This window comes from Triturus cristatus, chromosome 4_2 (assembly GCF_964204655.1).
Source record: "Triturus cristatus chromosome 4_2, aTriCri1.1, whole genome shotgun sequence".
NCBI classification, from domain to species: domain Eukaryota; kingdom Metazoa; phylum Chordata; class Amphibia; order Caudata; family Salamandridae; genus Triturus; species Triturus cristatus.
Genome location: NC_140586.1, coordinates 187767363 through 187839451, shown reverse-complemented (window position 1 = coordinate 187839451; position 72089 = coordinate 187767363). Strand labels below are relative to the sequence as shown.

Here is a 72089-nt window from a genome sequence, read left to right as displayed (position 1 = left end):
GCCAATCCCATTATGGTAGCTCAGAGGGTTAATGCTCCTTGCTGACAGTTTCTAGGTACACTAAGAGTACAGGGCTTGGTAAAGTACTAATAAAAAGATCTGCTAAAAGGACGGCAATACAGGCAAAGTTGACTCAGCGATCAGTTGGGCAATCATTTCTTCTACTATCAAGAGCGAAAAGAAACCCTACCATTCGCAATTTATGTGATAGGAGGATAGGAGCTCACCTTCAGCGAGGAGGGCCGCTAGGATGCAGGCGATGGGGCAGGTTGTCACAATGCTGACAGAGGGCTGGTGGGTGCTTTAGGTACAAGCAGATGGTGGTATGGATTACCGGGTATTGTGGCATGGATGGTCAAAATGCAATTTGTTCCTGAGAGTGTAGTTTTTTTGAGGAAAGGAGGAACATGGCGGCCGCTAGCTAAACGGTTGCGGCTCCTCTCTCCCTGGACAGCGTAGATTCTATGCTAAAATGAGCAGAATGGCAACAATGGGTACATTGTAATCATTTTTAAGTGTAAAAACTCCCTTTTGATGAGTTAAACCCCCTAACCTTTTAACTGTATCTCTCGACGATATGCCCCCGGAAACCCGCTTGATCAGAGGACGCAAGGCGCTCCGAGCTCATGCCGAATACACGGACAAATTTCCCGCAAGAGCAGGCATGGACGCGGGAGCCGACGTGGTTTGGAGTTCAGCGACGTTGGCGTTGGGAGGAGGCAGCTCGATCGTGTCGGAGAAGGGACCTCGTCAGCTTCCAATTCTGGGTTGCAGGAGGCAGGGACAGAGGAAGCAACAGTCTAAACAGCAGCGTCTCCGTTCTCCGGCAAGTTATCCCTGATTCACGAGTTGGTGGGGGCAATGGACTGAAAATCTCCTCACAGGTAGGTAGTCGGCGTCTTTCTCTCTTTTCTGTACGAGGTAAGGTCTGTGCCAAGCTCGGGGAGTTTTTTGACAAAGTGGACAGAGCGGATATTAGTTCTCTTGACTATATCGCAAGCAAGCCTACTCCTCCTTCAAAAATAAACCGAGACTTTTTTGATGTTTGTGTGGAAGCAGGGCCGGAATCAGAGTCAGGTTTAGGTGAGATTAAGAGGTTGGAGGCGAGAAAAGGCGAGATACCTAAAGTAAACAGGTATACCCTCTGCACGAGAGTGATTTGCGCTTCAAGTATTGACAAGCTTGGATATCCTGCCGCTCCCCTCCGGTAATATCTGAAGTAAAACGGAGGGGCGATACAGAGGGGGGAGCTGAGATTAAAAGTAAAAGGACGGACAATAGTAGGAGAGGCGTGAAGGCAAAAAGAGCTCCCCTTCAAGGGTTAAAATCACTCCCTCCCTTAAAACTTATTATAAAGTTATGTATTCTTCAAGCACAAGCACCTCTGCCTCCGTGCCTTCTGCGCCTGCTACTTCAATTAGTACTCGCCCTAAAGTGATCAAACCTGTCTTCGCGCCGGCTACTCAGCCACCTACAGGGAAGGAGGGGGGCATACCTATCCACGAGACAACCCCAGGGCTAGTTGAGGTGTGCTCCGCTATACATCTCACTAACAGATATTCTCCCCTAGCTCTACATGGAGCTCAGACAGGAGGCGAAGAGGCTTTCCAAAATGGGGATATTAGCATTGCTACCTCTGCTACCTCTGCCTCAGCAGGTATGAAACCTCCACCAGATAACCTAAATAGTTTAGGCATAGCTATGGCCATTGATTCAGCAATAAGTCACCGCCGATTCGGCTCCTTATTCGGCAGCCTCAGGAACGGAACCACACTCCTTGGCTGACATCTTGCTCGGAATTAAAGAGGAATTGTCCAATAGGTTTAAGGTGTCCGAACTGAATCAAGCAGAGCCATCAAAAAGATTTACCATCTCTGAGACTAATCAGGCAGCCATTCAAGCTTCTTGTGAGGTTCTCTCTAACAGGCTGGATGAGGTTTCTCTCAGAACTGACGCAATAGAGGCAGAGATCCCAAAAATTAAGGACTCTATTAACTCAACAGCCGGGGAGCTTGCTAAGCTATCAGCCCAGAATAAGGATCTCAGAGACGATGTAGAATGCTTGGAAAATTATTCCCGCCGGAATAATTTATTACTCCTGAATGTTCCGGAAGCTCTGGAGGGCGCTGATCTAAAGGGATTTATTATCACCCTTTTAAAGGGAACTGTCTTGGTAGGGGCACCAGAGATTGATCTTGTCCATGACATCCAGAGAGTCCATCGAGATCCCTTTAGGAGGAATCCGGTGAAGTCAAAGCCGAGGAAAATATTGGTTAATTTTTTAACCTATTCTGTAAAAGAATTGATTCTTTCCTCCGCCCTTAAAGAGGGCTCCATCAAGTTTAGGGGATCTACCCCTTTTTCCTTCCAAATTAGATCTGACATCTCCCATGTGACAGCTTCAAGGCAATGGGAGTTGGGGAAAAGAATGGAGGAATTAAAAAGTATTGGAGCTAAGGTCCAGCTGAAGTTTCCCGCTCTTCTCCGAGTAATGTGGAACAATCAGATGTACCAAATAAAAACTGGAGAAGAAGCGGACGCCCTAATAGAGACAATTAAAAGTAGCAAAAGGCAATAGGTCAGGTGTTTTATGCAGATTAACCCCAGAAGGAGTTGGGTATGAAAGTCAATAATCTGCTTCAAGGGATCCCAAAACAGTACCATTTAGCTAATATACGCTTTTTGATTTATTGGTCCAGGGGGGATAGGGGTCGAATAGGCCTGCCTACTGGAAGGGTGGGTTCCTCACGGTAGAGGGGGGCACAGGGGGGGCTGTGGAGGGGGGAGAGAGGGTGGGTGGGAGGGCACGGGTGGGGAGCAGTGGGTAAAAAATAAAAAAAATTAACCTCTTCTCACATTAAGTACAAGCTCTGGGAGCCTTCGGTCGGGGGATTGGGTACAATGCAAAGGCCTTAAACCGCAACACGGGGGTAGAAGGATCATCTTCACCTCCTGGAATGTCAATGGATTAAGGTGCCCTCGCAGACAAAGGCTGATTTTAAAGCACCTTGAACTTTCTTCAGCCCAGGTCTGCATCTTACAAGAGACCCACCTGAGGCTTTTCCCTGGATAGACTGCTTTTGTATTTCTCAGCAGTCATCCCACAACAGAGGGGTGGCAATTTTGGTGAAAAAAGGCATACATTGTTCTATAAAAAACTGCTTGACAGATACAACTGGGAGGTGGGTAGCGGCAAACCTGATGGTTGATAATACCAACTTAACCTGTGTATCGTATTATGGCCCAAATACAGATGACCCAACATATATTGGTAAATTCCAGTCAATTTTAACATTGGCAACACCCCCGTTTGTTATCGGAGGTGACTTTAATCTTCTTCTTGACCCGGTTAGGGATAGATCTAACCTGAGCTATTATATTGGCACTCCAAAATCTCTTCGAGCACTTATTAATATGCTACAGGATTTAGACTTGGCAGATGTTTGGAGGGCTAAGAAAGGAGATTTACAGGAATTCACGTTTTATAGCAAAAAGTACGGTCACTCCTCCCGGATTGACTATGTATTGACAGATACACCATCCCTCAATGACATCGAGGATATATTAGTCAAGCCTAGCCATCTTTCAGATCACGCGCCAATTCAGTTTGTCTACAGAGCTAAGGGGTCGGCACCACAGTCAAGGTGGACATTAAATAGAGCTAAGTTGTCTGACCCCGAGATTATTGAGGCCGTTAAGCTTTCCTCCACTGACTTCTTTGAGTTAAACAGGGGATCTACGTCAATGGATTTTATATGGGATGCCTACAAGGCCAACTTGAGAGGCAGTCTGCATAGCCTCATCTGTTTTAAAAATAGATCTGAAGTTAGTGCTCTAAAATCTATTGAGGAGAAAATAAGTCAGTTGGAGAAGGAAAGGAACAGATTACCTCTTGGGGACTTAGAACATCTACCGCAAGTTTTAAAAGATCTAGAAGACGTAAGACGGGAGTACAGAGGTAAGCTAGAAGCAAAGTGCAGAGCACAGTGGCACGTAAGGAACATGCAGAATTTTGAGTACGGGGAGAAAGCAGGGGCTCTTCTTGCTTGGAAATCCAGAATAGATAGAGCGAAAAATAATATCAATAGATTGATAATAAACACCATGGGGGCGATTTCAAGTAAATTTGAAGATCTGCAATCTGGCCTACTTTCCCTTTTTTCAGATCTATACAAAGAAGACCTGGACCCTCCCCCTGCTCAGTTCAAGCCTGGTTAAGTACTAAGTCTCTTCCCTCTATTACAGAGGCATGCAGAAACAGATTAGAGGCCCCGATTACCATGGATTAGATAAGTACGCAAATTAACAAATGTAAGAACAAAAAGGCTGCCGGTTTGGTCTCACTTCCAAATGAAGTATATAAACTTCTGGCGGAAGAACTGACTCCCGCCCTGGCTTCTTTGTTTAACTCTGTGTATAGTCCCGCTGGTAAGGTCCCGGAGTCCTGGAAAGAGGCAACTATAGTCTTGATTCCTAAACCTGGTAAAGACCCTCTAAGAGCTGATTCGTATAGACCAATCTCCCTGCTGAATGCCGACTATAAGATCTTCATGGGCATATTGGCAGGGAGATTGGCGAAGCTGGTCCCCAAGTTGATTCATCCAGACCAAAAGGGTTTTGTGGAAGGCAGGCAGATCCAAGAACAAACTCAGTTAATGATAGGCAATATCGATCTGGCCATCACAAGATCTGATCCTCTGGCTATAATAGCCTTGGATGCGGCCAAAGCTTTCGACAGGGTCTGCTGGGTCTATTTATGGGAGGTACTAGGGTTTGACCCAATATTTATTCAAACCCTGAGAAATTGCTATCAAGGCGCATCTGCACGTATCCTTTTGAATGGGATACTCACCTCAAGTTTCAACATCCAGAGAGGGACCCGGCAGGGATGCCCGATTTCCCCACTCTTGTTCAATATGTATATTTAACCATTAGCTCAAGCCATCAGACTAGATAATGACATCTACCTCTTTAAATCTCAACTTTATATCTGAAAATTAGCTCTATATGCTGATGACTTGACAGTATACACAAGTAATCCAGGAGTGGCTCTTTTACGTCTAGAGTTAATTACGGAGGAATTTGGGGCTCTGTCGGGCTATTTGGTAAACAAATCCAAGACAGAGGTGATGGGCTGGAATGTTGATCAATGGGGAGGAGCCGACTCTTTAGAACTAAGATACTTGGGTATCTATACAGTTAAAGATCTGGCAAGAGTCCCCCTCGTAAATTTATCCAGGGTAACCAAGGAAATTGATCGCCTTTTTTCTAGGTGGAGGAACCTCCCTCTGACCATATACGGGAAAGTTAATCTGGTGAAGATGATCATTCTCCCTAAGCTCTCATATGTCTTTTCTGCAATCCCTCTTTCCTTTCCACAAAATTTAATAAGTTAAATCCAGAGTAGGATTGGGAGTTTCATCTGGGGCGAGAAGGGTACTAGATTATCTTGGAAAAAGTTTAGGCGTAGACTTTCCAAAGGGGGTTTGGCACTTCCGGATATAAGCTGGTATGCAGTGGCTTTCCAGTTTAAAGCTATCCGTATGCTACTGATGAGACCTGAAGAATCGGCGTGGGGGAGACTGCTGGGTGAAATGGCAAGAGCGGAAGGAGGGGGAGGAAGTGAAGAGGCCTTTTTATATAAATTTGGAGCTCCAAAGTACTTTAAAAAAAAGTTTGCCTAAAGGTTCTAAGGGCTGCCCTAGTTATTTGGCATAAAGTTAGAACTACATGGGGGATAGGGTATTATTCACACTATGCGCCTATTTGGGATTCCCCCGGGACACCTCATTGTTTAAAGGACGGACTGGCTTTAGCCATTAGGAGGGCTGGAATTATAATCTGGTCGGAATTGGTAGACTCAGAGGGGATTCTCCCCTGGGAGGTTTTGAGGTCCAGGATTGGCACCGGTTTCTCCAGGTTTAAATTCCTACAGCTGGCTTCATGGTTTGAGGCAGAGAAAGAGCAAGTCAGAGGAAATTGGGAGATAGAAAGGCTATGTCACTCCGCTCTGACTATAAAAAAAAGAGATATCGGTGTGGTACAACCTAGCCCTAGAAGCTGTAGTCCCTAAGACCCCCCTTTCGACTAAAATATGGGAGCAGTCACCCTTTGAGCCGACAATAGAAGCATTGTTTGAGCCATCATTGAAGCTGCTGTATAAATATATTAAATCTGCGGCTTTAAAAAAGAATCACTTCTATTATACCCCAGCAAAAATCACGAAATTCGCCCCAGCGCCAACCCCGAAATGCCAAAGGTGTAAGCTTCCTCTAGCTAATGACTTCCACATATTTTTCGAGTGCCCAGAAATAAAGACCTTCTGGAAGGAAATCGGAGTCATCCTCAAAGATGTGTTTAAATCTAACATCGAGGTTAACATGTCACTGATCTTCTTTGGAGATGATGGCTCATTTTGCGTAAAGGCGTCACAACAGCAAAGAGGCCTATTGTTATACTTGGTTTTGCTTGCACGCAGAGAAATATGTAAGAGATGGAAGGACCCTCAACCACCTAATAGAGAAGAATGGCTTAAGGTCACCTTTGCTATGGCTCATCTGGAATATGGTGGAGTAGAGGAAAAATCTACCAGTCTGTGGCATCCTCTTATGAGTTCGGGACACAACCTACGATTAAATACTCTGGTCCAATGATTACACCAGATACCCATACTAAACAAGGGTCTGGTCGACCAACGGAAACATATGTGGTAAGCTGGGTACCTCCTTCCCCACAGATCGCTTAAGCGGCTTCATAAGATCCACAGGTGTTTACTGGTGAGATGAGGACAGAATTTTCTTTTTTTAAATAAATAAATAAATAAATAAATAAATAAAAAATGCAATTTGTTCCTGATGCAAGACGCAGCGGCGCTAAAGCGCTCCTCCATTATAGAGTCCAGAGGAGTGGTTATAGTCGATCAGGGAGGAAGGTGGAATGACAGAAGAAGGAATGGCTTTTTTTTTTTTTAGAACATGAGAGAAGCTCTAGCTTGAAAATGGAAAAGGATCTGGAAGAAATCCACAATAGTATAAAGGGATTTGTTGGAAAATATTGAGAAATCGCATGTAAAGTCAAAGAATTTCAGTTTTATAAATTGCAACTGGTAAATTTGCAAGACTGCTCTGTGGGCACTGCCTTTGTACTGCACCTGGATGATACACCAACTGGAAACTAAATTGTCTTTTGGTACTTTAACAGCCATTGTTTACCAACATAAGCCCACTCTTGTCACAACCTCAATGAATAAAGCTGAGCGGGTGTAGTATGCTGCTCAGCCAGGATGTGTGTATTTTAGAATGCTGAAGGTTAGAATGTTGGTATGGTCGGTCAGTTGCTGAAAGGGCTGAGCGGCATACAGACTGCTCCTGGTGGGGCTCATCCATTATACAACTTGATACCTAATAAACCTACATGAAAACTACCAAGGCTGGACCATTTATCTTAACATTACATCTGGCGACGATTTGGAAAGGCCCCACGCTTTAACCTTCAAGCAACCTCAAGATAATACAAATCAGCAGAAGCAGCTCAACTCATCTGGCACTACGAGCCCCACCAGTGACCTCCCACCGGTCACCTTCAACTCCAAAGTGCCACTTCCTACCTGCAGATCCTGTTGTCTCCCAGTTTCTGCCTACAGTTCCTGCCTGCATGCCAGTTCCTGAGACACCGTTCGCTCTCAACTCCAGTGTGCCACCCCTGCTTCACGCTCGTGAGTACCTGGCTTTGTTTTTGAGGCACAGAACGGGTCTACACTGCGAGTAACCAGTGCTTCAGCTTCCCGATCGATGCCCGCTTTGATTTGCCTTGCCATTATTTCGCTCTTTGTGTGATCAGGAGCGTCAGACTACAACGTGTGTGAAGAGTCCTCTGTGTCAATGCCTCCAATGATTTTGGCCATGATATTTCTCATCTTCCCCTTGGCCCCCCACCGGCACCCTTTTAAACTAATGTCCGTGTTTGTAATGGGGAGGACATGAGGACGCACGCGTTTTGGGTCATTAACTGTGAGTACACTTTATTTGAATTTCTACAATTGAAGAACCAGGGCCTTATAGGCCTGGCGGCGCAGGGTACGCCTTAATCTCCTGAGTTCACCTGCTTTGTTGAACAGAGACACAGGACACTCGGTTGAGCGTAGAAGATCAGGTTTATTAGCTGCAGCTAAGTACAGTTGTCCCAGAAGTTCATTCAGTATGTTCTTAGGAGACTGCCACTTTACTCCGTGGCGCACAATATTTTATAGCGCGTAGATTCACCAAGAACACTCCCAATGCATACATGATTATCCGATGGGAAGAGTTTGAAAACAAGATATAACCAATGAGAAAAGTTTGAAAACAAGATATCAAGTAGTCCAAATAAATCTCTCTTCCAACTGTTTTTGTCACCCCTCCCCACAAGTTAATCAGTGGTAGTGTCTACAACTCAACTTGCAGGTGGCAGGACATATTTGTATGCTTTGGAGGACAGTTGTGAAATGAGAGAATACAAGTAGAGAATAGCGAAGGCCAGAAGATAAGATAAAGTCAGGAAAGAATGGTGCGAACCAACAGACTGTCGAGACAGGGTTTAGTCAAACCAGACGAGGATTAGTGGACTCAGCCAGTCCCTGACATTAGTTTCGTAAACAGAGGCAGGAGGTTATTTTGACACGTCGCAGTAAGATCAGCAGAAAAAAACTTCGTTCATTGTGCTGCCTGAGTGAGGGCAACACAATGGCGACAGAATACAGAATGGAGTTAAAACTGAATTACCTCAGACCCTCCTTTTGCCATTACTCAGGCAAATCCTAATTCATTGCTAGGTGAGCATTTTCCATTCTACACATTTCATTTAAGCAGGTATATTTAAGCTATCAACAGGGATACAAATAGAGAACAAAGCATCGGGTCATAATTAACATTCAGATAGCAGAAGAAAGTAATGACCATTATTACAAACAGGATTATAATTTTTTCACAACCCTAGGCAAAAGCAAATCCTAAAATTATTTAGGGAACCTTTTCAGGGCTCCTATGCATTTCAGTGACTATTGTATACTCAGGTGAAACAGTGGCGATCCTTATCAATGCTCTCAGGTGAACTGGTGATACTCTTCAACAGAGGATAGACTTCATTCTGCTTTTACTAAACAGAATACTACTCTAAAACAATGCCAGCAAAACAATAAGAATCGGTCTCCTAACACCCATTCTATGCAATTGCACGGGAACCGCTTGTGCAACCATAACTATGTCAAAGTCCGTTCTAAGCCTCTCTGGTAGGCTTCTATCGTCCATCAAATCTGCTTCTGTTGTTTTCTTCCGCATTGGGCATTGGGCCTCTTCATTCAGGCCTTCCATGAAAATAGTGCTTCTCAGTATCCGTTGGAGTGCCCTCCTGGCAAAACTCACAGCTTACTCGAAAGTCTCAATGTCTCAAGGCAGTGCACCAATCCTCTGCGGCAGGCACTACAGATATTGTGCTCGTCGTTGGTCATGGGCACAGATCATCTCGTGCAGACCCAAGTACTATTAATCGGAAAGAGCAACAGACTTTCACGCTCAGCAACACTTTCAGGCTCCAACACTCGCTATTCAGTGTCAGAGGATGTTTGGGCTGCTCTTTCATTTAATTTTCCTTTCATCATGTAGTGCCTTAGATCCTCCGGTGCACTGCCCTTCCGTTGGAGCAAAGAAAAGAGAGGGGGGGGGGTGGCCAAAACTCAGGCCAAGGGGCTCAAGGGATTGCACACTGTCGGAGGTTACCAGCACATGACAGGTAGAAAACTGAAGCCTCAAACCAGCCCTGCCATCAACAACAGGGATCCTTCTCTTTCGCTCTTTTACACTGAAACTCTGGTTTTGTGATGTCCAACGCCTTCTGATGGAGCAAGTACGATGTTTTGGAGATACCATTGATGGCGCGCTGGAGATCGCTGTCCAGCCTTGCTACTTTCTGGGTGCTGGGACTGTAGGGCCAAGACGTCCGTCTTTCATCTGTAGCTGTCACTGATGGGAATTAGGCTTAAATCAGTGTTCTGCAGATTATTATGACTTAATTCCCGCAGGATCTAGTGACGTAGGAGATGTGACACAGTTGTTAGTTTCCCTCAGTTTAGTATAAAAACAGTTCATTGTATTTAACAATAGGACTGCAGGCAGGTGGCCTGCAATCTTCAAGGGAGTGGCCAGAAGCCATGGGACAACTCTGGTTTAGAATGCACTGTCACTCTCATAAGATGCAAAGGCAGTACTTCTAGTCCAGGGGTCTCCAACGAGTAGCTCGGGAGCCACTGGTAGCTCGCCAGTACCTTCAAAGTAGCTCTCTGAGGTGAAGTTAAGCCCAGAATCAATTTCAGAGTAGGTGCCTATTAAAGAAGGCAGCACTGATCATCTCAAGACCCTAAGAGTGACAGCCAGCCAAACGTATCACAGTAACTCATACTAACACTCAAACACACAGGGTGCCAGCCTATATGATCTGCTACATGACAGTCTGTAGCCAATCTCAATATAATTAAGCCACAAGGAGATTGACCATGTTGCAGTCTCTCCTTTATTAGTCACAACATGTGTGTGAACAGTGCACCATCAAAAAGGTATGGCAGCAGTAGCCTGAGCTGTAATCAGTGCTGACCCACCAAAATGTGGGACTGCAGGAGTCAGAGTGAAAATGTGTCAGTTTAGATGCATGATCAGCTCAAAACCTGAGGAGAACAGGGTATGATACAGACCAGAGAAAACTAAGAGACTTTTAGAACAGATCACCATATTAAATGCTCCTAATAGAGAAAGAGGTTGCTCCAAGGGGAGTGTGAAAAAAGAAAGTGCTCATGAGGTAGGACAGATATAAAGGAGGGGAATCCAAAAGGCAAATTCAATAACCAATCAATTAAACATTCTGGTATCATTAGTAAAACTGGACGTGGTTCATAGTGGCACCAGTTTTACAGATAGGCCAGTCCCTTATGGATTTACAAATATTAATTTCATGATTTTCTAATGGGATAAACATCTCTTAAATTACTACATCTGTGTGTTCCTACATTCCTTATCTAGAACACCTCAAAAGGGGAAACACATGATACAAATTATCAGGGGCATGCAGATACCTCCCTTTAATAATTTTACAGCAAGTGCACCATGCAATACACAGGCTAAACAATATCTCCTCATGATCACTGAGAATACCTGTCACTCTAGTCTAATAATTCTTAGGTCTCTGGTGTCTGATCTACAATTTTTCCTTTCCCTAGTCACCTGTCCAGAGGGGGCACTATACCCACTTAAAATCACAATCCTGCTACTCAGGACAGTAAATAAGAAACTCTTGGTGTCTCTTATGACTACATGTAGAAGTGCAATATCATAAGGAAAGTTAGGTCACCTTTAGCAAGAGCCACAGATTTATAGTTCATCCTTAGGGTCTAATCAGGGAACATCAATCTAGGCTGCTCGTCCCTTAAAGGAAGGAGCAGTAACATGACTAACTACAGGTGAACAAAGCTTTGATCCCCATGAGTTGGCAGGGTATGCTCAGACGTTGAGTCCCTTGCTCACTTTGTCACTGGATTCAAGCAAGCCTGGCTGAAGACGGCTGAAATCGGTCCTAGGAAGCTTGTTTCCGGTCCAGGGAAGACATGGCTTGGCAGTTCGGGATGGACTGTTCCCATGAGGCACAGGGTCAGACTGATTTGCATAAGGCCATGTCTGAACTGGGGTGGCAGAGTGGGCTAAAGAACGGTGATGGATTAAACCCAGATCAGTTGACTGGGGGCGAGTGCTTGCAATGTTCAACACTCCGTACATCATTTCCTTTGGTTTTTGCTTTGTTCGCCATAAGTTGGCAGGGTATGCTCAGACGTGAGTCCCTTGCTCACTTTGTCACTGGATTCAAGCAAGCCTGGCTGAAGATGGCTGAAGTGCCAGAAACCGGTCCTAGGAAGCTTGTTTCCGGTCCAGGGAAGACATGGCTTGGCAGTTCAGGCTGGACTGTTCCCATGAGGCACAGGGTCAGACTGATTTGCATAAGGCCATGTCTGAACTGGGTTGGCAGAGTGGGCTAAAGAACGGTGATGGATTAAACCCAGATCAGTTGACTGGGGGTGAGTGCTTGCAATGTTCAACACTCCATACATCATTTCCTTTGGTTTTTGCTAACTACAGGTGACACACTTTTAATCCTGTATATCTCTTTTGTTTATTATTTTTTTCAATACCATTATAGCCAAATAGACATGCACTGGTGAAGTGTTATCTGTCATATTCACAGCATGAAATATCATATCTGTGAAATTTAGTAACCAGAACAAGTCCAACCAACTGTTGCGTAACGATGGGCATCGTCATGACCATCCCCTCACAACACAGGGGAGCTTGTAACAGTATTAAAAGCAAAAGCGTGAACACAACGCAAAAACAAAAAAAGCGCATAAAATAAAAACACACATGCCAAGCCATCAGGTATACTTGCTGTATACCAAGCACAGAAAGCATAGACAAATTTCAATATCATATGTAAATGAACGGTGACGCACAACACTATGTCATGCACTTTATGCACAATGAACCTGTAACTCAAAAACTAATATTCTGGCCTGCTTAATTTGTCAGGCTGCACAAAAATAAACAAACATTTCTTTCCAAAGAAGTTATGCAAAAACACATCTGTTTCAACACACAGCTGACAGCACCCTCTTTTTTGCAATTTGCACATTGATTAGGTCCCACAGGGACATATGGACCACTCGTTCCACCACCTCATGATATGGACCATCGTTGTTTCGTTGGCTGTTAACCCCTGCTTTTTCACTACTCCTCTTCACCTACTGTAACATTCTCAGTCCTTTCTAGTCTTCTCTCACCCTGATTTCCTGCCTATAGCCATTCAGGGCACTCATTTCACCATTATTCCTTCACAACTGACATCTTCGTCAAACCAACTCACGTGTCCAACTGTAGTCTTGTCAGCCCTCGAACCACCCAAAACAATCCATGAATGATCTGTGGGCAGAAGCAAAAAAAAAATACACAACACACAAAAGAAAAACACTTCACATAACACACAAAAATATCAACTATAACTTTTAATCAGGAGACAAAACATAACACACATTAACAAAACACAAAAAATAAAAAATACAAACCTAGTGGTACTTAACTGTAACCATCTTGTCAACTTTGCAATGACTAAAACATGTAAGCATGTTAAGCCACCTTAATTTTAACTGTCTAAAAGGAAAACATTTTCACAGACACTCTGTGTTCCCTTGCGCCACAATTCCTCCTGTGAAAAATGAATCTTAATTTGCTGATCGTTTTTACCTAGGCATGTAGCCCACAAAATTCTAAGAGCTTCATCTTACTTTTTGTCTGAGGCTAATGCCACATTTGTTAAATGAAGGCAACTACGTGGACATTATTTTTCAAAAGCAGAAATACCAATGTATCATTTTCTTCTCAGCACCCTTTTTTTTTAATTTTGTCTTGAACAATATGGGAACAGACAGGGCTCCGTAACGATTCTCGGCTGTCCTATCTTATCAGAAAAGCTAAAAATAGCACCTCAGCGCGAAACCAGCCACTGCGAGCACTCCTGGCCCCCACCTCTTTCCAAGGCTCTCCTGCTGCAAGCATTACACATTTTCATGTCAGCGAAGCTTTCTAAGCAGTGATTTCATCTCCTGGTTTACTCGCTCCTATTTCTAGCCCCCACCTTACAGGCTTCAAGGTCAAAACCTGCCTTCAATTTCTGCATGGCATTCTGCGCTCTGTAGCCCTGTCTCTCTCCTCACCCTGAAGCTTGTCATAGACAAAAAAAAACCTTTCTAACTCTTCCTAACCTGCAATAATTAACCCTATTTAAAAACACATGTTATATATATTCCTTCTTTTAGGGGCTACAATTTATTTCTTTTTTTAAATTATTAAAACATTTACTGTGAATAACTCACAGAACATAATAACATAACATACTAGCTTTAGAACAAATGTTTGTTACTACCCTATGCAACGGTACTTAGTTAATCAACCTTAAAAGGATGAACATCTCAGTAGGTCTAGCTAGAGTTATTATGAAATCTGTTTATTAGTATTTGTTACTTTAGACATAGCATACATCATAAATGCAATAGCCCACAGGCAATGAGTCTGGTACTCAGAGGAGTATCCGTCAATCATGAATGCGATGAGCCACGGGATCCATCGCCACTACGAGGCGTGGAGTAAAGCAAGCCGATAAGTGTCAGGGCCACCGCCCGCATTTGAACAGATTCATGGAACAACCAAAATGGAGTAAGAGAGAACAGGTGAAACAACAGAAGCCCAACAGAACAGCAGCAGCAGGTTCGATCTTAGACCATACGACCCTCAGAATACCCCCCCCCCAGTCCATCCCCCCCCCCAGACCCAGCCCCCCCATCCCCCGTGACATATCGTTTTATGGAGGGCAAGTGTCATTATCCACACATCCGCCCAATTCGGCTAGGACCTCCCCGCCAATCCCCAGAGTGGGTCTCCCCGGCCCACCTCCATTCCCCTCCCCTCCAGGAAGTGGCTCCGCAGTATGTGTCCCACAGAGTCCCAGGGCATCCCCATCCAGCTGTATCAGGGCCTGCAAGTGTACGTCCCATTGAGTCGCTATGGGTGTGCGTCTGAGGCCTAACGTTTCTTCTCGTAAGAGGGCCGTACCCTCCGCCCCCGCCCACACTAGTAGGGAGCTCCGCCACGCCTGCACCCGAGGGGGCTCAGCCGCCTTCCAGCGCTTAGTAAGTAACCGCTTCGCCACGATCAGGCCCAGGTCGAGGAAACGACAGGCAACCTTCGTGGGGGGGGTTCTACGAAACAAGTGCAGCAGACAGGCCGGCCAGTCCCGTTGCGCCAGCGGACCGACACAAGTACGTAACGCTCCATGCACCGTCCGCCAGTATGAGTCGAGCGCTGGACAGCTCCATAACATGTGCACCAATCCAGCATCCAAGGCCCTGCAGCGTGGGCATTCAGCGTCCGCCCGGTGGAAATAGCGATTAATGGAGTCGGGAGTAAGATATGCTCTGTGCAGTATGAAGTACTGGATTTGGCGAAACCGCAGGTTCCTGGGAACCCGTGTGGGCCCCCGCAGTGTATCTCTCCATTCCTTGTCGGTCATGGGGCGGTCCAGGTCCACCTCCCATTTACCCCGTAATGGAGACAGGTCCGCCGCCACCAGTGTCCGAAAGGAGGCCGCGAACCAGCGAATCATGTGACTGCCCCGTCCCATGACGTGGAGGTACTGCATCATGAGGTGCTGTGGCGGCTCCTCCTGAAGAGCACCCCACCGGCTCGTCAGCGTCGCGATTAGCGAGCGGTGACGGAGGAACTGACCGGCCGTTAACCCCGTCTCCTCCGCCAGTTGGGCGAACGGTATAAGCGCACCATCGTGGTAGAGGTCCCCCAGCGTGCAGATATCCACCGCATGCCAGTCGGCAAGCTCTGCCGGGCGCAATATTCCTCGGCCGCTAGGTGAACCCTCGATCGGCATGGCGGGGGCATATGGGATATGCGACCTAGTCAAGTAGAGGGCACGCCGATGGCACTTAGAGGCCACCGCCACTAGAAGGGGCCCCGGCTTGACCACTCTGGCCGTCGGGTGGAACAATGCGATAATATCCGTCAGGGGGAGCGGTGGCTCCATGGATGCCGTGTCATCCCTCTCCCGGTCGGCCAACCACCTGGCCACCCATTGCAGCTGCGCTGCTAGGTAATAGTGCGCAAAGCAGGGCATCGCAAGTCCCCCCCTGACCCGTGGGGAGGTACAACTTAGAAAGCTCTGTGGCGCGCGGTGCCCCACACAAAATCCCGAAGGGAGCGCTCCAAGACGGCGAAAAAGGATGCCGGGATGTAGGTCGGCAGGTTAGCAAAATAGTAGAGGAGTCTGGGCAGGGCCACCATTTTGACCAGTGCAATGCGACCCGTTACCGCAAGTGGGAGGGTGCCCCAGAAACGCATCTGGGCCCTGATCGCCGTCCCCGCCCTGCCCAAGTTACCCTCCACCAGGTCAGCGGGCCGCCGGTACACCTGAATACCCAGATAACGGAATGTATCCGATTGCCACCGGACAGGCACACCCCCAAGCTGGAACCGGGGATCCAGGGTATCATCACGGAACGGGTAGAGACACGACTTGGCTGCGTTCACCCGTAATCCGGAAAGCGTTGCAAACTCCATGAGAACCCGTTCGAGGTCTCCTGAAATGTTCGCCACGTCCCGCACGAAAATCAAGAGGTCATCTGCGTACAAGGAGACCTGATGGGTGGTGTCGCCCATTGGAATGCCGTCTGTCAACACCCTCCGCAGGGTGGCCGCCAAGGGCTCAATGGCAAGTGCAAACAGGAGGGGTGAGAGGGGGCACCCCTGCCTGGTACCTCGGCCAACCGAGATGGCCTCGGAGATATACGGGCCAGTTCTCACCCGGACCACAGGGTTCTTATAGAGGAGCACCGCCATTTGTAGAAACCCAAGGCCTAATCCGTAATGCGATAGTGTTGCCACCAGGTAGCCCCACTCCAGACTATCGAAGGCTTTTTCGAGGTCCAACACTAGGCAGCCCGCCCGTGGCCAATGCTGTGCGCCGTGTGCGGCGACACGGAAGAACCGACGAAGATTAAGCGAAGTGCTGCGCTTTGGCACAAACCCATTCTGATCCCTGTGCACCAGCACAGGCACAGTGGGAGCCAGCCGCTCCGCCAGGACCTTGGCCAGGATCTTGTAATCAGTGTTGAGGAGGGCAAGGGGGCGATAGGACCCTAGATGAGTAGGATCACGCCCCGGTTTAGGGAAGGAGATCAGGTAGGCCTCCCTCATGGAAGCGGGCAGGGTGGCCTCCTCAAGGGCTGTGAGATATAACGCGTGCAGACGGGGCACCAGAGACTCCCGGTATGCTTTGTAGTATTCTGCCGGGAGACCGTCCGGCCCAGGCGCCCTGCCAGAGGCCAATGAGGTCACCGCGTCCCCTATCTCCTCCAGGGTGAGGGGACCCTCCAGAGTTTCCTGGTGGGCATTTGGAACTGTGGGGAGGCCGGCGGCCCCCAGGAACAGATCAAGGTCCCGTGCCTGCCGTCGCCCCACCGAGGTGTACAGGTCTTTGTAGTGGGCCGTGAGGATCTGGTGGATCTCCCGCTGCGTGTGCACCAGTATGCCATCCGGCCCGCGAATGGAGGCTATTGGCGCAGAACCCGATTCCTGTCGGATCAGCCAGGCCAGCAATCGCCCCGCCCTGTCCGACGTGGCGTGGACCCGTGCCGAATGGGCAGCGTAGTTGTGGCAGCGCAACCTCTCCAACAGTTCAGCATGGCGTGCCCGAAGCCGAGCCAGCCTGGTCGAGTCACGCCCACCACCCTCGCCATGGCGCTCGCATGCCAGTAGCCGAGTTTCCAAAGCGGTGAGTAGCAACGTAAGTTGCTTACGAATATTCCCCGTCACCCCCAGACAGTGTCCCCGCATGGCCGCCTTGTGCGCATCCCACTCTATCAACGTGTTCTCCGCCGTGCCCTCATTGAGGTCAAAGAACTGTTCGACCGCTGTGCCGAGCGAGGCCCGGAACTCCGCGTCCTCAAGAGCAGCCGGACGCAAGCGCCAAGTGGGAATGGGGGGGTCTCCCCGGGTCCCAGCAAAGACGTAGTCTAAGAGGGTTGTGGTCCGAATGGGTCCGGCCCAGGTAATCCGCCTGGATTATCAACGGGTTCAGCGACGGAGAGCTCACCACTCTGTCAAGGCGGACGTGAAGGTCATGTACCGCAGAATAATATGAATAGAGCCGATCGGTGGGGTGTAGGGTGCGCCAGACGTCATGTAGGGCCCACCGGGACAGCCAGTCAGTAAGGTTCCTCGCGTTCGAGACTGCTTGTGTGCTACGGAGTGGCGGGTGGGATCTATCAAGGCTCGTGTCCAGCACAGCGTTAAAGTCCCCACCTAGTAGCCAGGGAAGACCCACGTACGGGGTCAGGGCCACCGAGAGGCGATCAAGGAACGACGGTTGGTCAACGTTCGGGGCGTAGATAGAACCCAGGAGCACAAGGTGCCCATTAAGCCGCCCCCGCACCAGGGTATATCGACCGTCAGGGTCAAGCACCGTCTCGGAGCATATGAAGGGCGTGCCTGCCCGTACCCAAACCAGTGTACCCCGAGCATGCGCGGAATATGTGGTCCCAAAAAGCTGTCCCCTCCATCGGGCGCGCAGCCTGTCGAGTTCCTGCCGTGTCATGTGCGTCTCTTGAAGAAGAGCCACCCCTATCTTGTGCCTCTGGAGGTAGGCGAACACAGAATATCGGCGGGCCGGTGTGTGCATGCCCCTAATGTTCCAAGTGACTATTGCAGTGTCAGCCATCGGTGGAGAGCGCAGACAACACTGGGTTCATCGGCCGAAACGGGCTGGCCGGGGAAGGGAAGGGGGAAAAAAGACCGGAAGGACCGCTACTCAGATCGCCCGCTGCAAGAACATGGTGGGTGAAAGAACTGCAGAACGCTGCAGAGTGTAAAGAGGCAAAAGTATAAACAAAATGAACAGAAAGAGCTCCATAACCACAGGGGCGAACCCCAAAACCGGGCATTCGTCCAAACATGCTAGGCTCAATCGCCTGTGAACTACCAGATCAAAGATGGGTGTATGAGGGGCTAAAGAGCAATACCGTTGGTCCTGGCCTGCAAGAGCCCCATGTTACCCCTGTCAGGGCCCCGTGTGCTTGCAGGGCTGCCATTTACCCAACCTCTCCCCAGAGGAGTGTGTGTGGGGATCGCCATCACCCCGTTCCCCCGCAACCAGAACAGTCCCGAAACCCCGGTCCCCGGCCCATGTGTAAGGGGACTCACACTACCCCTCCAGTCACGCGACCCCCCGCCTCACTCACAGAAGCATACAGGGCCTCAAAAGACCCAGTCCAGTGGACAACCGAGGCAGAAGGCAAAACCCCCCCCCCCCCCCCCCCCCCGAGAGTAGTGCGGAACAACCCGCCCGACACCCCAGGGTACCTGCAATGGACACAGTGCAAACCAACAATAGTTCACCCCAGGAGGTCGGCCGTCTGGGGGGTCACCTCTGGCAACACCTGGTCTTCCGGAATCAGGATGGACGGGGAGGAGGACAGGTCAGTCTCAGTGTCACTGTGAATGCGAGCCGCTACGTCCCCCTGGCTGCTCACAGACCCCAGAGTGGCCACCGCCTCCAGAGCCTCCAGCCGCTCCACACGCATCCTCTCCGGACTCGGCGCGGTCGGGGGACTCGGCCCCATCCCACCACGTCGGTCTCTCTGTCGTCGCCATCTCAGCCTCTTTTCCCTACGCACCGCAGGCCCCGGGTCCATGGGCCGGGGGCCACCATGTTGGCCCGTTTCCTCCAACCAGTCCCAAACATCAGACGGGGCATCGAAGAATCGTGTCTCGTCTTTCGTGACCACCCGGAGGCGCGAGGGGAACAGCAGCGAGTATTGGATGTGCAGCTCTCGGAGCCGGCGTTTCACCTCCAGGTAGTTGCTCCTCCGCTGCTGAACAGTCGCAGTGTAGTCTGGGAACAGCATCACCGGGCCACCCCCTATTGTAAGGGCACCCATCTTCCGCGTTTCCCGGAGGATCACGTCCCGGTCCCGGTAGTTGAGGAGGCGAAACAGGAAGGGACGCGGTCGGGCTCCAGGGACAGGCTTCCGCATCGGCACCCTGTGCGCCCTCTCCACCACGAACTGCGGGGAGAGCATTCCTGGGGGCAGGATATCTCGTAGCCAGTCCTCAACAAACTGTTCGGGTTGCCGCCCTTCCACGCCTTCCACCAGGCCCACGACGCGTATGTTCTGGCGCCGAGAGCGGCCCTCCGCATCCTCCGCACGGTCCTCAAGAGTGTTAACTCGGTCGATCAGATCCTGCAAGGTGGCGGAGTGATTGCGCACGATCGGCTGCACATCCTGTAGCGCCTGGCTGTGACCGGTGACGGTGTCCGCCAGCCTGCGATGATCGGCGTGGAGCAGGGTGAAGTCAACCGTGACTTTGTCGATTCGGGACTCCAGTGAAGTGCGGGTGTGTTCCAGTGTGTTGCTCAGGCGGTCGACCTCCGCCAGCATGGCGTCCATTTTGGCCTCCAGGGTCGATGCAGGCGGCGTCGCGGACACAACAGGGCGCCCCGGCGTCGCATCAGGGCCGTCCGCCCTCTGTCTGGGCTCGGCCTGTTTGTTCCTAAGCCGCCCCATGGCCAGCTGCTGCGCCGATGGCATTCAGAGGGCTCGGTGGTGCACGAGGCCGATCGAGGCTCCAATCACCACCAGGCGCCGTTAACGGAGGGGGTCCTGTCCCACTGTCACGGATCGGACCAGTGCCGGGGGCGTCAGGGCGCAGGGCAGCACCGCCGGCGTGGGAGGTGCACCGCGAGCCGTGGGCAGCCAGTAGTCAAAGTCCGCCGGGCCTCCTCTCTCCGTCAGGGCCGCAGCAGCCACTCACCCATGTCCAGCAGCAGGTAAGCGGTCAGTCCCCTGGGCGTCTCACCCCAATCTCAGTCCATCAGCACGAGCAGTAGGGCCAAAACACGGCCGCCAGGGTCGTCTCCGCCACCGCGGTGGTCCGCTTCGCCCCCAAGGGGGCAGCAGTTGGGCACTCGCCAGGGGCCCGTCCCCAGCCTCACATCCAGGGGGGGGGGCCCTCTACGTCAGGTCACTCACCGGGCCCTTGGGTGGTGCAGGCGTCACGTCCTCCTCCAGTGCCCCCAGCCGCCACGTCCTCCACCACCATCCACCGCAGCGGGCCCCTGCCGTCTCAAGGGACTGGGGCCGGCAGGATCACAGCGCGAGGGGCGTCAGCACAGCGCCGGCGATGTAGGGGTTGTCAGTTGCACCGTCTCCCCCAGGGAGTCCCTCGCAGGTCCGCAACTCTCCCGCTGCCGGTCCGCTCCTGAATGCGTGGCCTAGCCGCCTCGTGGCAGGCCGCGTCGCGGAGTAGTATTTGCGGCCGAACGCCGCTTCCAGCGCTCTGCGCGCTCCTCGCCGCTCCGATCTCCAAGGGGGGCGGCGCGCAGGCTGAGGCCGCCCCCGCCGCCACTATGAGTCTCGCTGGGCACCGGGACCCCACAGGCAGGGAGAGATAGTCCTGGCAGCCCCGCAGCACGCTCCGGGCAGGAGAACCGACGGAGAACGGCTCCGTTGCTCTGGAGCTTCACTCGGACGCAGCCATCTTGGCCGTGCGCTCTCTAGCGCCCCCCTAGGTCTAGCTAGAGTTATAACCTTCAATCTTGATATTAAACCCAAACCTCTGCACTGGGCACATTGGCTCACTGAGACATTAAAAGCAACCCCAAATGGGAACAACCTGCAAATTTGTATTATACCTAAATATATGCATTTACTGAAGCCCAGGGAATTTTAAAGCTATTGTAAAGGGCAAGAATGCTGTTTAAATAGTCTATTTTACCCAATTTCGACTTTGATATTTGGGGCACTTAAAAATAAATATCCTATAATTGTGCTACATATTAATTATCCTCAGAATGTTCTTTACAGATTGCAGATATTGGATATTAGACATATCTCTTGCAAATCCTTTAGAAAAATGAGTTTTTTAAAGCCTGCGCCAAGTAAAATTCCATATACAAATGTCCTCATTATGCAGTACAACACAACTTAAATTAAATTATAATGCTAGGAGGTCACAGTATGAGTATTAAGCTTTATAAATAGTAAAAAAAAATGAATTTAGAAGCACTTATTTTTAATAATTATTTTTCATAATTAATAATTATTTTTGATAAACCCAATCATTTTTGATAATTTCACATATAAAAGCAAGCTGCATCCCTTGCCTATCATTTTAGATGCATTCATTAAGCACAGAAGCCTAATTTAAAACATGACAAATTTTTGCGCCACTTTTTTTTAATTTTTTTAACAGAACAATTATTTTAACATTAAAACCAAGAATATTCTTATAAAAATGCTTAAAAAGAAGAAACCCTTAATTGAAATGTCTTCCTGTAATACAAAATAAAGAACCTTAGTTTTGGAACCTTTGAAATGCAAAGTTTCACCCGTGTTCAACTGAGGGCGAAGTCCTGGCTGAGTAAACATTCCTGTCTATTAGAGCTGCTTGCTTAGCGACAATAAAAGCTTGTCTCTCAGTGTTGTAACATGAGCACGGTGGCAGTCTTTTTCAAACTAAGACATATCAATGCGTGTCGCGTTTGAGTTCAGCAAAAATTTACTTCAGCTGAAGTGTTTGCCTGTTAATATCTAATACAATGTATGTAAGTAAAAAATACTATAAGTTTATTTTTCTACAAAACACACAATTTCGTTTTTGAGGCCATTGTATTCCAAGTGAATGTGAATTTTAATTTTATTTTTTAAGCATTTAACAGTTTGTACATGTGCATAATTGCTTACTCTATAAATTATATAGCAACATATAGCTATTTAGCATATCACATGGTTCATTTCTGGATTTTTATTTAATTTCTACTTAATATTAATTAACTGACATTTTGCTTAACAGACTGAAAACATCAAGAAAAACCATAAACACACATTGAGCTCATTTCAGACAAACAGAAAGGGGTCAAACACTCAGGACACATACATTTAACTCACAGAAACACACATTTTAACCCACAGATCAACACTTAGGACAGAAACAAAGGACAGCCCACAGACTGTACTTAAACCAAACCATTTGTAAATACTAGTTGCAAGTCATATTTACAAGAAATGCTTCTTAATAGTGTTCCAAAAGACTGCAAAAAAACCAGCCCAACAGACTGCTATATGTCCTGCCATACGATGTTGTCTATCTAAAACCTCAATTGTATAATCATTCTCATTATCTTTAAACTGCTGGGCAGCCTGTATAACAGTCATGCCCTTTTCCTTCCTATCTCTTTTTGCTTGTCTTATTTCTTTCTGTTTGGCTTCCTTGCGCCAAAGGCGGAAAAAGTCAAACATTGCTGGCCGGGCTTTTCTTTTAAACAAAATTGCTTCCAAATTATCTAATATGTCAGGCTCAAAGCTACCATTCTGTGGCCACTGCAGAACCACATCGTTCTTTGTGTATCGGATCCATGCCTCATTAAAGGCAATGGGGCCAACACCATGTTTAGAATAAAGCTCATAAGTGGGAGTTCCAACCGGAGGAATTGGACAAGAGTCCTCCAGCCGGTAATCCCTATCACAACCAAAACAACAAAACTTTCTAAACTTACTCAGACCAGGCATCGTTATTTCACTGGACTGTTCACAAACATCAAGGGGTTAAATCAAAAAACACAGCACAAATGTACTCACCCCTCGGCTTCGGCTTTTGCAATAGCCGAATCAAAGACCCAAATCAAAACAAAATAGTGGGAGCTACCCACCAATACTTAACTAAGTGTCTTCTTACGCCAACAGAGGCCCGTCTAACGTTTCGCATTACCATACATCACCAAAAAGGGCCAAAGCAAGGCGGCAGTCAGGGCAGCAGTCGTCAGCAGCCGTCAGGAAGGAGAAACCGCGCTGAAAAAGACCTTCGGACCACTTCGACATACAGGGGTCGCTTGACGTGGTTCGCGATTCCTCCAGAATTTTCTTGCGGGGTTCCTCACGATCCTCGGGCAAGAACTGCTACCTCTGAAGCCGCCTCACAGAGAGCACCAATTGAAGAACCAGGGCCTTATAGGCCTGGCGGCGCAGGGTGCGCCTTAATCGCCTGAGTTCACCTGCTTTGTTGAACAGAGACACAGGACACTCTGTTGAGCGTAGAAGATCAGGTTTATTAGATGCAGCTAAGTACAGTTGTCCCAGAAGTACATTCAGTATGTTCTTAGGAGACTGCCACTTTACTCCGTGGCGCACAATCTTTTATAGCGCATAGATTCACCAAGAACACTCCCAATGCATACATGATTATCCAATGAGAAGAGTTTGAAAACAAGATATAACCAATGAGTAAAATGTTTGAAAACAAGATATCAAGTAATCCAAATAAACCTCTCTTCCAACTGTTTTTGTAACCCCTCCCCACAAGTTAATCAGTGGTAGTGTCTACAACTCAACTTGCAGGTGGCAGGACATATTTGTATGCTTTGGAGGACAGTTGTAAAATGAGAGAATACAAGTACAGAATAGCGAAGGCCAGAAGATAAGATAAAGTCAGGAAAGAATGGTGCGAACTAACAGACTGTCGAGACAGGGTTTAGTCAAACCAGACGAGGATTAGTGGACTCAGCCAGTCCCTGACATTAGTTTCGTAAACAGAGGCAGGAGGTTATTTTGACACGTCGCAGTAAGATCAGCAGAAAAAAACTTTGTTCATTGTGCTGCCTGAGTGAGGGCAACAAAATGGCGACAGAATACAGAATGGAGTTAAAACTGAATTACCTCACAATTCACCTCTCTTCTACGGCAGTCCAACCGCTTCCAACATTTAAACGGTCATGCCTTTTTCAAATATGGCACGAGCGGTCTTCAGCACGCATTTTCACAGCGCGTGCAGTCTTTACCTGTGCTCATCGTTCTTCCTTCTATGACGACTTCTTTCAGCATCACCTCAGCTGTCCAGCGATCTTTGGAGCATCCTCGTGCTGTGAGCCACCCTGCCCTACGTCGTACTGCCATGTTGATTTAGGCGCTTTTCTTCACTTCATCTGCAGTTTCCAGCATTTTACAGTTGTGCCAACTATGATTTCACGCGATCTCCATCGCGCCTCCTCCCGATGCTTGGTTTTGATTCAGGAGCATCGGAGCGGCTTAATGGATCATCCACAGGTACTGGTTCACTTTGTATACTTAAACCGGATACCCCCTCACTTGGATTTGGTAACTTTCTGCATCACTTCGATCTGCTGTTTCTCGAAGTACCTACTCTACTTTAACTTTTGCAACAGTGCCATCTAGCGTTTATCATTCACCACTGCATCTCCTCAAGGAAAACAAAATCCCACCTGATTTAATGCATATTTTCGAGTGTTCCTTCTGTTATTTTAAATTGAAGTTGATTCCATCACACTCTACCTCGCCTGAAGTTACCCGCAAGGCTCACACCATTACCATATGGCATTTACAATTTTCATGATTTTTACATCATTTTTATGTACTTGCCGTAACCTGTTAATAGCGCTAACTGTTACTGCAAATTAAATTTTACTGTGTAGCTTGTTTAAAAAAAAAAAAGGGGGGAGGGGTAGTTCAATTACGTTGTTCACATCATACGTTTTCTACTATGTGGCAGCTTTCTCCACACCAACTTCTTAAGCTTCTTCATATTATCTGTTGTGTGTTTGCTTCCACACCTTCTTCTGCTCTGAATGTCAGTTTCATCCCCTGCGCTTACATGTGTTACCTCAAGCCACACCTACTGACACATTACATTGTTTTACACATCGCATTATAAGCTTACTGTATGCGCATGTTTGTTCATGACATCATTTCTGGTACATCCTCTTCTAATGCCGTTTTTGCATTTTACATTTTTACTTTGTACTGTGTGGGTACCTCCCACACCTTCCACTCGATTTGAGGGACATTTTACTGCTTTATGTGGTCCTTCTCCACATCCGTCTCACATTTTCATGTAGCATATTGAGCCGTGTGCCCCTTCCGCACACCTATCACCCTAACTTCCTTTGGGGGTTTTCATTGTTCAGGGTACTTTACATTACAGTGCTTATTTACATTATGATACTTTACGTTACTTTACAGTGCCTTCTTCCCAAGCTCCTGTAGGAGAATTTTCCTAAGGCATGTTTCGCAATAGCATAGCATTTATATTTGTTACTTACATTACGTTTAATTGCGGTACTTTTCTTGTATATCCCATGTTCATGGGATCTATGACAGTCTGTATTTTCACCCTACATGGTACTTGTATGTGATTTTACATTTTACTACTGTCTTGTGGATGTATTTTTTTCAAAATCCACCTAGGTGTACCTTATACACCTACCTCACATTTTGAAAGTGCTTTTCTTTTCTCTCTCCTGCACCAACTGTTTCCATTTTTGTTTCTGCTTGCCACCTCCACACTGGTCTGGCCAACCGGTGTGCCCTGGTGGTGATTAGAATGTCAATTCTTTACTCTTCATGTGTTGCGCCACCATTGTTGCGCAATTTTCATCTCTCATTTCTTTGCTTGCTTTTCTCTACATCATGCTTTCTCCTTTCTCTGCCCTCTACCATGCAAGATTTGCATCTTAATCAAATCTGTTTATCCGTAAAAGGGGGAAGAAGGGTTAGGTTCCTTCGTATTCATGCTTTGACTTCATTTCTCATACTTTAGTGCTTTCCTTTTCATTACAGGTCTCAAAATTTATCATTCACTCATTTACACGTTTCGAAATTCTTCACCTTTTCATTACTTGTTTCAAAATGTATTCTTCATACCATTTCTTCAAGATATTTTCATTTTGAATTTTGCTTGTAATCTATTGTTGTGCCCCTTTGAGGTTCTCTTCTCATTGCAAAGAAGGGAGAAGATGTAGTATGCTGCTCAGCCAGGATGTGTGTATTTTAGAATGCTGAAGGTTAGAACGTTGGTATGGTCGGTCAGTTGCTGAAAGGGCTGAGTGGCATACAGACTGCTCCTGGTGGGGCTCATCCATTATACAACTTGATACCTAATAAACCTACATGAAAACTACCAAGGCTAGACAATTTATCTTAACATTACAGCGGGCGATGTGTAATGCGCATCGGAACCGCATGAGCAGCGTTGTTTGTCTTTTATTTCCATGACGTTGCAGAAATTATGTATAGCAACGGCGCTCAGTTCAGGGAGAGTGCAAATGGCGCGCCCCAAACTTGGCATGGGTGCCAGTGGCCCAGTCACACCGCCCTAAAGCCGGAACTGTCCAAAGCATAGTATGGTGAGGTCAGTGGAATGTTTCTAATGTGATGTCACCTGGAATGTCATGAAGTGGCACGAGGTATCTGCCTGTCGCGTGTTGACAGTGTCAGTTACTACATGTGCCTCTTGTCAGCTGGACGTCTCTCTGTACTCCCAAAATAAATACTTTAATGAGATCTCCGGTCTCTTGGTGTTGCTTCAACTAGAACCCGACATCTTCAAAATGGCGACAGAGGATGGTTTGTGACAAGCTAGACACTGTGGTAGCGTGAGTACCAAGCTGGATACTGTGGTACCGTATGTTTTTTTCTTCAGGCATGCGTTCAGACTTCTCACATGGGTGTGTATTTTTTTTTTTTTACCTACTTGAAGCACAGCTCATAAGTACAGAAGGCGTCTTTCACTTACTTTGACTCCCGCAGCTCTAGGCCTTTCAATGGGGTCACGTCGTCGGATTTACTATATTTTTTAACAGTATGTCCAGCGGTTATTTGCCACTGCTCATCATATTTTCGGTGTACTTTACAGTAGCTGGTCTGGGAACTACCTGCGAGTGAGGAAGTTACCTCGCGCTGTGTGGCCAGCACTACAGCTGTGGACTGAAACTGTGAATCACAAGCTTCACTCTTCTGATTACAGAGGCAAGCCGGCGCACACTGTCTCCTGCACGTGGTTCTGTGTTGTCAAGGAGTGAGCAGACGTCGCTGCAGTCTGCGCGTCATTCTTAGAAATAGTAAACCGGATTTCCTGAAAGTGGTGCACAGAGTTCTTGGCGCAGTGTGTCCGGCCTTTCTTCGTCCAACATTTGGCTTTACTGCTTCGACCCGCTGATTGCCTACAACTAATCAGAGCTCAGAGTTACTCTTTTCTGTCCTAAGAAACAAACATAGGACAAAATCTGTTACAGAACAGTATAGAAGCTGCTTTTGAATCGACAATACTCATACACTGTTTAGATCCATTAGGAAAAAAAAAAAGAAAAAGAGTGAAGGAGAATATTTTCTTTTCTTTCTCCTCCATCCATCAGCTTTTTTTCTCGCTCTTTCATTTTTATTGTTTTTGTAGTAGCAAATTCTGAAACCAAGGAAATTACCTAACTTTATTTTACAAGTACTCAAGAAGCGTATTTATTTATTATTATTAGTCAAAAGTATACAATTTGTGTTAACCAAATTTGCTTTACAGGTACTTAGAGCATTTTACTTACAATACCATATCATTGAGCAAAACATGCAAAGCGTAACAGCCCCTGCACCTTTTCTCCAGGAACCAGAGGATTCACCATTAGAATGGTAACTGTGGTTTTGGTCTTTCAAGACTTACTTAGGAGCCATTGACGGCCAGAGATTTGGACCTGAAAGAAAGAAATATTTAATTAATTATCATTTAGGAGTTGAAGGTCAAAATGTTTTTGATCATTTGCCACCGTATGAACCTGCGGAAGGCGAAGATCCGGATGAGTTTGAAGTAGCTGTAGCTCAATTAGGCAAGGATTTTACAAAAACAAAAAATATTGTTGAACACTGGTCCAAATTTTTCACTAGGGTACAAAACCCCACAGAAAGTATAGATACTTATATTACTGCGTTAAAAGTTCTCCCAGCCAAATATTAATTTGAGAACTTTACTTCACAATTGATAAGAGATCAACTAGTGGCCAGGTGTAATTGCAAAAAAATACAAGAAAGGTTATTAACATGTAAAGATCCATCTTCGGACAAAGCTGTAGATATTGCAAAAAGTATTGAAAGTTCTTTGAAAGATGCAAAACAATTAGAGGTGGTTTATCCAATACCACCGTTTCAGGGGTTGTCGCTAATAAAGTTTCAGTAAACAGAAGTGATCAGAATAGGAAAGAAAGTGTTATGCGAGGGGGAGAACCTTTATTCAAAATAGAACTTCTAATCAGAAAATTAGTTGTTACAGATGTGGCGCTCCTATACATGTTTCTTCCTATAAGAGTTGCCCGGCTGTTCATCAACAATGTGGACAATGAGGGAAAATGGGTAATTTATAAAGAGTTTGTAGAGCTGCGAAAAAAAAAAAATATAAGATGTGTGTTAAATGAACCTGATGGTTTTGACAATGAAGACCATGCCAATCTGGAATATGTTCTAGTGGTAAAAGATAGTGAGAGACAAAATGCAGCACTAATTGTTGATCCAGATATTGATGTTATGATTAAAGCAGTCCAAATTAATCTTCTGGTAGACACAGGGGTGCGCATTACCATTGTATCGCAGGACAAATATTTTCGGTTTTAGGATAAGAAAGAATTACTGGCCCCAGATGTACTAACTGTGGCATTTGAGGGCAGCCAAATAGATTTACTAGGATATTTCTGAGCCACCATTGGAGTTCTGGGAGAAGTTATGAAGGGTAAAGGTAATGTTGCAAAAAAAGGTATTAATGTTCTTGGATTGGTACATCAAGCAGACTTTAATTGGACTATAAAACCTGGATGAGACAAGCCTATTTTTAGATAAAAGACATGAACTCATTGATTAGTACCAGCACAGAGAATGAGCTGGAATATAAGTTTGAGAACATTTTTAAGACCGGTTAGGCAAAATAACTGAGTGGACATTTAGCACAAGTTGCGCAATTTTCCATTCACGGATTAGACTAAAGTTTTGAAGGATTTGTGTGACCAAGGTATTATTGAAAAGGTGGAAGCAACTTTGTGGCTTTCACCCATTGTTCTTGCGAACAATGGGTGAAGTTTAAATGATGCCATCAGGGTTGACAACTTTCCCTTACCAAGGATTGCAGATTTGATATCCAAAGTTGGGTCTTCCAGTTGGTTTACGAAATTGGATTTCAGAGCTGCCTATTATCAGGTAGAATTGGATGTACAATTTTGTCACATTACGGCTTTTGTGATTCCGGGCGATGTTTTTCAATTTTGCGGACTACCTTTTGGGTTAGCTTCAGCAGCAGCTGTTTTTCAAAGACTCATGAATGTTTCACATTAACTCCCATGTGGTCATCTTTCAAGATGATATACAAATTTTTTCCAAAACTGAGGCAGAACACAACAGTGCTCTTGATGAGGTTTTTAGCATCTCGGAGAAAAGAAGTGTAACTTTACGTATGAATACATGAACATTTGAAGCAAAAGAAATAGAATACTAAGGACACAATTTCAAAACATGATATTAAACCTAGACCTGGGTTAGTCAGAAGCATTGTTGAGGCCTAGGCTCCAAAAAATAGGGAAAAACTAATGTCCTTTCTGGGCATGTGTGAATTTTATGCCAAATTGTTTAAGCACTTTGCCAAGACAACTGAATGCATTAAGGCACTGCTAAAGAAGGGAGCAGCATTTCTATGGTCTGGGGAGTATGAAAAAGATGAAAGCAATAAAGGATCACATACTCAAAGCCCTGGGTTTGCATCCCTTTGTGGGGGGTAGGCAGACTGTTTTATCTATGGATGCATGTGAATACGGTTTGGGGGTGGTACGGTCACAATGTGAAGGTAAGAAAGAACCCACAGTGGGGTTTGCTTCAAAAACACTGCATCCTGTGGAAAGTAAATATTCAGTCATAGAGAAAGAGCTTTTGGCATGTGTGTGGAGTGTTGGGAAGTTCAAACAATATCTGTGGGGTAGACCTTTTGTATTGAAAAAGAATCATTGACCGTTAGTTGACATCTTGTCTGGTAAAACGGTGAAAAGCACTACTGCTCGCTTAGCAAGATTGTCTGCCAAACTTCTGGAATATTAGGGGAGCGAAATCGAGCATGGAATTCTGGGCAACCTTTCCCATATCAGTGATGGGTAGAATAGCCCTGCCACGGTTGCTATACGTATTCAGGGTACTGCCGGTCTGGATCCCGGCAGGAATGATCAGCCACTTACAATCCTTGGTACCGTCCTTCGTCTGGGGAGCAGGAAGATGCAGAGTGGCTCTGGCTAACCTCTCGAGGCCAAAGGCAGCGGGGGTGGGGGTGGCTGGCACTCCCGGATTGTGAACACTATTATTTGGCCGTGCAACTCCAATGGCTCACAAACTGGGTGGCTGGAAGAGCAAAGAGGATAGATCGCTTGGAATCCGCTGTCCCAAGCTCAAGTTAATTATCCTCCTTAGTGCTGCGCCTGCCCATCCAGGGGGGGAGGGGACAGTACTGAAATAAAAGTACTTCGCAAGTGCTGGGTTACAAGCCTACAGAAATCCATAACTACACATCCATACCCACCTGACATTCCACTGGACTTTTGTATGGAATTTCCACACAGGGAAACTGGCGCGGGTTGGCGACATGGATGACAGGAGTAACTACTGTCAATATGCTATATGAGGACAGGTCCCTTTTACCATTTGAAGACTTCCAGGAACGATACGATGTGTCACAGGGTCATTTCTTGCTGCACAGAGCACTCAGAGGCGATACTCAAGCTCTCGGGAGGTGGACTCTCTGAACCACCAACATCAAACGGGTGCCAATACGTAGTAACCGCAGCAGGGACATTCAAAAAGCAGTCACCTGCTTCGACAGACGCCTCCGGAATAAGATGTTACTTGCACTCAATAGCCTACGACTGCGATGGGAAGAAGATCTGGGGGTACCCATAGAAGAGAAAACTTGGGACTACCTAGCTGAACGCACTACTAGAATTTCTAGAAATGCCAGGTTCCAATTAATACATTTTTATGTACTACACAGAGCATACCTCACACTAGCACGTATAAATAGATACTTTGGAACACAAACAGCTGCAAGTCCCCGTTGCAGAAAAGTTGGGTACAAATGTTTACATATGTTCTGGAGCTGCCCAAAGTTGGAGAGCTTCTGGAGGGCGGTGGTAACCAGGCTAACAGAGGTGACGGAAAGGGAGGTGGCCAGCACTCCAGGGTACGGTTTGTTGTATTGGTTTCCTCATACCTCCAAAGCTAAAGTAATATTTACATTTCAAGACCTGGCACTGGTGCTGACCAAGAGAGATTGCCAGACAATGGAAGTCTCAGGGAGGCCTAATGGCAGAAGGGTGAGAAAGAGAGCTTACCCAGTGGGCGGATGATGAGGGACAGCGCAACAGAATCCCCAGAAGGAGCTGGACATCCTTGGAGACAAGCCTGGGCCCGAGAGGCACTGGTGACACTCCTGAGTCACCCTGAAACTAACTCCGATGAGGAAGTGCAGGGGACACCATAAGATCCTTGTTAGAGATAGCCCATTTTGCAGGGTTATCCCCAAACTTTTTGCCTCTTCCTCCTATTTTTTCCTGACCTGCATTTGTTGGTTTTAAGGCTCTGGGTACTTTATCACTGCTGATCAGTGCTAAAGTGCATATACTCTCTGGGTAAATTGTGTTATGGATTGGTGTTTCCATGATTGGCATATTTGATGTACTTGTCAGTCCCTAGTAAAGTGCAGTGAGTGTGCCAGGGCCTGTAAATCAAATGCTATTAGTGGGCCTGCAGCACTGATTGTGCCACCCACATGAGTAGCCCTGAAAAGGTAACTCAGACCTGCCACTGCAGAGTCTGCGCGCAGTTTGTAACCCACTTGCCAGGCCCTACCCTTCCCTTACATGTAAGTCACCCCTAAAGTAGGCCCTAGGTACCCCTGTGGGCAGGGTGAAGTGTATGTGAAACGTAGGTCATACCCTGATGTGTGTGGCATGTCCTGATAGTGAAATACTGGCAATTTCATTTTTCACCATTGAAAGGCTATCTGGTCCATAGGAAAGCATGGGAGTTAATTTATAATATCTTATAAATATAACTTTCCATTGGGACCAGATAGAAAAATAAAGTTTGGTATGCCTGAACTTAGAATCTAAAGATGCATCTTTTAGTAAAGGTGATTTTTACATTCTGTGTTTGAAAATACCACTTTTAGAAAGTAGGTATTTTCTTGCTCAGCTGTCCTGTGTGCCTCTGCTAGGATGTGTATGGACTGTCTGTCTTTGGAGTGACAGGGGTTGGGGAGGTGCATTCTCTCAGATGGCCACCAGGAGGTTGATGTGTGTCCTGCCTTTCCTGAATGAGTCAGGGCTGGGCTGAATAGACCTGGTCTGGATTCAGAGTAGTGGGAGGAGTTTTCACTAGCACCTGAATAGGCCTGATCTGCATTTAGAGTGGTGGGAGGAGATTTCCCTTGCACCTGAATAGGCCCTGTCTGCCTCTGACAACACTGTCTCCACCTCCTGCCAGGAAGCTGCACCAGAGAGGACAGAACTGGTTCTGGATGGGCACAAATACTCTCTGCCTGAGAGGACAAAGGATTTTGGGCTATAAAAAGTGGGTCCCAAACCCTAAACTTTAGAACTATTTTGGACCAAGAAGACTGCCAAGAAGAAGTGCTGGAGAAGCTGTGAGGAGGAACTACCACTTTGCTGAGTGCTTTGTTGTGTTGGCCTGCAATGGCTGCTTCTGTCTTAGGCAGTGAAAGGACTGGACTGAACTTTCTGCAATCCACTTTTGTGAGTTACTCCAAGGGCTTGAGGTAGAGCTTGCCCCCTGTTCAAGAAGTCTCAGAAACAGCAAAGACTTCAAGTTCTTCTGCCCTCAGCACTGGGGACTGTGTGTTTTGTGCTGCAACAGAAGAAAAAGCAACCCAACGTCATTGCCGACTCCGTGTCCTGAAGGCACCGTAGAGGGCACCGCTGCATCGCGACCCTGGTCTCACCGATGGCGCCTGCTGACACCGCCACCAAGCCGCTGCTCACACCGCGACCTGTGTGCACCGCACTCCGCATCGCTTCACGACGCCGCCTTGGTATTCTAGACGACGAGGCTCCACGCCAAAATAGACGCCACTGCTTGCACCGCTCGTAAAGTTACACGACGCACTTCCCTCATCCCACACCACAGCCTTGGCCTGCCTGCGCCATCGACTCCAGTTCATCAGCCGACGACAGCGCTTCAGCAACGACGCCGTCGCTGCTTGAACCGTGACCTACCAGCACCGCGACGAGCACCGCATCACTTTGCACTGCGACCCTGGTCTAACCGCCGGCACCATCTGACACCGCCACTGAGCCACTGCTCGCACCGCGACCTGAGGGCATCGCACGCCGCACCGCTGCACTTCACACCGCAGCACCAGACGCCTGCCGACGCCAGCGCTCCTGACTTCAACCGTGAGGAGTTCGATCTGCAACACATGTGACTCCAAGGGCCCGACGACTCCTGCACCGACCTCCAGAACAGACGCCTGCGGACACCATGCTTTCGGAAGCTCACCGAGGTTGCCGACGCCCTGAATTTCTAAAAGGTACTATTTTGTGGGTCTTCCCGACACCGTAGCTGGCCCGCGACGCCACGGTCAGCCAGAACTGTTTGGATTTGTTTGGTCACGACGCCGTGATCGCCCCAGAGGGAGCTATCGACTTCAAGGAACAGTTTTTCAAGGTTATAGTGATAACTGAAGATTTCTAAGTACTGTATTGTGGATTTTTATAGTTTTTGGTCTTGTCTTAAGTATATAAAAATATTGGAAATGTTTCTAAACTGGTGTGGTGTCCTTTTGTAATGCTTACACTGTATTACTGTTGGTCATGTGCAAATGCTTTACACACTGCCTCTAAAATAAGCCTGACTCCTCGTGCCAAGCTACCAAGGGGATGAGCAGGGATTATTTTAGGAGTGTAACTCCCTTATCTTGACTAGGAAGATGGGTCCCTATTTGGACAAAGGTGCAAGCCCTTGCCAACTAGTGACCCTCATTCCTAACAATCTTGAGTCAAGGTACTACTAACTTTGTGTCCCTTAGTATGCATCAATAGAGTGTTACAGGCAAGGACAGAGTACATGAGTCAAAACCTTTCATCACCCCAGGCTGTTGGGGTACCGTACCCTGTAGGAGGTCATTAACTTCGGTCACGGCACACCTAGTGGGAGGGGGAAGTTGATTGGTTTGGGTTTATTGACCATATGAGTTTTTAGCAAATCCACCAGAGGTTAGAAAGATGGCTGACACACTAGATAACTAAAACATGTGGTGGGGAAACGTAATCTGGTACTGCTTAAAATGTACTGAAACGCAGCCCAGTTTGAAGGACAGGCATCTGATTTACGCAGAAACTGAAGCCCCCAATGACCTGAAGAATGTAACCAAATTGTCATATCTGTACTATACCATGGGTAAATGCTCCATAAAATGTGTTTAATAAAAACTGTACCTGTTGCAAACCTTTTTTATAGGTTTCAGTTAAAATTACAAATTGCTGATTCTACCAATTAAAGCGTATCTTGGCTTTCAAGCTGCCTTAGAATTTGCCGATTAAACAGTTGCACACATTTACATTTCTTTCAGGAGCCGGACCCTGGAGAGAAGACTTGTTTCTTCTTTAGCTGCCTCCCCATTTTGTCTTTTCACAGTAGTGGAGACTCATCTCCCCTTTCAAACAGCGGCAACTCAACCTTTATAACCTCTGTTTTATTGATAAAAAGTATGGGAACTGTGCTGATCAAATTCATAAAGCTTGAAGATATCGTCCCCCTGCCCACTTTGACCTCTGGTCAACAGTTATATCATCCCTTTAAATGCTCCAGGAGGCTATTTAGTGACTGTAGAGAGAAAGATGCTTATTTTCATATCACAGTTCATCCATCAAGTCTAAAATGTATACAGTTTGCTGTGGGAAATCAGCATGATCAGTTCAGCTCAGAGCTCTTTCATTTGGTCTATCTTCAGCACCCACAATATTAACTGGTGTAGTTGCTTCTTTACTTATAGAAGGCACTGGCCTTAGCGGGCATCAGGTGTTTTCCCGGTGGGCCGCAAGGATGGGGAGCCGGTTTTGGACCCCTGCGGCCCGTTTTTATTACTGGGGGCCGGTTTTGCCGCTTAGCTAGTTGCCAGGCTCCTTGTTTTGGTTCCTTGTTCGGCCATGATAGAAGGTATTCTATACTCCCCTACCTAAACGACTAGTTAATCGCCTGCTTCTCCTTTTTAAAGGCAGATATCACTGCTTTTAAAGTCTGTAACTAACTGAAATAATTTGAATTTCTATTTCTCATGCAAATGGCTCAACGTTCGCGGGCTCATGAACAGCATGTTACTAGTACCATTTTTCAAATGAATGTAGGGTTCGTTTTTCTTCTGGAAAACTGAGGACTTTGCCTTCAGTCTCACTTGACACATCTGTTATCACTGCCTTAAGCTCCTGCCAGAGATTAGTTAGGAATCCAAGGGTTCATCACTTTGACGAGTACAGTGGATCCGTAGGCCCGTTTACACCTCAAGTTGGTTAGCCGGGTAAAACACGGGTGTGCAGTTTGTAAAAGCTAATGTCCAAATTAGTGTCCCTTTGGACATTTCAGTCATTTGGCCTGGAGGTTAGTATCCTAAAAGGAATTTCTTTATCTCCTCAATCTCCAATGATAATTGAGACAAATGAAAGTCAGACGGGATGGGGAGCAACTCTGGAGATCATCATCTTTAAGGTCAATGGTCTCATGTCGAGTAAATGCAATCTTCAAACCGGAGACAGCCATCAGCCATTCTGTGGATCCTCCAAGAGTGTTTATCGCTAATTTGTCAGCAAACAATTTCTGATCAAGACAATCAGGTAGAGAAAGCGCTTTTCTATTTGGAGGGTGGTATCAATGTTCTGGTTCTAGCTCAGTTGTCCCAGGAGATTTGCCCTTGGGCAGTGACTCATTTATGATCCATCAGAGCAGCCTTAATTCTGTGGAAAGAAAATTAGATAGCAGATTATCTAAACAGGAGTTTTCCGTTATCTGTGAATTACCATCTTTGAAGAGAGGCTTTTCACATCACTGTAGAGTGGTTTGAGTCACAGTAGCTGGATCTTTTTGCCTCCAAGGAGGTGGCTCTTCATCCTTGGTTCTACTCAGAGACTTTGTCTCAGGACGTTTGGGGAGTGGACGCCCTGCCCCTCCCTGTCCTCCTTCCAAAGGTACTAAGGAAGATTTGGGAGGAAGAAGAGTTGGTGATACTCAACCCATCTCCTCTACTGTTTCCTATGCTATCCCATCAAGTCCTTCCCTGTCTTGGACCCATGACATGGAAATTGAAAGGGAATGGCTTCAGCTCCAAGGCTGCTCTAGAAATGTTGCTTTAAATTGTCAACAAGTTCACCCATGCTGGCTCCAGAATGCACTAAACACAACTGGATGTCTGCGTGTGTGTGCCTGCTTGTGTATGAGTGTGTTTAGTTACATTGTTGCTGAATGGTTACTCCAGTACCCCTCTTGGCAACTCGGGCTCATATTTCCTGCCAGCTCGGACTGAGACAGCTGAGCCACGCGGCGGCCTGCGGTACGAGCAGGTAGCTGCTGCGTCATGATGTTCCTCAAAGTATCCCAGCACCTTGACCGAATCCTCGCCCGAGGTTTCACTGTTGTCGCTGCAGCTCCTCCCACTGGTTCCCACCACTTCTGCCTATTTTTCGACCTGCTCCCTCTGCGGGGCTTCCTCTTGCCCCTTTTGCCTCTTGCCACCTCTCTCTCCATCTAATTTCACTTCCATCCTCTCTCCTTTTGTCACTGCTTGTTACTCCATTCTGCCCTGTGCCTTCTTGCTACTTTTTATTCTATTTTCCTATCTTTTTCTTGATTTGGCTCTTCTTTTTGTTCTCTTATCCCCTGAGCTGCTTTTGCTCCATTTGAATATTTCTTGATTTGTCTCTAGCTTGTACTCTATCCCGCCTTGTTCTCTTTTGCTCCATTTGACTCAATTTTTTTCTCAATTTTTACTTTATCTCCATTCCACACTCCTCTCATTCTCCTCTTTTACATCACTCCTCCCTGTGACCCTTTCACTGCTCCCACTGCGTCGGTTCTTTCCCTGCACCAATCCTTCCCCCCTCCTGTACCTCCTCCCGCTTCTCCCTACCTGCTCTCCTGCACCTTTCTGCGTCCCCCTCTCCTAGGACCTACTTAAAGGCAACTGCAGTGCAGCCACTGGTGCGCCGAAGACAAGCCTGTCTGTGCCTGGAAGGACCCCAGCACCAGGAACCCTGGTTCAACCCCCCACATACACTACACAGCACAGCACTCTGCCTGCTTGACCGAGGATGTTGCCACTACTACAGCTGCCACCCACACCTCGTTCCATGGTAGGCCTGCACTCACTGCCAGTTTACCTCCCACAACACCCCCACACTCACCACCCACAAATGAACCACACAAAACTTCCACAACAACTCACACACATGCATCTCAACACACACTCACTAAGCAAACACATCACAGATGTCTGGAACCTCAGACACCCACACACTAGACCTCCTCTTACTCACTGAAACCTGGCTTAACACAGCATCATCTACCGACATTGCCACAGCCATACCGACAGGATACAAGTTTGCACATCAGCACAGATTCCACAAGCCTGGAAGAGGACTTGTGATCATTCAAAAGAACACCAACAAGTGCGCCACACTCACGGAATCCGTCACTCCCTTAATGGAGCACATAAACTTCAAGCTGTAGACAGACGAAAGAACCACAATAAAAGGAACCCCCGCAAACCGACCGCCTCGACCAGCTTCAGCACCCTTATCACCATCCTCATCGCACCCCCCTCTCCTGCAGCTCAAAAGATTTCATTCTCCTGGGAGACCTCAAATTCCACCTGGACGACCTCATGGACCAGAACTCCACTGAGCTGCTTGAAAGCCCAGAGAACATTGAACTCGTCCAAGGCCAAACGTACAACACTGGACACACTCTGGACCCATATCTTCTCCTATAGCAAGAAGGTGAAATTTCAGCCACTGCACCCCACTCACATGGACAGACCACTTCATAGTGTACTTGCACATCTCGGCACCGCAACCCACCACACTGCAAAAACCCAGCACACCCAGACGCAACTGGAATAAAGTGACGGAAACAGACTTGGTCAACATCCTCCTTACCAACTGACCACATAATATCAACAATCTACACTGCAATAGAAGGATATAAGAAAATGTTAACAGTTGGATCACAGACAGAGAAAACACCCTTGCACCCATCAAGAACACCAAACAAAGAAGAACCAACAAGCAAGCCAGTTGGTACAATAACAACCTAAGAGAATACAAGTATTTCTGCAAGTAATTGGAGAGGAAATGGAAAACCAGCTGAGAGACAGACGTCAGAACAGCCTATAAGGACACACTCAAACGCTACCACCACCAGCTGAGAGAAACAAAGAAAAGGGCTACGAGAATAGAAATCAGCTCCAACAGCAAATAACTATTCTACATTGTTGAAGAATCCTCCAACCCATCAGCTGCAACAAACACGGTCACCCTCTCGCAAAAACTCTGCAACAACCTCTCTGACTTCTTACACATCAAAATCTCCAAGACATATAACAACTTCAACCCTGAGCCCAACTCATCAGACTTCATTGGACCGCTAACCAACATTATCAAGGACAAACACCTAACAGACTGGAACCCTCTCACCTATGAAAGCATAGGCACAATCCTGAAGACGGTCCACTCGGACCCCCACAGACCGATGCCCCCATCAAATCTACAACTTAGGAGGAACTGTAATCAGCGACGTGCCCACATCCATTATGAACACCTCTATCAAAACTGCTACTTTCCCAGAGAAATGGAAGCACACCGAGGTCAATGCCCTCCTCAAGAAACCATCGGCCGAACACTGCAAACTCAGCAATTGCCACCCCAGCTCGATGCTACAATCCCATCCAAAGTTTTGGAGAAAACGATAAACGACCCACTCTTCAGCCACTTTGAGCTCCAAAACCTTCTGGACAGCTCTCAATCAGGCTTCCGCAGCACCTAAACTGCCCTCATCACGGAAACAGATGACATCCTTGAACAAGGACAAACAGCAGCACTCATACCACTCAACCTCTCTACAGTCTTCAACACCATTTCACACAACACTCTCATCATGAGACTTCAAGACAAATGCTAACAAGGACCAGCACTCAAATGGAAATCCTCATTCCTCACAGGAAGAACCCAACTTGAAAAGACTCTCACCATTCACCTCAGATTCGAAGGAACACATCTGTAGGGTCCTGCAAGGCTCATCATTCAGCCTCACTCCCTTCAACATGTACTTGACACCGCTGGCTAACATTAGGACATACAAAGTGGGAACAGTCCACTACGCCAACAACACACAGCCCATCTCATCTCCAACTGAAGAAACCAACACCAGCAATTCCAACTTTGCAAACTGCATGACCAGTGTGGTTACCTGGATGTGTGAAGACTGCCTGAAGCTCAACACTCACAAGATAGAAGTAATGCTTTTCAGGAATACAAGCTCACCCTGGGACTCCTCCTGGTGGCCCAAGGAACTAGGACCCATGCACACTCCAATGGACTTATCCTGGACAACAAACTCACCATGGCATCACAGATCAATGTTGTCACCTCCTCCTGCTTACACATCCTACATATGCTGCGGAAGATCTTCAAGTGGCTCTCACTGAACACCAGACGCATCATCACGCAGGCCCTCATAATGAGCAGACTGAACTATGGCAACACACTATGCAGTAATCTCAACTCACCTACTCTGCATACTCAAAACAACCCAAAATGCCAGACTTACTCAACCTATTCTTTTAATAAAGACTTCTCATGTATAACCAAATAGTTTTCCTTTGAGCTGTCTTTTTTTTCTTTCAGTGTGGGTGGAGTAAATAAAATGTGCAGAGATAAAAAGTATTTATTTACTTGTAATGTTCAATGCTCGGAGTCCAAGCTTCCTTTCTCCCAGTCCTGTTCCCACCCTCAAAGAATACTTTTTGGGTACATTTTTTACTTTTAAACTTCCAGCAATCATTGACTTTGGTATAAGGCATCCTTTTTTTGGGGAGTGTCTACGGATACGGAGGATAGAACAGCAACATCATGGAAAAGGAATAAAGACTTCAGCGATTTCAATGGAAAAAGTATTTCTTCAGTAGGGTATTCACTAGGGTGGTCTGTCCTGGAAGGTGGAACACCTAAATTAAGCGAGGACTGGGACAAGGAAAACTTGGACTCAGGATAAAGAAGAAATCAGAGCTGTTCGAAACAGACATTTGAGTTTATGTTCCTTCAACTTTAAGCTGTGGACAACATTTTCCACTGTGAAATAGGGAAAACGCTAATTGTTTAAGCTTTAAGGTGTTGGGAAGTTCAAACAATAAAACGAAACAACTTTTTCAGCACGGCTTCCTAATAAAATGCCTCTCGCAGCAGCTGAACAGAGGGCACTTATTAGAGCAGATTGTAATGATAAAACATGAAGAAGGGGCATTCGTAAGAGTGCCTTAATAGTGTGACAACTGAAAGAAAAGCACTAACCAGCATTACCATTTCTTCTCTAAACATATTTGCCTGAATTAATGACATCACAAATGAAGTCGGTATTTAGTGTGAGCTGTACATTCCTCTAGGGAGCTCAAGCAAAAGATCTCCAATAAAGTTCCCTCTTGCGGGGCCCGACAGGCATCGCAGCGCCAGCCTGGCAAGGAGCAGCGCCCGATGATGAAGCATATCACCTTCGGGCGAGTGAGGGCAACTTTGCTTACAAGCTCATGCTTCTGTGGGCCCACATTCATCCAGGGATAATCTCTCTATACTTATAATGCACTGTGATACTTGGGGTGAGTGTATACTGGACCGTCAGTCTCCCTGTCCTCCTTTCTATGCGCATTCCTCTAGGGAGACATGACTGCGCTTGATAGTTAGAAACTATTTAAAAAAAATAACCTGTGGTCTTCAAGTTATGATGGTCCACGTTTAAATTTTGGAAAGTTGTTTGACACCTTCATCATTGTAAACCGAGCACTTCATTTGGTCAAAGACTATCTTTGTAAGTTCAGTAATAGACGGCAAACAATTAAAAAAGAAAATAGGGTGGCTTGCCCCACAATACAGTCAGTTTGATGTCAGTTGTGACAATTTGCATAACTATGAATTGATAATCAACAATGCCAAATATTCCCTTCAAAAACAAAGCTTTGTTAGGCAATTACTATGGACAATTTGAAGGTTAGTCCATTCGAACAAATGGTCACCGGCTACAAAATGTCATTTCAATGCTTGAAATTGTCCCTATATTATATTGAGAAAAACTCCCACCCAACCTATGTATGGCAATGATAATTTTGCATCTAGGAGAGTGAAGATCAGCACCTTAGATGCTTATCACCGTCCCATATGGTCAGTTCGTGGCATATATTTGAGGCCACATATTGTCTCTGCCAGCCCAATCACTAGGGATCTTTGTGGTTGCACACGAGAGGTCAATCTACACAATGAGAGGGTTATAAGGTCAAAGAACAATCACCTTCTGCTATGTCTTTCAAACACAGTGGTTACATCATGATCATACAATTGCTTTATTTATCATCTTAAACTTGCCTTTTGTTCAGGCCTTTATGTTTGGCTTTTTCATATCTTTTCAACAGTCAAAATGGTGACGGGTCTTCCATTATATATGCGGTGGAGTAGTATTCACCATTCTGTAAAACCTTGAAAATTATTTTTTGATATTGGGGCACCTTATAATGACACTATATATTTTGTTTCCAGATCCCCCACCACTCACCTTTAAAGAATCTAGAAAGAGTGGTCCTGAAGGCGGACACAATTAACAATTTCCACTGAAACGTGCGTTGACCTGGCTACAGTGGTTCCCAGCTGGCAACATAATCACGGACATTCATGAAGGGCTCTCTCCGTGACCCCAAAAGTGTATGCCAACTAAGGCTGGGAAGTGTATGGATGTGATGTGATGTGTGTGTGTGCACTAGTGTGGTGTTGTGTGAAAGGTTAGGATGAGAGTGTGGTTGAAGTATGGGATATAGTGTATGTTTCAATGTGCATGCATATTTTAATGACATGATACCTCTCAAACAAACATGGCATGTATGTAGCAATTGTATTTTTGTATATTTGCACTTTATAAAGCCTTAGTAGTTTCACTTACATGCCTTTTAATCTTTGTATAATTGATGAACATTTTTAAAAATAGTTGTCTTTCATAGATAAAAATAAGAATGAATTGAATAATATAATAAAATGAACAATAAATATAAATGGATGTTTGACTCATCTGTATAGCAGCGGGTAGCCCACAGAGCTAATGTTAGCCGCTAGCGAAAGTACATAGGTCGGGTGAGAGTTTCTCAGCTCCCAGACCTATAAATGAACCCTCGGTGGCTACCTTCCTTTTTGGAATTGAAATTGTCCTTAGAAACAGTCAAGATTTCGGGGGTCCTCGATTTAACAGCACACTGTGAAAATCCTGCAGTCATCCATAGTGTCGTCCTCAGTATCACCTTTTGAAAGCGTGTGCTGTGCCTACAAGTAACCTGATGGAAGCAATCTCTTAGTTGCACATTTTGTAACAAAAAAAGCATGGTGAGAGATCAGTGCTGTGTGTTGTGTCTCGTGAATACGTCATGCATGTAATCCCAAAATCTCCCCAGCTCAGTCTCGTTCTGGCGAAGCATGGCACTGAGAGCTTCAGCCTGGTCAAGGCTCTGCCAGTAATCCTGGAGCCACATCTGCTTCCAGCTGAAACAAAATAAAAAAAGTGTAAACACAGAAAATAACAAAATATCGAACAGTGTAAGAATTTTGGAAAAATTAGAGCATGCAAGAAGTTTTGTAGAGCCGTGGTTCTTAATCTTTTGACTTGTGTGGACCCCCACTGAATCATTAATGGAATCTGGGGACCCTCACCGAGTCATTATTGAAAGCCGGGGACCCCCGGCCTCAGCATTTTCTACGATTTATTCCTCAAAACAAAACACAAACATATAGAAACGAGTATACACCAAACAAATGCTCACATCATTAATTAATGTTATTATTAGTCAGCCACCTCGTTGACCACCTGGGTCCCCAAACCACAGGTTAAGAACCACTACTGTAGAGCACCCAAGGCTAGGGGGGGATCTTTCCGAGTCAACCATGATAAACACTGACTGAATCGCCTATTAGTAGCAAGTCCGCATAGGCCTTTGTGTCTTGAGTTTGTCACATATAGATCCTCTGATGAACACAATGACTGTAACCGCTCAAATTAAACCGTTTTTTATACGCTAAAGAATAACAAAAAGACATTTAGATGCAAAGGGGATGGTTTACTAACATCAGTGCCCAAGGGGGCTTAGTGGCATCAATTACTGTGTCAAATACTAATCACTGACTGGTTTGTTGCAGAGGGGAGGTGACTTATTTCTGAAACTTGTAACATGAACTCCATAACACGTTTATAAATAGTCTTAGCTCTAACGTTACACAATCACCTTTTGTCACCTAGTAGTTTCCATGTTCTCATTCATTGGACTTTTCTGTACGTCTGCTGTGGTGGGTGCAATGCTTATTAATAATCTGAACTATTCAAATTCCGATATCTAGGCCCTGCAAGTGGCTAAATAAAACAAAAAGTTGGCAAAGCAAATAGGTCTGACCTATGCGATTGTGTTTTAACCATGTTATACACCAGTGTGGCTGCTGTTCAGCCAGGCCAAAAGTTAGTGGTGTGGCGTACAGTGGGGTAGATTGGACTGGATTAGAGTGGAATAGGGTAGAATGGGGGTTGAGTGGATTGGGATTGAATGGCGCAGACTGGAATGGGGGTAGAGTAGGGTAGAATGGAGTAGACCGGAGTGGAATGGTGTTGATTGGATTTGAATATATTGGGGTAAATTAGAGTGGAGTAGGGCAGATTGGGAAAGAGTGGTGTGCAGTGGATTGGGATAGATGTGAGTGGGGTAGATTGGGTTAGATTGGAGTGGGGTAGGTTAGAATGGAGTGGGGTAGATTAGAATGGAGTGGGGTAGATAAGGGTGGATTGGAGTGAGACGGACAGCACTGAGGTAGACTGTGGTAGAGTGGAGTGGAGTGGAGTGGAGTTCAATAGTGTGGTGTGGGGTAAATTGGGATGGGATGGGTAGACCGGTGTGGGGTATATTGGAGTGGACTGAAGTAGAGTGGAGTACATTGGGATAGATTGGAGTGGGGCGGATTGGATGGGGTAGATTGGAGTAGGTAGGGGTAAGGTAGAGTGGGGTGGATCTGGGTGGAGTGGAGTAGATGTGAGTGGTAAGTGGTAGAGAGGAGTGGGGTAGAGTAGAATGGGAGTGTGGTAGACTGGGGTGGAATGGAGTTGGATATTAGGGTGGAGGTGACTTGGGAGTGGAGTGAAAATGATTGGGGGAAAGAGTGTAGTAGAGTGGGTGGAGTGGAATGCGGTAGATTGGGGGAAATGGAGTAGGTTAGATTTGGGTAGAGTGAAGTGTGGTAGAGTGGAGTGGGATAGACTGGGAAGTGGAGTATATTGGAATGGTGTGGCGTAGATTGGAGGAGATTGGGGTAGATTGGGGTTGAGTGGGGTGGAGTGGGGTTGAGTAGAGTAGATTGGAGTGGAGTAGATCGGGGAAGAGTGGTGTACAGTAGATTGGAGTGGGGTAGATTAGAGTGGAGTGGGGTAGACTGGAGTGGGGTAGACTGGAGTGTGATAGACTGGGTGGATTATGGTGGGGTAGACTGGGCTGAAGTGGGGTAGATTGGATGAGATAGATAGGAGTGGGATAGTTTGGAGTGGGGTACATTGGAGAGGTCTATCAGCAGTAGTCAAAAATCAGGATGCCCAAACCCGAAGTCTCAGTTGCCTTTAGGATGTCTCTGCCCTTGTTAGTATGTTTGCAGTAGATCCCGAACTTGCCCAGCTCTTCCTGCTAAATCCAGACGTGTGCAGGACTGCTCACACAAGTGAGCAGGAAAGAGAGGGCAGGCCGGTCGCATCTGCCAAACTGTCTTTTCCACTTCTGATTTTCTCAATCCCCCAGCTGTTTTAGAGGTGCTGAAACAAACAAAAAAAAGTAGTGTCCCGTAAGCGAAACCCTTAACCCTGAAAAGTGCCTTTTGTTTAAAATTAGTAGAATTTATAACCCGCTGTGAAAAATTCACATCGAGTGTTTGTTTTTCGGTGCAAACTTAATCTTAGAAACAAAACAATGTGTGCACAGAAAATAAAAAAGGAACAAAATGAAACATTCCAAAAATACAGGCTGATCGGAAAGCAACTAAAAAACAAAAAATAAGTTGCAGCCAAATACTGACGCCTATGCCCAGCAGGAGAGAAGGTGTGGCATAATCTCCAGAGCTGCCGACTTCAGACCTGGGGAACCGGGTTAGAGTCTCGGTGTCAGTAAAAGTGTGCTTTCAAAAAAGTACTGAAATATATGATGATTGATCGTCACTAAAACAATGGCAAGGAAACAACAAAACAAGGAATGCTGATTAAAAAAAAAAATAACCCGACACGTTACGCATTGCTATGTCCAACCAGGAGGAACTGTGAATGCATTGGATGGGCAACAAGAAGGAACAATTGTGAAATCCGCACACTAAGGGGGGGACAATTACAAGCAATGCACTCATCAAAAGCCAGCATTTGTAAATGGCACAAGAAAGGGGAGAGGAGTTGGCCTAACGCCTAGGGCGGTCGACCTCGAATCTGAGGAACTGGGTTCGAGTCTCGGCAAGGACGCTGAACATCTTGCGATTCTGGGCAAATCACTTAATCTCCCTGTGCCTAACAAAAAAAATGAATGTGTCCTCATGTAATGCAACTGGTGCTATGTAAAGCACTCGGATACCCGATTTGGGTCAAGTTTGCGGTATATAAAATTCTGTTAAAAAAAAAATAAGTACGGATGAAAAAAAATTGATGGGTGCGCTTCAAACCCAAAGATGAAAACCAGCACATCTTGCAGACAGCGTAGAAAGTGCATGCGTGCTTCTTAGGCTCGACCTAAAGACTCATTATTGAGTCTCAGACAGTGCTTGCACGGTCTCTGAGACATGTCGTATATACTTTGTGGGATTCAGCTCGCCCATAGGCTTCACATTTGCTGGCTCTATCGTCGTTCTCCTATTTTTACTCCCCATTTGTCCATGGCATGCATGCGTCATGCATCTTCCTGTGTTTACCTAGCCCCGAAAGCAGGGACCAATTATGTTATTCCTCCACTGGTCACATTTTAGCCTCAGTTTCAGGAACTACTTTTTTCTTTGCGGAAGAGGACTTAGCACGAACGCTCGAGTTTTCACTCGCTGCTCCAAGCTCCTCTGATAAACAAGTCTGTAAATCTTGTTCTTATCTCGTCACATCTGGTGTGCAATCAAAGACTGACCGTTTCTCATGCTAGGCCGCTTCCTCAAATGTATTCTTTTTACTTCTCTAACGAACGATACCCAGCACCACGCAACCTAAAGGATGTTTTCTTTCTGGGCATGGTTTTATGGCCGGTCACGTTTTTCTAGCCAAACACAGGGATTACTATGAAGTGCTGCCCGCGAGACCAGCCTAGTACTGCCAGTTGATTCGCTTGGGTTGGAGTGTAGGTGTGTCACTGCCACCTCAGCTGATCAGGGCCTCCTAGTCTTACTTTTCGCTCACAATACTGGCACTGCTCTCATGTCTGCCCCACTGAAGACTAGCGCCGTCACCCTACTTCCCGTCACTTCTCCTGCGCCACCAATTGTCTAATGACTGAGAAAACATTGTCATTCTAACCTAACAGTTGTTGTTCCATTTTGTAGTGCAATGCTCCATTTTGTATTTTCTTATGACCGGTAGGCGTGCTTTGTTGATCTCAGTTCTGCTTTTCCCTTATTTAGAGTTCATGAACACAGATGTGGTTTAGAAAAGTTCTTTGACTGCATTTGTTCCTTGGAGCGAGGGGAAAACCGATCACGATGTAGGAACATTTACGGCTGATGCTCTGACCACAGGTACAAAGGTTATGGAAAGTACATGCTTATCTTATAGATTTACGTAAGCACCAACTGTCCGTCTATTTTGAGTTTTATTTCTGTTTTACTGTTTGCATGAGCCTATGCCATATTATGCAACAAGAACAGTTACGTATAAATGTGTGCAGTTAACACACACATTAGAGTGTGCTATGAAAAAGTAGGTTTCACATATTCCAGTTCAAACTTGTAATAAATTGGATCTCCACGGCTGTGTCTCCGTATTGACAGTACTAGAATTTGTGCTCTCACAAGACCCAACTGTGGGCGCGTAAAATGGGACCACTAAAAAGTTTGGATCCTCAGTTGTCAGGTTAGGTGGCATCCCCTTTTCGCCCAGCGAACGTATGAGTGGTCGCTGCAATGGCAGGAAGTAAGGGCAGTGCCACCTGGGAAGTGCAAAATGCACTCAGTACCCCCCTCGTGCAAGGACTCGTGTGTGAGAGCAGTAGCCTTTGGGATGCTGAAAGGGGAGGCAGAAAGACTACTTTATGCCATTTAGGGTGAGGGTGCGGCTAATGCCAGAGTGCAACACCCGCACCATTTTCCTTTGCCCTACAGGCAAGACCCCTGGTGTGAAGTGGATTTTATACCCCATTCAGAAACCCAATTTGTGGGAAATGCTACAGCAAATGGGTGTCCCCGCAAACATAGTCTCTGTTCTGGTCAGGCTGCATGCTTCTAACCCTGCCTGTGTCAGACATGGAAACAAGGGCAGGCTTACTGATTCCTTTAAGGTCAGTGCTGTGGTCTGCCAGGGTTGTGTGCTGTTACTGACACTATTTACACTGTACATCAATGATCCAGTTAAGGAGCTCAACTTCCCTGGCAATGATGCACCTAAACTGGGCCCCTTCAAAATATCCTGTTATTCGCAGACAACATGCTTTTAATCTCTAAAACTCAGCGTGGCCTGCAAGCGGTTGTTAATCTTTTTTTGCGTTTCTGCAGTGCTCAGGGCTTGAGCTCAACATTTAAACAAGCATTTGCAATGCAATAGGTCTCGCACTGGTGAAAGTTAGAGCTACTGGCGATATAAATGGCAATGTTTCCTACTTATGTTTTTTTTCTGCAGTCGAGTGGTTGTGGGTATGCATGAGCGGTTTGATGTTTACAATCAGCAGGTTTGAAAACATCTAAACAAAAAGCAAGCTAATAAAGTGGATGGATCAGGAGGCAGAAAGTGAAACCAAAAAACCTGGATTAATCACAGCTTCCGAGCGTAAGTAAATTGTGTGATATGAGGCAAATATTTTATTTTACTGATAACACCCAAACCTGGCTGCAGCAGCAGCAGCTAGACAGGTGGCATTTGTAGAGCGGGTGAGGTGGTTACTCCTCTAACTAAAGACAGACTGCAAACAATCACATCCCTCAAAATGAGAGGTAGTGCTATAAAGAATAATAAAGACACCGCTTTTGTCCAAGGGATGGGGAAGAAACAGACCAGTGGCAGCTGGTGAATTTTCTGGTGTGGCAAAAACATGCATCATGAATTGCACTGAGCGAGGAAATATGAGCTGGTCTCTCTCTCCCATTTGGAAGTTGAGAGGCTTCTGGCATTTATCTGCACAGTAGCACCAGTGGCCAAACGTACTATACGCCTAACTACAAATGTGTTTCAACTGCACCCAATTTCTCTCTGCCGCAGATGCATCTCTTTTGTAACGCTATGTTGCCTTTGTGGCCTCGTTTGCACTATAGGATACTGTATACATTTATACCGTTTACCCATTCAGTCTACTGGCTAAAAGCTCAGAGAAACCAGCACTGGTTTCTGTGACAGACAAGACCCAGGGACACCAGACTCTGGAGCCTGGGGACGACAAGAAAACATAAGTTGACAAAATGTTTCATATCTGATCTAGTAGACAAAGCAAACAGCTTTGGCACGGGGAGACTGTTCAGCGAGATTTGTTAAGAGCCATGGTCGAGAGTCACTGTGTACAGAGCCATTAAGTGCACCAAGAACATTGGACAGCGAGTGCAACGTCTGCTGCGCTACAGGAAGGAGAATGTGCAAAGTTATCACCAGGAAAGGCAACACTGTAATAGTAAAGCAAGTATTATAGAACATCAAAAAGAGAGGGAGTTCAATCGCAAATACAACAGGTGGAATCACATTAACAGAATTTGCATGAGCTTCATCTAGAAATAATTGTACTTCTTTAAAGCGTAAACTTGACCGTATATATTGTAGCGCTTTAAATGAGCACCAGTTAAATTATGTAGAGTTTCAGACACTGGTAGATTACGTGATTTGCCCAGAATCAAAGGCTGTTGAGGCTACGCCTCAGACTAGAACCTCGGTCCCCGGTTTCAAAGTCGGCAGGTCTGGCCATAATGGCTTATGTTTATGAAATAAACACAAGCCATTATTTTCTTACTTTATTGCCTACTAAATTAGAATATGTAATCCTTTCACTTAAAGCTTTATAACTCAGGCATTAGTCCACGAGAGAGTCAATGTAAGTCACTAAGCAGCGTGGTGGCAATTGGTGACAGACTGATGCAAACAAGGAAATTTCACACGGCCGTGAGGGATGATGGCATCACGCGGGGCTTCCCTATTCAGCGTCCTCTAAAACCGAAACTCCTGTGACACTAGTATGCTGCAGTCCCTCTGTTACGATAACTAAGGGCTGTAAAAAGGTAAGCCCAGACATGCGCCTTACAGAGCCTCGCTTTTGCTTACGATGCAATAATGAACAGAACAAGGTCAATTAATCAGGGATGGTTTACAGTGCTACCAATACAATACATTGTAAATGTATGCAAATTAGAGGGCCGGGCCGCAAAGCTATAAAGCAGAAGCCGCTGCTGAAACAAAAAATGGGAGGGGGGGGGGGGGGGGGGGGGGGGAAATCAATACAAAGCTGAAAGAGGTCTCGACCTCGGAGGGTGGCGGGGTGGGCAAGTGACATGGGTGAGATGGTGTTGGGCACAGCACGGGAAATGGGGCAGAAGAGTCATGGACAAGCTGACAAAAAAATTAATGCTACCGTGTGCAGTGAAACCATTGCTCATGTAAATCGGTCGAGATCGCTTTCTATAAAACTGCAACAAAAAACAAACAAGCGGCCGTGTGGCCGCGCAAGTGATCGCGATCAAACATCAAAGCGGCCGCGCGGCCGCTAAAGTGAAAGTAATCGCGGTCAAGCGCGGCACGCGCGACCGCACACATGCACTGTACCTCTAGGCTGGCCTGGTAGCACTTTTTGGAGCCCTCTCAATAAGTCTCGCCAGACCAGCGCATGCGCCGGGTCAGGCGAGACCTAAAAACAAAATGTATGGCCTTAAACATATAAAGTAGGGAGGGGGAATATTCTGGTGCAAGATGTGCCCTGGGAGGGAATCCATGAGTTTGTACCTGGGGGTTTGCCCAACTCTTCGGATGGATTAGTCCACGGACATTTAAAAGAGCTTGTTGAAGCTTCTGCTTAAACAGGTGCAGTCAATAAAATGTGTAAAAAGATTCAGGCCTCTTCCCTTACCCCAGCAGTTGAGATTTATAATCTAAAATTTAAATCCTCAATTCTGTAGGGTGCACAACTTTGGGGATATGTGAGGGTTGATAACCTTGTTAAAGTCGAAAACACATATCTGCGATAAATCGACTTCAGGTGCTACAGAATGCTGCAGCCCGCCTCATCTTAAACCTCCCTAAAAGATCTAACTCCAAGGACGCCCTCCAGACACTCCACTGGTTGCCGGTGAGGAGCAGAGTTGAATTTAAGTCCCTCTGCACCTGCCACCGTATCCTCGCTAAGAAGGCGCCAGCACCACTCCTGAACCTCATCTCAAGGTATGCACCAACCCGTGCATTGCGCTCCTCGCAAGGAGGCTTGCTTAAGGTTCCTAAGGTGAAAAAGGCCCGTATGGGAGGTAGATCCTTCCGATACCTGGCGGCAAAAAGCTGGAACAATTTACCTCTTAACCTCCGACTGGACCCCTCCGAATCCAGTTTCCGGAGAAAATTAAAAACCTACCTCTTCTCAAAATAGTGGGCTCCTCCCCTACTTCTCTCTCGGAGTGTTTCAGTTCAGCGCGGGGACACGCAGTTTGCGTAACCAGGCGCTCTATAAATGCCCCTTAATAATAATAATAAAGAAGTGTTCTCAAACCTTCCGCAGAGTGCCCGCGCCTTCCCCAACTCAGACATTGGCATTGACAAGGTTAATCTTACCGTGATGCTTAGATCCATCTTTTAGAGTCACGATGAAGGTCCTTTTAGGAATCCTGGGCTGGAAGAAGATCCCTTGGCTTGCATATATTAATTCTATGCTTTATGAGATTGGCCTGACTTTCCTTTGGGATACCCCAGATCAAGCCATGTTAATTATGAGCATCTTTGTTAAAGAACACTTAAAAGAACATTTCTGATTGCACGAATCGATGGGGGGTAACTGCCCCAAAGCGGAAAAAACATTACAACATTTTGCTTTTTTCTGTTCTGCCTATGTATGTCCTCATAGGAAATGGAGATTTGCAAGCTCCTTGGATTCACCCAGTTCATCCCTGCTTTACGTATTCCAAGCACTGATTCAAGAGGATTGATTGGTATTGCGGAGACGAAATTTCTACATGCTGTTTGGTTTATTGGCAACTACATCACCCACAGCAAGCAATAACACCCAATTAGCAGTAGTTGTTAATCTGTATGATCCTTGTCTGGCTCCGACTTGTCTCTTTGCGCTTGATCTTACTTCTACTGGATTGTGGCACGGTTTTACTTATTTTAATGTATTTTAGGAATTGAAGGATTTTACGGATTCGGCTTGTTAATGTTTATTTACTTTAAAGATGGGTTTTTCTTTCAATCTAGTTACCTTAAATAATTATATTAACTTCCTTTTAATTAGTAATGGCAGTGGCATCATGCATGCAATTGTTTATTCGAAGGACACTGTGGACTTTTTAGACCAGTATCTTTAAAGAGCCTGAGGGTGAACTATTATCTAGTTGTTTCAAGCTAGTGTATCAACTGTGTTTTATCTACCATTATATATGTATGTGACTGATGGCACTATATATTTTATTTAACTGCTACAGTGTTATTTTATCTTTTTGTTTATATTGTGTGTTTATTTCGGATTAGTCAATACATAAAACAAGTATGATGACAAACCTCTTATCTGTTCCCAGGGGGACAGTAATGCATTATAGCCCCTTCTGGGGCTGGCGTATGACTCGATTCCAGGGTAGGCCGCACCCTCGTTTTTAGGTCTCGCCTGAGCCAGCGCATGCGCTGCTCTGGCGAGACATTTAGTGAGTGGGCTTTAAAAGCCGACCACAGCTTTATGTGGCCTAGAGCGTACGGTTACGTGCACAGTTACGAGCAGAGGAGCCATATGGCTTTCCTCTCTCGTCATGGCTCATTAATTGCATCGCTCGCGGGCACCCTTACAGCCCGCGATCGCGATCACTTTGACGGCCGCGTCACTTTCACGGCGGCGCGGCCAATGCTTGTTTATTTAGGATTTATTTTTTGCTTGAAAGGTCCTTTGTAACCTTTAATCTCTGGCGGTGCAGATTTTGGGTGCTTCGAGATGGGGTTTAATTTCTTTTATGGTTTTCCTTTTGTAATAGAAGGGTTGTGTGGAGCAAATATGGCATGCCTTCTTGAGTTGAGATCTTTTATTTATTTAACACGTAAAAACATAACGAGGCCCGACCCGCCTTTCAGGTTTTGTCTAATTTTCCCCTCATTACCATTGTTTGGTCGGTGACTCTTCGAAAAGGAATTTGCCGTCAGAGCTTTGAAATACTTGATTTGCAGCAGCAGTCAGACAAACCAGTTCATTGGAGGGAGGCTTCGAAGTGCCACCAATTACTGTCTGAATATGCAGTTGCACGCACTGCTTTGGCTTGCACAATTTCGTTTTTTGTTACATTGTAAAAAATTAGGAGTTACCTATAAGTTCTTAAGCAGGCCTTGGGCAAGCCAGCTTTGTGTTGGTAGGACAATTTGGAATGTGTGATAAAACTGCTACGGATTGCACAACGGGTTAATTAATATTTTGCATCACATAGTTTAATGTGTTGTACACTACAGTTTGTGATCGTGATTGACAGCTCTGTTAATGGGCTTTGCACGAGAATGAAAGCTTGAAGCCAATGATGTATATCAGCATGTTGATCACCCTTCTGCAGCGTGTGAAGTCTGGAAGTCACCACTACTAAGGCCGGGTAGCTCTGGCGCAGGGAAATCATTAAATCCAACTGGCGGGTCATTTATTAACAAATGACGCAACTCATTCCCAAGCTTGGTTTTGTTTGGGTAGTCCCACCCATAGCGTTTTGCTCTGTAGGTACCAGCTCCACATACTAGAAAATATTTATGTGCCCTTCAGTAAGTGATTAGACAGCTGTGCTAAAGTAAGACTTTTCTGAATGGAGCATATTGCTGCTTGGTTTTGTTATATGCTGTGTTTCTTGAATACTCTAATATACAATGTTATCTTCCCAGGACTATCTGGGTTGCTGCTGTGAATATTCTGTAACCAATTTTGCTTTGATTACCAAACTTGCTTTGTGGGTTCCATTAATAAAATGTTAGATACCCTCTGAAAGTGAACACCTCTCACGTTCTCTAAGAGACTCAAAAGTTAGTTTTGGTTTTGTGCCTCAGAACGTGAAACCTTTCTGCAGATAAATTAGATTATCATTTTATTCTAATGCATCTCTCTGATACTTGTAACATTTGTTGGCAAATCACGCCATCTTCCAGGAACATTTAAACAAATGCACTCCTTTCCTTCACATCGTAAATGTATGAAGTGTAAATTCTTGGATCGATCTATGCTCAGTTTTACCTTTTCGTTTTTTCACTCTTTGTGTGCAGTCTCACACCAATGTTAACAGAATTATTTCGCCACGATTGTGTAAAGTATTGTTACACTAATAACTGGTTTTTGATCAGGGTCATGCCTAAAAAGACCAGTTACCTTTTGAAATGCAAAGTGTTCGACCCTATTAGGTTACCAGGCCGAGACCTTACTGTCGACAGATTATTTTTGTCTTTAATTGTGTTCTCATGTTTCAAAGCCCTGCGGTGGGGACGGCTTCTGGAAAAGACGACGACGAGTGTATTTACAGGGCTGGGTGTTGTAGCACTGGGCAGTCTTCTCTACTAGGAAGTCAGTTAAAATGTGGGACAATCAGAGGTCTCAAGAAATTGGCTTCAGTAACATGCTAAATAGAGGTTATCTGCACAGCAAACCCGATGATTACATTTGTGTTTGCCTAAACTAACTTTCAACTCTGCCACTCGTCAATTTTGCCCTCCCTGCAGCATTTCTCCAGACCTGTACAGCAGGCCTTACCATAGATAATTGGTGGTGTATACTGCACATATGTTGCTGATATTATCTTCAGTTACTTCCTTTATTAGGTGTTGTGTTTTTTAAGGTACATGCAGAACTTTCTTTACCCTAATTGGGCTACATTAACCTTCTTGGACTAAGTTGACTTGCACATTCAGTAGGTATAACTTCGCACAACTGGTGTTTAATTGTCTGGATCACAGACTTGTTAAACGTTGTTTAGAACAGTTAAACAAGCATTTGCAATGCAATAGGTCTCGCTTCTGCGAGAGTTTGAGCTAGTCGCATTGTAAATGACAATGCCTTTTATTTATGTGTTTTGAAAACTTGCAAGAGGTGCGTAAACATGCACTCTGTACTTATAGCCTTTGCTTACGAGAAGAAAGGCTGGCAATAACTGCCCCTCTTTTACTGCAAGCCTTGCTTCTCGTAAGCAAGGACTATCTGTACAAAGTGCATGTTTACGCACCGCTTGCAGATTTTCATAACACATAAATAAAAGGCATAGTCATTTACAATGCCAATAGCTCAAACTCTTCCAAATGCGAGACCTATTGCATTGCAAGTGCTTGTTTTGGCACCATTTTGAATTCCTTGGTGTGTAGTGGTCTTTCTAACACCCCCCCCCCCCCACCCCACAGGGGCAAACTGAAGGCAAACCACTTGTCTGTTGGCCCAGGTTAGGGGCTGGGCAGCAGAAAAACTGGCATTGGCCACACCCCTACCCCAAATGTGACAAATTGTTTTCTGCCCCCCCCCCCCACCCCCACGGCGCAGACAAGGGGTTTGCCTTCCATTTGCCCCTGAGGGGGAAATAGTGTCTTACTCCCTCCCAGGGGCAAATAGGAGGTTAGTACCAACTGTGGAGGTCGCCCAAACTGGTATCTCCTCGGGGGAGGGGGTAGAAAGTCCACTTGATACTAGAGATTTTGCCTTTCGGGTAAACGACAGTGGCACTGGCCACACTCCAAATTAGACAAACCAGAGGGCAACACCCGCACCACTTTCTTTTTGGGCCAAATGAAAAATCACTGGTGGAGAGTGGGCTTTCTACCCTCCCTGGGGGACATGTATGGGGGAACTTCCACAATTGGTACAAACCTCCTACCTGCCCCCATGGGGGCAGAGAGACACAATTGCCCCTTCTGGGAAAGGGTATGACTCGACAACAGGGTAGGCCTCACCCTCCTTTTGTTTCTGTTATGAAATCCCAGATGTTTAGTGAACTTTCTGCCTCTCCCGGGGGAGCATATTGGAGGTGAATACCCATATTTGCTCTCCTGGGGGATGCCAGAAAGCCTATTGGGCTGTTGGGTGGGGGAGAGCATGGGCCCATGGTCAGTGGGACCGCTTCCCCAACCAAAAAAACTGCACAAATGCAGTCCCTGGTGTCTAGTGGGCTTTCTCCCCCCCCCCGCGGGCAAATTAGGGGTAATTGCCCCATCCACCCATATGTCCATGTGTCTTTTTTTTAAAGAATATTTTCCCGGTGTCTAGTGGGCTTTCTGCCCCCGGGGAGGGCGGGCAGATTGAGGGGCAAAAAGTCTGACGTTCCTTTTTTTGGAATGGGAGCAAGGCCATGGTGGCAGCTCCCACTTCTACATTTTTTGCCGATTTGTCTAGTGGGCTTGCTGCCCCTGGGGAGGGGGGGGGGGGTGGGGGCAGGTTGGGGATAATTAACTAATTCTCCTCATAGAGCAGAGCAGAAAGACTATTGCCTCTTTTTCATGGTGGACAGCCCCTACCCCAGTAAATTTTCTTTTTTAATACAAACGTTCCCTGATGTCTAATAGGGTCTCTGCAACCCCCCCACCCCGAGTGGCAGATTGGGAGGTAACCACCCCCATGTTTCCCCCAAGAGGGTAGAAAGACTGATGCCACATTTTTAGGGGATGTGGCATGGCCATGCCCATTGTGGGCAGTCCCCACCCCTAAATTTTCTATTCTTTTCCTGGCATCTAGTGAGCTAATTGCCCCCATCCGCTCCCGGGGGTGCATAAAAACTGAAATATTTAGGGGTGGTGGAGGGGCGCACAAGCCCTTCCCTAAAGGGCCCCTCACCCATGTCCCTGGGGCCTACTGGGTGGATACCTGCTTTGGGATATCTCTCCTGTGGAGATTGCCAAGCAGGGATCCACTGGGCAGAGGTATCATCTGAAAGAGGAGAGTCTCTCCTTTCCAACTATACCTCCCATGAAGCAATCAGTGCTCAGGGGGCTGAGATATGCCCCCAGAGCCCTGTTCCCCCAGTGCTAGTTTAACTTTCACTTTGCTCTAATGGCATCAGTGCGTCCTGCTCGCTGACCGTCATTACAGTAAAAAACACATCAACAAAAACTCAGGGGGCTCAGGAAACTCTTCCCGAGCAGCCCCGGGTTAAAATACAATAATGTACTTCTACTAGTGCAGATGACCAGAGGGGCCTTTAAATACTTCCACTATGCCGGCAAATGGCAGGCATACGCACTTACGGAGTTAATAGAATTATAATGTTACGTGACTTACCATGAAAGTTCAATCTCAGGCAGCAGGATAAATAAACACAATGATCACAAAAGTGTGGAGGGCAAGCACTTTTTTGTGGAAGTACACAACTTCTGCTCAATCAAAGCATGTACTCCTGCCTTCCAACATGTGGGCGGACCCAAAATCCCTCTCTAGTGATGGTAATGTAATCTTTTGAAAACAGCTGTGCTGTCCGACCAGACCATAAAAACATATATGTTTCAGACTCAATCGAGCAAAACCACTGAAATTCCCCACTAGTGGTATGCAATTTAGTCCATAACTCATTTTGCCTGCTATGTTTTGGTCAGGGTTATCAGACTTTTTATCCCTGAGCCACTTTTAGAATGGTTGGTTTGTGTTATTTGCATGACGGGCAATGTGAATTAGGGTGTGTGTTGTATGAGTTGTTGCACACCACTATTTCAATGATTTTGCACGTTTCATTAGAGCCATAACTAATTTTTAGCTGTGTTATTTCAGTAAATTTCTATGTACTTCTTCTTCAAATTCTTTTTTATTATACGTTTTCCCAGTCCCCCACTGCGCAAGACCAGGGCCCCACACTCAACCTGCTGGAGGAGGCTAATCGCCTCCACGCACAGCCTTTGGCTGTGCTCTGCGGGGTTGTGCTGCATAGCCTGTCTGAACCCGTCATGGGCAGCAATCTGTCGCTGCACGTGGCTGCAGGGAGTCAAACCCCAAAAGCTGTGTGCAAAATAGGTTGTCTACAGAACTTAGCATTTTCTTTTTAAAGAAAAAAATGAAGTATAATTTTTGGTGTGAAAAAATATTTGCAACTATCTTAAAAATCGAAATGTTCTATGTAAAATGTTTCCTTTTCTCATCAGGCAACAATGATGGCCGTAAAATCACAATTTTCTTATGAATCAAGATTTAACCAAGACGAACCTAACCTCTTTCAAGTTTTTAAACTTTATTTTTCAGCCTCTGAGTGCCCTCCAACATCCCCTGGGTTTGGGCACCTCTCATGGTCGACCTCTTCATCTCCTCCAGTGCTAAAGTTGTTTTTTTTCATAGCGTGAAAAATCACAATTACTTTTTTTTTTTAAATCACGAATGTTAAGATGAAAGAAAAAAATTACTCCCTGCATCACCCAATCACATTTGAGAGAAAATTCAGATGTGATTGACAGCATTTGCTATTTTCTGAAAAGTGATTTCACATGACACAGATATACAACCCTTTAAGGCCCACTCAAAAATGTTTATTTAAACCCTTAAATCTCAAAAACAACTAAACAGATTTAGTACAAACAACAAAAGCACGCTTTCAGAGTAAAGTTCCACTTTCATACCAAGTTTGATGTAGGTCCGTCAGAACCTTTGGCTTCATGCGTGAACAAATTTCCTATTGGAGCTAAAATGGGAACACACTACTTTTTTCACCCCTAGACCTTTTTCCCCTTTTTACTTTTTTTCCCTGCACGAGTCTATATGAAAATTGGCATCCTGGATACTAGATGACTGTGCCAAGCGATCACCAAATTTAGCACAGATCGGTCAAAAGATGTAGACAAATCAAAAAAATGCCTTTTCAATGGAAAGCATGGTTGAAATAGAACTACACAACAGCGACTACCTATGTATATTGCACACACATTTGTATAGATATTATGTATGTACTATTTGAAGATTCTTTGACCACTAAGACTTGATAGAGTCAGGACCCTTGATCCAGCATTGCGATTCTTGCAGGATAACACTTTTGTTCAATAAAATGCAAGAATAAAACTGTATAGCCATTGTATTTTTATTTTATCTTACCTGTCACTTGCAGACAGATCTTCCACATTTCCGAAGCCTGGCACTGGCATAGGGCATCCCATATGACTGTATTCGGCTATGCGGGGTGCCGGTGTAGCCAATTTGCCACCAGACTTCCGATGTTTCCTCTCTTTTGCAATACGTGTGTTTTCTTGATCACAGACAAAACACTCAAATCCACTGAGGTAGTTGGGTGCAGTCATATCATTCACTCCCCACTCACGACGCTCCAGGCTCTCCAGCAAAAATGTGTTGGTTACTCCACCAGGTTTCTTATATTCAAGGTACTGCAGGTATTTCTCGTTATCTCCGTCAAGGGACTTTATGAACTCAGCCAGCTCTTGAGGGTCACGGAAGTTGTCCACCAGAATAACTGAATGGTTGTTGGGCATCCAATCCTGCACCGATACGGACCCCCGATAGATTGGAATGGCACCCAGATGCATGGTACGCCAGAGCTTTTCAGTCATGTAATCGGGACACAAAGCATTCTCCATGGCCAGGTGGAACTTGTATTTGGAAACAAAAACCATAAACTCTGGATCTTCTGTGGTAGCAGTGGATGTGTCCTCCAACCGTACATTGGGAAGCTTTCGGTTATTAAGACATTTGCCATACGAATCTACCTGAAATGTCATAAACGCATGTTTAGAAATAGTAGTGCCTTATAAATATTTTATAAATCGAAAAATAGGAGAAATTAAATGATGCAGAGCGTGGATGTTTTACTGTACAATTTTTCCTCTGTTGTTTAGCAGTTCAACATACATCTTATAGGAGTTATACCAATGCACCTAGAAAGGCAAACGTCTAGGGAAAAATTATTTTGTAGATTCAAATTTTTGTTCTAGAATACTACAATGTACTTAGAGAAAGGTCGGCACTAACTGCAGAATGTAGGGTTACATAACTTGCAGTACAACAATTTTTAAACTTTTGCTCTTTTAAGTTATACAGAAGGTTTTCACAAACAATAAACTGTCAAAACCTAGAACATGTGTTCTCACAATATCAACCTTTCTGCATGTGTGGGCAAACCCCACTGCCTCAATAGGCCCTCATTAAACATTACAGTGATTAAATATCTTGTGGTAATTCTCTCGTCCCTGGGCTACTGATATTTATTCTGTGATGGCCACGGCGTTTTATTCTGCCAAAGAATGCACATCCAGGAAACCTAGATATTGCACATTTTAACAATAAACAGTAAGGAAAGCAACACTAGAATTGGTTGGGCAGGCAACAATAGAAATCCATCGAAGACCAGGAGCTAAGACTCTGTTCCCCCTGCTCGTTAACCCAGTGCATCGGGCGGTGTTTGCCTTTGATGCGCCGGGGCTTGTAGAAGTGTAGCTCTGTAAACTGGGCCAATTACAGCCTTTTCCACACTTAACTTTCAGGGTAGCGAGCAGTCTCAGTTGTCTAATTAAGGTATAATGGGGGTGCTTGAACTCAGAGCTCAACAAACAATCAATACACCTCCCAGCGCCTATGTTTTCAAAAACAATTCTATGTCAGGACCAGAGGCGAGGATTATGCTCTCTTTTAATTCCATTCCATCAGTCTTCAACGATAAACTCAAAGAACTAGCTTTCCCAAGATGCACAGAGCAAAGGTCAACACAGCTTAACCAATCAACAGCCCAGGATATCCATAAGGGTAGGAGCACCCTGAATAGCTTCCTCTTACTTTTTCTGCTTCTTGCAGGAAATTGTGCCATTTAATGTATCTTGATTTATAGTGTATTTTACTGATGTATGGTGTTTATATTGTATTGTTACTGGCTCTCTGAGCGGCTATTGAGCTGCTGTTTATTTGGGCAGCGGAAGCACTCATCGCCCACCATTTGTGGCGCCTTTGAAGCCTCAGGACCGCGTAAGTGCGGTGAGGCCAGCGACCAATAGAGGGAGCGAGAGCGGTAGAGCACATCTAGTTGCTCTGCAGGGGGTGTACTGTAATCAGCTTCACTGGAACTGATGAGTTTGCTCCCTCACGCCTGCTCGAGCCGCCTGGAAGCCTCAAACGTCCGTTCTACACAGGTCTATATTTGGGAACAGCCTGACGCCGGCATGCAATTGGGTCTGTATTTACGACTCACAGTGCCCCGCCTCAGCGCTTAAGCGCCCCTCCCCCCCACACCACCTGGATGTTACTGGGCAAGACCCAGGCGTATTGACAAACTGGTGACAATAGGTCGAGTCAGCCCCAGGACAGAAGCCAGTTTTCTTTGCGCTCAGCGCAACCAAAATATTAGAACTGCTGCAGTTTGCCAAAAATGTTGCCCTAGGCTATAAACATATGTATTCCTATTTATAGAGAGGGGGGACACTAGGAGCTGATTATTAGGTCCAGTGACCCTTGCTCCCGAAAAGTAACTAGTACACAAAGGGAGTCACTGTTCCTTGTAGAGGATGACAGAGGAAGAAACTTTTGTCGTGTGCTACTCTATCTGTGGGGGACAGTGTGTCCTCATCATAATGCCCTCACACACCCGAAGGATGTCATGCTTTATCATTTGGGTGTTGCTCCTCGTCGGGCCGGCGCTGAAATGCCCTACGGGTCCCCCGAAGGGCCTCTTTATCGGAGATCTTTTGATGAGAAGCCGTTTGGGTGCGTGGGTGTAAGTGGCAGTGAAGTCTAAAGCGGTGTGTTAAAAAATGACTGGAGGGAGAGTGGGTACTATTTATTAGGGTGATCCCTCTGTCATTGTTAAAACAAAGTTTGTAGTGCTGCTCTAGGGGATATTATGTCCCTCTGTGGCTGGGTATATGTCCCTAATGGACATATATATTACGGTCAACATGTTTTGCGCTGTATGTGGCCTCAGAAGGAGATCCAAAGTGCTTCTTCAGGACCAAAGGAAGGTCAATTTTAGTATCAGTGGTGGCCTGAACTAACCAGTGCCGCCAAGTTTGTAGAATGGAGTAGCGTTTCCCTTAATATTAGAGTCAGGACCTCAGGACCTCATGAGATCAGGGAGGGCATGCCTCTCCCTGTCTCCACCAGTTGAGACAGGGAGAGGCATGCAGGTGGATTGGCCCTGCTACTACGAGAGAACCTTTCCGAGTGCCCTCATTGATCTCATGAGGTCCTCAAGGAGTACAGCACGGATCACCGGGACAGCGCCGTGAAAGCCTAATGAGATGCCATGGGCAAATTATTTACCAGTGTTTTGATTCAATCTACACTGCAGCCTTGAATCCTTCATATCGATTTCGTCATACCTATTCAATTCACCGCTGAATTAATGCGGACCGCCACCTGAGGGGCTGTAATCCTGACTTCACCTCATCATAGGTTGTCTCCCTCCCCTTACCTCTTCCCGTCCTGAGGAAGACCCGCCTGCAGAGGATACAAACTACCCTCATGCGCCAGTGTCGAAACGTTGACAATTTCCCCTAGTGTGCCTGTACCCTACTTCACCCCAACCCTACCTTTTAACAGATGAGTATACTCTGTTCACCATCAAGAAACAGCAAATAGCTTGTGAATCTATGAGAGACGGGTCCCATTGTAAGACTGGTGCTATTGTAAACCACAACCAGTTTACTAAGGATATAACTATATGTAATTGAGTTCTCAAATGTATTCTTTCATTTCCCTCCCTATATATCTGTTTTATTCTCACGAACACTCTCCTTCTCACTGCCCCTGGAGCAACCCTCTTTCTGTTTTGAAGCATTGTCTACAGTGATATGTTATAATAACTGTGAAATTAAACAGTCACTATTGAAGCTATGTAAGGTGCTTGTTTGTCTTTTTGAGGATATACTTAATCAAATTGAGGAATAACTGGGGTCCATTTATGATGCGTTTTGATCACTATGAGTACCTTGTATATAGATTTTGATTTAAAGAATACTTTCCTAATAGTAATTGTCTAGGACCACTGTTTTTCTATACCCAACACAGGAGGCCCCTATACGTGCGCCTAAGCACAACAGTGACTCCGGCATCGATTTGAGTGACTTCAAATGCCTTAAAAAGGCTTTTCTTGCCCGCCCTACCTTGGGTGCGTCCGACGCCTTGGCTGACATGGCCGACCTATCCCCACAACCCCTCACGGCCTGGACACAGACGAGGACTCCCATGGTAATTCTAATGATGAAGCCGGTCCCTCCCTCGCTGGTCCGTCTCCCTCAGAGTCTTTAGAGCTTGGCACAAAGGACTTCCCCGATAGGTTAGTCTCAAAGGGACTTCTACACCCCTGCTCCTCGTAGTGGGCCCCTTCTAAAAAAAAGTTTCTAAGTTCATGGCAAATTGCCTTAGGAAGCCCTTGGAAAAAGAAGGGAGGGCGTGCTTTAGAGCAGAATGGTGCCATCCCTCCCTCTCGGACAAGGTTGCTCTGACCCCGGAGATAGACTTCTTCAGAAATATATTAGGGACCCTAAGAAGGGCATAAATAGATCCTGGAAGTCCTGCTAGGACAAGCTTTTGGATGTCTGTGGTCCTCTCATGAAGATCTTAGATCTGGCAGAGGAGGCCCAGGCCTCGGATAACCCACTCTCCTGGAGGGGATTTCGGGTTGGGTCCAGCGCACTATAATTTGTCTAAGAAAAGCAAATTGCACCCTGTCAACAGAGAAGTGTCATTCCCTCCTCCTGAAATTTGACCCTAAATTGGCGGATTTGGCATCCTCAGAGGAAGGTGCAGTAGCACAAGGCGGAATCTTTGAGGAGCCATTCATTAAGGGGCTTGGCAAATTTGTAGCCACGTTTACTTCCTTAGACAAGGTGCAAGCATCAATTAAGATTTTTCATACCAGAATTTTTGTTAGGGCTGGCCATTGCTGAGGGCACACGGCCAGCCACTTTCACACCGAAGGCCCTCCTAGAGGCTTCAAAAAGTCTCAGGACCAGGCCAGGCAGGGGGTAGTTCTTCCAGAGGCGAAGCGGTCACCGCGGCCACGGTTCCAGAGGTTCCTCCAGAAGACAGTTCCAGGCCTCAACAGGTGAGAGTTTGCCTTTCTTCCCAACTAAAAGTGGCAGGCAGGTGGGCTCTATTCACACACAAGTGGGAGCGGCTTACTTCAGATGCATGGGTTCTTCAAACTATCAGGGGTATTCACACAGAATTCTACAGGACCCCCGACTCAAGAATCCCATCCTCATACGCTAGTTTTTGCAGACAATCAGGCCACCTTGATAGATCAGGAGGTGGTGGATCTACTGCAAAAAGGAGCAATTTTCCAGATCTTCCTCCATCCCTGTGGGTTCTTCAGCAACATCTTTTTGGTGGACAAGACAGATGGAGGACAGAATCCTGTGATCAACCTCAGGGAGTTCATCGGGTGACTTTTCAAGATGGAGGGTAGTCATCTTTTGCGTGACCTTCTTCGTCAGGACGACTGGATAGTGCGTTTAGACTTGAAAGACAAGTATTTGGCAGTCCCCATTTTTCCTCCACACCGCAGATTCCTGTAGTTCAAGTGGTGAAACCAGGTTTACGAGTTCATAGCTCTTCCAAGCTATCTGGTGTTTCCCCAAGGTTCTAAAACCAGAGGTGGAATCTCTCAAGGCTTGAAGTTTTTGCCTCTTAATTTATTTAGATGCTCTCCTACTTTTGGCCAGTGCCCAACACGGCTGGTGGTACAGTTACAAATAACAGTGGACCTACTGCAGAGTTTCGGGATCATGGTTAATGAGCGAAAATCACTTCTGCTTCCTGCCAAGCAGAGGATCTTCTTCAGATTTGTCATAGATTCAATGGCAAAGACTTTCAGCCTCCAGTCTCAGAAAGCAGCCAAGGTTTGCAGAGAGTTGAGGAGGAAGTTGTTCAGATCCACGACCTCTCTCAGACAGGTAGCCAGGATTGAGTCTTCTATCATCCTCTATACAGGCGATCCTTCCGTGCCCTCTTCATTACAGGGCCCTCAAGCGCCTCAAGGTCTTTCACCTCTGCAGGGATCTTCAATATTCAGAACAGATTCCACATATGGAAGAACTGAAGGTGGAAATGAGATGGTGGCTGGACCACATGGAGGCGTGAATTAGTCGAGCCATATTTAATTACGACCAGGATATCGTTTTCGTGTCCGATGCCAGCTAGTCCGGTTGGGGAGCCAGCCGCAGGGACCCCTTCACAGGAGGAAAACGGTCCGTAGACAAACAGCAGCTCCATATCAATTGCTTGGAGCTGATGGTGGGGTAATTTGCAATAAAGTGTTGGATAAATCGACTGCAGTGTCTTTCTCAAGATAGACATTGTGTCAGCGGTACACTACATCAACCCATTAGGGGGTACCAAGTCCAAAGTCTTAGCGGATCTGACCAAGCAGTTTTGGACCTTCTATCTGTCTCACAATGTCTCAGTGACAGCAGAGTATCTTCCCAGAGCCTCCAACGTGATAGCGGACTGGTGCTCCTGAGCACGGTCGGACATGAGTCTCAGGCAACTGGACCTCCTGGGTTTGCAGAGGCTGGACACCCTTTGGGGTCCTTTCTCAGTTGATCTTTTTGCCTCTCACTCAGACCATTACCTTCCCAGGTATTTCAGTTGGAAACCAGATCCCCTGGTGACAGCAACTGATGCATTTCTCCAAGATTGGTCTTTGGAGACAGGTTACAACTTTCCACCATTCGTCAGGATCATGAGGCTCTCGGCGCAGGTCCACAAGCAGAAAGTGAAGATGCTCTTGATTACGCCCTACTGGAGGTCTAAAGTATGGTTTCTGGGTCTTTCCTGAAATGCTCTAATCCTTCCACCCCGAATTCTGGATCTCCTTCAAGACTCTCTGGGCTATCGCCGCCCAGTAGTCCTCAGCAGTTGAAATTAATATGTCAGATTTCCCTAAACCTTGCACTAAGTTGGGCACTTCAATTAACACTGTTGGGCATAAAGAAATAAATTAGAAACATTTTTAAAAGAAATTTTCTTTTATGTTTCAACATGTGTGTGTTTTCTAAAATGAGATGCCTTAAAACAAAAGCCTTGTGAAATCCTTTCTCCCACTTGCTATGGTGAGTAAGATTTTATATGGGCGATCTATTTTCAGGGACTACTGACCCGGTCTGGCAAGCGAACACAAGCTGACAAAGAAAAGGAGTTCTGTTTATTCAGAAAGTGAAGGATCAATAAAGGTGCCTTTAAGTCTTGTTTTTATCTTGTCACATTTGCTGTGTATTGAAAGACCGAGAACAAATGTCAGCTTATATCTTCAAACAAATTGCTGCCAATGTTTTCCAGGAGACAGCTGTTTACTTTTATTTCTCGGACTTTAAAGTTAGAAGATTTTGTAAAGTGAACTGTCTGGCAATCGTGTTGGACACGCAACATTTACATAGCTTGTGAATGAAGTGTAAAATTATTTCATAATATATTTCAGTAGTTAGAAAGCACTTAGAAGCACTTTTTTTGTAATTCTGTAGTGAGATGGGCACATATTTTAGTAGGATCAAAACAAATCTTTACTTGGTGATACTTTAATGGTGATGTGCAAAAGATAAATATTTGCTGAAAACCCAATTTCCACACATTGTTCGTACACTATATAGTGTTATCAGAAAAATTGCATCTCAGTAGGACCTTTTGTTGCTATGTCAATGGAACATGTCTGTCCGTAAATGACAGAGAGCCATCACATCACGCTTTCGTAATATATTTGTTAAAAGTGAGAGTTTTGAAATATAAATTGAGAAAGATACCTGCCCCTGGACAGATAAATGTGTATGCTATGTGTGGACTAGATTTTTATTATACATTGAGAAATGGTTTAGTCTATTAAATCAAACAAGAGTTTTTATCCACAGCAGACATGCTGAGTTCACGTATATGAAGGTGCTCGTGTATGTGATAATGAAGAAAAAGGTGACACTTGAAATGAAATATTTGGCTGGGTTCATACAATTTAAGATGAATTTAGGGGTCAATTGCATTACAGTTGGGTTGGGTAGATTTTTCAAGTCACTAGACCTGCAGGTCTTGTAACATTTTCCTGATTTTTCAAAGCCTGAAACCTATGGTTTCCCCAGAGCCCAACCTTACAGCCCACTCAAAAGTGGATTCTTAACTCTTGCCTGAATACAACTTGAAGCCAACCCAAAAAGCTTGGTGCAAGTCAATTCCCTAAAAGTAGTAACCTTAACCAAACTTTACAGGTGGCTTTCACTTTGGCAAGTTCCTTATCGTCTAACCAGGCCCTAACTTAACCCTCATCTTGACCCTTAATTTAACCCCACAACTGAAACCAATCCTAAACCTAGTCTCCACCTGTTCATAGTTATTTTGATGAATTTCATTAATTTGATTTTTATTTTAATGAGATGGCTTATTCGTTAAATGTTTCCATTAAAATGTGCTTTTGTCTAAATGAATTGGGATGAAATTACATATCATTCATCATCATTGACTGAAAAGCCACCTTCCCGGTTAAACTGATTTAGTGCAATTCCATCAACTGAAGAAAAAATGTTACTGAATCGTTTCTACTTTCCAAGAAGATATGACAATCTGAATAAATTGTATCAAGAACTCCGTAAAAGTGCCAGTACTGTGGAACTGGAAGCAATCAAGAATGAGGTTCCTAGAATTAGATACAATATAATAGAGGGTGAAATGCTATTTCTATATGCCTGTTGAAAAGAGACAAATGTTATAACCATAATGCCACCGGACATATTTTACCTGTACTGGTCATTACCTGGATGTATTTCATAAGCTCCTGTACATATCTGTCCCTGTCCGATGGGACATCACAGTGTGACTGCATGTACAGTATAGGGCCATGCCCACGTTTCTCCCACTCGTTTTTCTCCGTTAATGGCACAGCGGGATTTTGGAGGTATTCAATACTTGGCAACCATTGTAGAGATAAGGGGTAGTCAGACTCCCTTCTGAAAGTCGCTGTATAGTTAAAAAGGCTTATTCCAGGCAAGTGTGATAACAGGTAGTTATTCATAGGTGACTCCTCGTGGAACAACGCCCACGTCTGATGTGGCAGCCGTGGTAATGGTACCTCGTATGCCCTAAAATCTGTTCCATAAAAGATGATAGATTTAGTCCTGTTATGGAGCTGTACTTTTTTGTTTTTGGTAACCAAACACGAGCTTCGTGAACAATCTATACGTTCAGTGTCACCAGGGAAATGGGGGAAAATGCTTTCACTCCACCAGAGGAGGATGGGCAGCTCCTTGTTTCGGCGACTGTCGTTGTTCCCAGGTCCACGGTAAGAGGCAACGGTCATGGATTCAAACTCGAGTCCCGCCAAGGGATGTGCAGGCTGGAAGGAAGCACTCTCCCGATGCTCATGCAGTAGAACCCGTTCCTCCGCAAGGGGCTTCGGGTCACGGCTGTGCCCTTGCACTCCATAAACTTCTTCCTGGCCTGGCTCACTCCAGACACCGCCTTCCTCTGAGAAGCCAACTCCTGACAGTCCCACTTCGTCGTTTTCCTTCGTGTATCCATTACCTTTGGGTTCCCGGTCCAACCTCCCCGCGGAATCACAGGTTGCAGCGACTGTAATGAAACACCAAGACAAGGACAGTGCAAGAAAGAAGCAATTCTTTCCAGGAACAACGGGTCTCCGTGAGGGTCTCTCTGGGACGAATGAGGAGGCTGGCAAACTACATCTTGTCGAAGCATTGTGCTCTGTCGTAAGTACACCGGTGAGGAAAAAGTTTGGAACCCGGCATGCTCTTTTCTGAAGGAGCGATCGGTTCCAGAGCATGGCTATCAGATGGCCTCGGCAAGCCTCTCTCATGAAAAGATTTTGAAAATCGCGGACCCACAACCATACGTGGCTAACTTCCCGGAGTCCGGACGTGGAGGCGAGGTTGCCAAACCGCTACTTTCTATCATGTCTCGGACGGACAGTCTTGAAGCCCGCCTCTCCGTTGTTTCTGAGCAATGAGCTACCGAGAAAAGGGACGGTAACAAGATCTAGTCCGAAAGCTGGTTTACACTAAGTGGCAGATAAGGGCGGTACTAGCGTGGACTCGGCGACGGTACTGCGGCTGAAGCCTAAGATTGATTAGCAAAAAAAAAGAATAAAGCCGTTCCGGAAGACTCTCAACAGACGCCTCAGAAATGACCTTACGGAAGCGGTAGCTCCAGCTACCCGCGGCCCGCCACTGCAAAATGGGGGTCGTGATTTTTATGCTCGCGGCAGTAACGATTTAGGGCCAGATTGCGAGGGGCTTTATTATCAAGCCCCTTGCGCTGCCGGTACACTTTTCCCCCAAATGAAAACTGACACACCGACCGCGCAAGGGCCTTGTAAATAAGCCCCCGAGTTTTTAGCGGAGCGGTGCACCACAGCGCGCGCCACGGTTCCGGCAAGGCTGGCCCTGTTCCCCCCACACCACCACGGCAGATTAAGAATTATTTGTAGACTGACCGGCAGCATGTGGCGGTTTCCCCTACTACAGTTTCCTTTAAATGCTGTCGCACCACAATGGGTATCACAGGGTTCCTGCACGGGTTGGACTCGTAAATCCATGCTGTGCAGGAACCTATGTGTATGCACACCGGGGGCACATGTTATGCCCCCCTGTGTGCATCCAAATATGTCTGAGGCACAGGGCACATGTCCTAAAAAAAAAAAGTGGGGGGGGACTAACCTAGTTAATCAGTGTGCACGTGACATCACGGTGCGTGACATCATAAGAAGTGCCAATCTTAGAAGAGATAGACCTTGGCTAGGTGAATTAAGTCAAACACAGGCACATTTATCACAATAAGTTTCTTGGTCACAATCATGTCTTACACATACAGACAAACATATATCAAATAAAGCTATTTTCAATTCAATAACAAAAAAAAAATAACCTTATTATATCCAAATGGTCTTTAAACTACATATACCAACATTAGCTATTTTCTTTCTTTTCTTTTTTTATATACTTATATGTTTTATTTGATAACAATTATCAGTTTTTTATATATATAGAACGATTTGTATCAAAAAATGTCTATTTACAAATTTATCTTTAAAACAACCAGATTATTGTGACATACAAACAGTTGGCATTCAATAATACTCTCACAATTTTGTCTATACAATTTTCAATTTCATATATTCATTTAATTTCTTCCTGCAATCACATCATTGATTACGATATATGTTCAACATTTTTCTTGATTAGAGGAGACTGGCGGTTTTATGTTCTAGCTACGCGCGTTTCGGCTTACGCCTTCGTCAGGACTCTGTCTCAGTTTCTTGAAAAGAGAGATTAAGAGTAATACAAACTAATATTAATATGCCTGGTTGATAACTATAGATAAACATAACACTTATTGGATATAGATTAATAATGCACTAGAGGCCGAATGTATCCCATCGATATCGCACCCTATTATTAAAAGGAGTCATACTGAGTAAAATCACCCTTGTGTTTAATTTATTAAAATCTAATATGTGCAAGAAATACATAGCAGAGACCACAATAAAATAAAATATATACAAATTGACTCTGCTACCTTCACCACAATTAAATCTAATCCCTATCTAAAGCTTGTTTCTGATCACAAATCATACCTCATAATAGGGACTCTGGATAGGTTGGCTCTGCTTCTCTTGAATGTTAGAATAGTCTTCCTAGGTCACTCTATATCTATTGAGGGACAAAAACGGAAATGGAATATATATGGGTGATCAAAGAGGATTTCTACTCATTTTATTAATGTTATTTATAGTATACGATGCAATGTGTGGTATGTTACCATTGTAGAAGTTGATCGTCTTTTGTCCGATACGATAATTCGTAAGGGGTGCTATTCGCTTTTGGTGGATATATAATGATTTCTTCTTAATTTATATTTTCTAATTTAAAAAAGTAAAGATATATAGATTAAATTATATATCACTCTTAAAACACTAATTATTCAACTTATCTAGAGTTTACGTTTTTGAAACAAACCATAGCTTTTTTTATATATACAGTCTATGTTCCAGGACTCGCGCAATAATATAAACAAAATTCTATTTGCTTGACATCAATAATTAGTTGTTTCTTCCTTATTGATCTATCTTGCAATTAGAAACATAAGCATAAGTTGGAAATAGTAAGTTTAAAGGTAAAAAAAAAACACTATTTCACTCCATTCGTCTATATATGATATTTATAGATGCTAAATAAATAGTTTGTCAATAATAACGATATTTCTTTGCCCCTATAGCTTTCTTTATTTACCTGAATGTCAGTTTTTGGCTCTGTTATTATTATATTTGGTGAGGACGCAATTTCAAGAAGAAGGATATTTCTTCAGGTCTACAAAAAATGAAAAAATAGATATAGCATATTCTGTTTATAAAGTTTACCAAAGAGCTAGTGAAGTTGGTGTATGCAGTCCCTTAATTCTATCTAAATTTAAATGAAATAGGCCATTAATACTGACCCTTTTTCCGTTTAATTATTAATTTCTCAACGCTTGGTTATAGTTGGGTCACAATTCATTGGAGACTCGCATATTCACACATTCTGGTAATTTTCTTATTGCTGGAAAATAAATAAACAGGGATAGCTTTTAGCCTTATATAATTATATTCATATCACTATCTCTTCCTGCCTCTTATTTATTTTAGTCCAATGTATTATGACCCTCGCATTATAATGCATTATCTTTTTCAGCCGTTGCTATGCATACGTTATAAATTATTGTAGCCGGCCGATTGTTAATCTTGCTTGTTTGATATCATCATGATTTCCATTTCTCACTTATTGTACCAAACCATTATAAAGCACCAAAATAGCTTCTTTGCTAATCGGTTGTTGTAGGACATTCATGTTTAGATGGTTACAGAGGGTAAAAACTAACTATTCAGCAAACAGTTGCAGTATTATTGTACCAGACCATTGTAAAGCACCAAAAATAGCTTCATTGCTAATCGGTTGTTATAGGACATTCGTTTTTAGATGGTTATGAAGGGTAAAAAACTAACTATTCTTCAGGAAATTGCAGTGTTGCTAATCAATATTTGTAACAAGATCGCTTTAAAAACGGTCTCGA

The 72089-nt window shown here is 45.4% G+C and overlaps 1 protein-coding gene across 1 annotated transcript; it reads right to left on the bottom strand.

Annotated features, from left to right (window-relative positions):
* Positions 1-41521: 41521 nt before the first annotated feature.
* On the bottom strand, positions 41522-69163 carry LOC146833329 (GDP-fucose protein O-fucosyltransferase 4-like). The gene is made up of 3 exons (XM_085601061.1): positions 67783-69163; positions 59145-59770; positions 41522-43272 (listed from the first exon to the last, which is right to left on the bottom strand). Exons 1-3 carry the CDS (start codon positions 68839-68841, stop codon positions 43125-43127), a joined length of 1833 nt encoding a protein of 610 aa, XP_085457187.1. The 5' UTR covers positions 68842-69163; the 3' UTR covers positions 41522-43124.
* Between the last annotated feature and the right edge of the window lie 2926 nt (positions 69164-72089).

Coding starts and splice junctions, on each gene's coding strand:
- LOC146833329 (XM_085601061.1), bottom strand. CDS start 68,841: ATGAGAGAGGCTTGCCGAGGCCATCTGATAGCCATGCTCTGGAACCGA. Junction 59,771..67,782: donor AGCTTATGAAATACATCCAG/GTAATGACCAGT, acceptor ATGACATTTCAG/GTAGATTCGTATGGCAAATG. Junction 43,273..59,144: donor GATCTGTCTGCAAGTGACAG/GTAAGATAAAAT, acceptor ATTTTGTTTCAG/CTGGAAGCAGATGTGGCTCC.